This window comes from Capricornis sumatraensis, chromosome 4 (genome assembly GCF_032405125.1).
Source record: "Capricornis sumatraensis isolate serow.1 chromosome 4, serow.2, whole genome shotgun sequence".
Lineage (NCBI taxonomy): Eukaryota > Metazoa > Chordata > Mammalia > Artiodactyla > Bovidae > Capricornis > Capricornis sumatraensis.
In genome coordinates this window covers 70,764,900-70,833,465 of record NC_091072.1, presented here as the reverse complement: position 1 = coordinate 70,833,465, position 68,566 = coordinate 70,764,900, and the positions used below count along the sequence as shown (strand labels likewise).

At 52.0% G+C, this 68,566-nt stretch overlaps 5 protein-coding genes across 5 annotated transcripts; all 5 read left to right on the top strand.

The window, feature by feature from the left end:
* The first annotated feature begins 2,632 nt into the window (after nt 1-2,632).
* HOXC9 (homeobox C9) lies at nt 2,633-5,148 on the top strand. Its single transcript, XM_068972013.1, has 2 exons — nt 2,633-3,170; nt 4,904-5,148. The coding sequence occupies exons 1-2, from the start codon at nt 2,633-2,635 to the stop codon at nt 5,146-5,148; spliced, it is 783 nt and encodes a 260-aa protein (XP_068828114.1).
* Nucleotides 5,149-11,719: 6,571 nt separating this feature from the next.
* Nucleotides 11,720-13,825, top strand: HOXC8 (homeobox C8). The gene is made up of 2 exons (XM_068971966.1): nt 11,720-12,155; nt 13,533-13,825. Exons 1-2 carry the CDS (start codon nt 11,720-11,722, stop codon nt 13,823-13,825), a joined length of 729 nt encoding a protein of 242 aa, XP_068828067.1.
* Nucleotides 13,826-30,556: 16,731 nt separating this feature from the next.
* Nucleotides 30,557-31,988, top strand: HOXC6 (homeobox C6). Its single transcript, XM_068971906.1, has 2 exons — nt 30,557-30,956; nt 31,681-31,988. Exons 1-2 carry the CDS (start codon nt 30,557-30,559, stop codon nt 31,986-31,988), a joined length of 708 nt encoding a protein of 235 aa, XP_068828007.1.
* A 3,228-nt stretch (nt 31,989-35,216) lies between these two features.
* Nucleotides 35,217-36,583, top strand: HOXC5 (homeobox C5). The gene is made up of 2 exons (XM_068971972.1): nt 35,217-35,670; nt 36,369-36,583. Exons 1-2 carry the CDS (start codon nt 35,217-35,219, stop codon nt 36,581-36,583), a joined length of 669 nt encoding a protein of 222 aa, XP_068828073.1.
* Nucleotides 36,584-55,216: 18,633 nt separating this feature from the next.
* On the top strand, nt 55,217-56,494 carry HOXC4 (homeobox C4). Its single transcript, XM_068971811.1, has 2 exons — nt 55,217-55,655; nt 56,139-56,494. The coding sequence occupies exons 1-2, from the start codon at nt 55,217-55,219 to the stop codon at nt 56,492-56,494; spliced, it is 795 nt and encodes a 264-aa protein (XP_068827912.1).
* Nucleotides 56,495-68,566: the final 12,072 nt, after the last annotated feature.

Below are 68,566 nucleotides of genomic sequence, written 5' to 3'. Positions count from 1 at the left end.
CAGCCCGCGCCCTGCCCGGTCCTGCCTGCCTGTCGCCGCCCTTCCTCCGACTCTCTCTGCATGCCTTCCTTTCCCTGCTCTTCCCTCTCTTTTCATCCTGCCTCCCCTCTTTTCTGTCTTTCTTCCCTGTTTCTTTTATTCTAATCCGTTTTCTTCTTTCTTTCCCTCCTTCCTTCCTCCCTTCCTCTCTGGGGACCTGGCGCCGTGCTTCAGTCTTGCTGTCGCAGACTGTCTCGGGCTCAGTCTCTCTCAGGCTCTGTCCCCTGATGTCCTCTTGGTCACAGTCTGGCCCCGGGCCCTCTGAACGCTCCGCGGCTCTGCTCAGCATTGCCAGCAGCCACCCAAGAACCAGGCAGGGTCCCCGCCGCCAGGGCTGAGGGGGAGGTGCTGATGGCGCTGGGGATTTGGAGGAAGCCTAGGCAGGGGGACTGTAACCTGCAGTCTTTTCCTTGAACTAGTGAGGGAGAATTTTTGATTGACAGCTAACCCAGCTCCATCAAGGCCAAAGAGATATTCTGTTTCTTGCTGTAACTTGACTTTTCCAAAACCAGTCCAGTCGAGGGGGAGGAGAAGATAATCAGAGCTGAGGGTGAAGAGGCTGAGGGCCCCGGGTTGCCTCTCCCCAGCCAGGTACTTCTCACGTCCCCCCCCATGCGTCGAAATCCCAGCCCCGCTAGACCGAAAAGGAGAGAACCCGAGAAGGGGAGGAGCAGGGACTGGGGTGGGGGCCTGGCAGGCTGGGGTCAGTGCTGCGGGCTGCAGACAGACCCTTCCCCCTCAACTTTCCTCACCCCCCCCCTTCTCCCAAACACACACATTGCAGTCTCTGGAACACCTCTCTCTAGCCCCTCTCCTTAGAGGAGACAGGTTGACAGAGATGCAGGAAAAAAGCAGCCTCCGCCCCCTCCCACAACCCCTGGTGTTTGGTCCCCTCCTGAGGACAGGAATGGAAAAGAAGAGCAGACATCTCCAGTCTGAGAAACCTTGTCCTTCTCTGCTGCCTCAGAGCCTGTGTCTTAGCCTCAGCTCCTGCCTGTTTCCCTTGGCGCAAACTGGACTATTCCCTGCTGACCCTGAAATTGCACCCCTCTTTCAAATTCACTCTGCCCTGTGTCTCTGGGGATATCACCTGCTCTTCTCTCCCACCCCCACCAACTTCCTTGCCCCTCTCTTGCACCCACACTGAGAATTTCCTGCTTGCCTTTGCCCACTTTTGCTAAACCACCATGGGACAGTCTGATGGAAAGCAGAGGGCTGGGCAGTGAACCCCAAATTCAAGGAGGAGGGTAGCAACCAACTTACTGAGGGGGGAGGAATCCAAGTTGTGTCATCTTCCCTGCCATCACACTGCCCCCTCCAGAATTCCTGTGTCTGACTCCAAAGAAATTGCTTTCTCCCATTCCTTCATAGCTTTTTTTCGTTCCAAAAACAGCCTACAATTTTATTTAATGAAAGACACATTTATGAACAATCAAATGATCCTCATAAAAATTTTATTGAAGGACGTAAAAACAAGCTACTTGCCCAAGACCGAGGTCGCTCTCTTGCCTTGCCCGCTCTCACCCTGGCTCTCTGCAGACAGAGCCCCGGTAGTGACTTCTTTTTTTGGGGGGAGGGTAGGATGTCTCAGAGATGGAGTTGAGGGCAAAAGAGGGCGAACAGGAAGATGGGACGGGGACACCCCACTGAAGTTGTGTAGATCTCTCCTCCACTTCTTCAGGCTGGCAAAGAAAGATAAAGATACAGACAATAAATTTAAAATAAAGACGTTTGCATATCTGTGCCAAAGCAAAGAGAGGACTTCTGGTGACAGAGGTGTATAAGGTCCCGAGGTCCTACCCCTCCTACCCTTGGGCCACCTTCCCCAAGCTTCCCCTGCCCCAGATTTGGGGGGCTGAGTTGGCCAGTGGCAGAAGGACGCTCCCCCTTCCCTCCTTCCCTCCCTCCACCCCAGCTTCCCCAGTCCCCTCCCACTCTCCCTCCCTCGCTGCTGCTGCTCCAGAAAGAAATACATACATACACACTATTTAAAAACGCATTTTTAAAAGCCACGTTCCGAACTGACAATCGCTGATCTCGGCTCGCGCAGAGACTGCGGGAGCGTCGGGACCGACAGAGACGGATTACGTCAAGAAATAGTTCCTCCACCTACCTCGGCCGGCCTCTCCGCCCCTGCGGGGCTCCAGCGCCCAGCTCAGTCCCGAGGGTCCGAGAACCCTGGCTTCGGGGACTGGCACTGGCACCCCATTAAGAAATTCTCCCGGGGTGGGGGCGGAGGCCATCTGCTTATGGGTGGACACCGGCAGGGGCTTCTGTGCTGAGATGCGAGTTGTCCTGAGGGGGCGGCGGGTCCTTGGGTCCAGAGTTGCGGACCCCCAGGAAAACGCAGGTCGCGGGGATCAGCAGAGAGAAGGGGGTGGGAGAAGGGGAAAAAAAAAGCCAGGAAAAAAAGCCCCTGCGCATTGATCCGCGCCGTATTTTTGGGTAAATACGATCACGTGGGGGCCAGGGAACCAATGAGCTGCGGGGAAAAGGCTGGAAAAATAATTACCTGCCTTGATTGTTCTGTGAGCAGATAAAAAGTACATATACAGTTCATACAATAATCTTATGTATGTAAAACCCTGTTACGATGTCGGCGACGGGGCCCATCAGTAACTATTACGTGGACTCGCTCATCTCTCACGACAATGAAGACCTCCTAGCGTCCAGGTTTCCGGCCACAGGGGCTCACCCCGCCGCCGCCAGACCCAGCGGTTTGGTGCCGGACTGTAGCGATTTTCCGTCCTGTAGCTTCGCGCCCAAGCCGGCAGTGTTCAGCACGTCGTGGGCGCCCGTGCCCTCGCAGTCGTCCGTGGTCTACCACCCGTACGGCCCCCAGCCCCACCTCGGCGCCGACACGCGCTACATGCGGACTTGGCTCGAGCCGCTGTCCGGCGCCGTCTCCTTCCCCAGCTTCCCGGCCGGGGGCCGTCACTACGCCCTCAAGCCGGACGCCTACCCCGGGCGCCGCGCCGACTGCGGCCCGGGCGACGGCCGCAGCTACCCGGACTACATGTACGGCTCGCCCGGGGAGCTGCGCGACCGCGCCCCGCAGACCCTGCCCTCGCCCGAGGCGGACGCCCTCGCCGGCAGCAAGCACAAAGAGGAGAAGGCCGACCTGGACCCCAGTAAGTTGGGAGCAATTTTCCTTTACAACCCGCGCGGGAGGGGAGGGGAGGCCAGGCGGGGGGAGCGGATTACAGCCCCTTGGAGCGGTGCAGGGAGCGCGGGAGAGGGGTGAGGGCGAGGACTCAATAAAAGCGAATTACCTTGGGGAGCTTTCAGGGGCAGGAAGGTCTGAGAAGGGGGCCCAGGGAGCCAGGTTGGGAGAAGGCTGAGGGGGGCTCCTCTCCCAGGAGCTGGCTTTCCTGAGACCCACGCTCCCACACCCCCAGCCCAGGGTTTTTGGCTCAGTCACTACTTTCGGAGAAATGCGGGCAGGGCCAGGGGATAGGGTGGGGGCGAGGTTCATTTTATGGTTTGGGATGAGATGGGGGAGAGATGAGGAGGACACTGGGGATAGAGAGGAAATAACCCCAAGGAGAAAAGTCACCCCTACCTCCCAGGCAGTGTGGGGGTCCTCACCCCACTAGAGATTCATAAAACAGAAGGTCCATGGGCTTCTCCCCCAGGAACCCTGGATGAGAGGTCTGAGGGCTTTCTCAGCCTGGGAACTTGGAGGGATCAGGACTTCCAGAGTTGAGGGAGAGAAGAGGGGTCCCAGTCTCCTTAAACTTGAGAGCCCTCTTCTAAGGCTCTGCAGAAGACAGGGATGGGAATGGGGGTCAGGGAGAAGGAGTGGGGAGAAGCATCTCCCCAGATTAGAGAATTGCACACACACATACACACACACACACACACACACACACACACACACACACACTCCAATCAGGGAAAGGGGAGCCTTCTGAGTATTGCAGAGAAAGGCAAGGGTAGGTTTTTTTGGGGGGAGGGGGACAGGTGAGAGCTGCAGGGCCAGAAAGAAGATAGAAGGGGAAACAGCAGGAGGAGGGGGTGCAGCCCCTGGGTGTGAGGAAATGTCTGGGGGAGACCCAGGAGGGGGCTGCAGGAAAGGATTTCCTGCAGCCCCATCAGGGGCCAGGGCCTAATTATACCCCTCTGAAGGCTTCCCTCCTTGCCCTCAGCTACTCCCATAAACCTGAAATTGGAGGCTTGGCTCCTGCAGAGCCTGTCCTGGGGCTGGCAGGAGGAGGGGGCACTGGAAGCCAAAGAGGGAAGCTAAGATACAGGGGAGCCTGTCCCCAAGGCCAGCAGCTCCCTGGGGAGAGGAGAAAGGCTTTTCCCATCCCAGCATCACCCTGAGAATTCGCCTCAGCAGGGTTGAATTCCGAGAGCGGAGATGGGGCGCTGGAGAGGGTAGTGAGGGGCTTGGGGACTCTCAGGGTCAGGAAATAGAACTGCTGAAATTTCAGGACTTGGTCGTGGGCTGGGAGGATGGGAGGGGGCAGAGGAGGAGGGAAGTGGGGAGGAGAGAGACCTCGCTATAAAAATAAAAAACAAGAGAGAGAAGCGTTTATGGGCCTATGAAACGGTTGGGAATTTGGACTTTTTATGAGGATATTCTCGAATTACTACTCTTGAAGCTGAGGAGGACCAGACTGTAGAGGCTTTGATAGCTTCGATTTCCTATAGTTTTAGGTGCTGGAAACTGAGGAGGGGAAAGATAGGGAGGGGGGAGATTGCAAAAGCAGTAAGGGGGAGGAATTCCTAAAGCAAAATGTGTCCAAATTCAGGTTCAATTATTGGGTTTGGGGAGCCTGGCTGAGCCTGGGGATGGGGTGGCAGGGGTCCTGGGCTGGAAAGGGGCTCCACTGACCCCTGCCTGTGTTTGGCCCTCCAGGCAACCCCGTGGCCAACTGGATTCACGCCCGTTCCACGAGGAAGAAGCGCTGCCCGTACACCAAGTACCAGACGCTGGAACTGGAGAAGGAGTTTCTCTTCAATATGTATTTAACCAGGGACCGTCGGTACGAGGTGGCCCGGGTTCTCAACCTCACCGAGCGGCAGGTCAAAATCTGGTTTCAGAATCGGAGGATGAAGATGAAAAAGATGAATAAAGAGAAAACCGACAAGGAGCAATCCTAAACCCTGCCCCAGCCTGCTGCCTCGCACAGCCAAGGGAAAAACAAAACAAAACAAAAAACCCACAAAATACCCCAGCCCAGGCGGGAGACAGCACTGAAAGAAAAAAGGAAAGAGCAAGATAGAGAAAAGCCAATCGGTTTAAAAAGGAAAAAAAAAAAAAGGGAAGGGGAAAAGGAAAACTCTTGCTATTTGGGAGGGTTCAGTGTTGAGAAATTGGTGTTTTAGAGTTAGTTCTACCCAGCGAGGAGGAGGAGGAGGCGGGGAGAGAAACCGCGTTCTCTTCTCCCAGCGCAACTGAAATAAATGACACACACAAATGTGATTTTTTTTTTCTCCTTTCTTCAGAGAAGCCAGTACTTGAATCGCTATATTTCTATTTTTTTTCATGTATTGTATTTGGTCCGGGCCATCGTTCCCCAGGCCTGGGGTGCTCTGTGTGCAGATTTTGTACAAACACACACACGCACACACACACAACATACACAAGTATGCTTCCCAGCCCAGGAGCTAAAAGGCGAGGGCCGGGGACCATGCCGCAGGCTGGGTCCAGCGGCACAGGCCGGCGCCTCTGGAGTGTACATAGTAGTCTCCTCTCATCCTCAGAGTCGGTCCTGTAACGTGCTTCTGTTTGTTATGGTAGAACAGCTCTGTGTTAATATATCGAAGTCATTTAAAAAACCAGAAACCCAACTGCATCCAGTTCTCATTATTTCTCCTCCTTGTCGCTCCCAGGCTTCTGACGTGGAGGAGACAAGTGCTTAGATCCTTTAGGGGAGGTGGGAGCCAGGCAAGGGTCTCCCCCTGCTTCGGAAGGGCAAGTGCCCGCCACTCCTCCCCAGGCAGGGTGTGATGGGGCTAAGAGGCTCCAGGGGGGTGGTGGAGGCTGCTGAGGCCCGGGTGCCTGCCGCCTGTGCCTGCCTTGGCTGGCTGCCTGTGAGTCTCCTGGTAGCTCGATGGAGTCCCTGGGGGTGGGGGTACGGCATGAATGGTTTTCCTTGGCTGTAATTAATTGTAATAATTTATGAGTACATGAGATCGGAGGGAAGAGATAGGTAAAGATGAAGGTTGCGTGCTGGGTGCAGGCCGGGGCTGGATTCCTGCCTGGCTGCATCGGTGCTTTGAGGGGTGTCTTGGTGCGGGGGAGGCTGCTAAGCAGGGTGTGCGGTGAAGAGTGAAGCGGAAGGCCCTGCAGGCCTCAGGGAACTGGACAGGCACTGGACACTGAGAGTGAAGATGCAGAGAGAGAGCAGGGAGAGAGAATAGAGAGGGAAGAAAGAAAAGGGAGGACAGGAGGGAGAGAGAAGAAAGATGGCAACACCAATGCAATCAAGATTTGATTTCGTTTCTATTTCTCAGTGTATTCTCAGTTCCTCTCTCCATCTCCTAGTTCTCTCTTTTCTATTCAACCTCTCTATCTCTCTGGTGCCTGATTTGAATGTTGATCTGGGGGTGAAGTTTGAATGTTGATCTGGGGGTGACAGTGGTTATGCTGAGCAACCGCAGCATTTCTAGGAGATCCCGAGGCTAGGGCCAAAGGAAGCTGGTCAGGGATTAGCCAGAAGTGGGGTGTTCTCTGGTGGCTGTAGGACCTCAGGGGTGAAGATTTGGGGATATGTGTGTGTAACAACAGCCCAGTGGGGATGGTCGATTGCCTAGCACCCCGAGAGCCTTCCCCAGAACCAGCAGTTTTCATCTGTTAATCAGAAGCAGACTCAAGCTGCCGGGTATGCTTCAGCCCAGCGCCCCCTTTCTCGGAAATCCCCCAATCTGGAAACTATTAGACTCAGACTGCTTGAAATATAGCCCTTTAATATCTCAGGCTGCCCATTTTGGCAAGAGTGCAGGGTGTTGCTCTGAATACTTGGGGAATACCACAGTAAAGGAAAATAATTGGGGACCCCAATTCCTAAGCAGCTTCCCCCATGGCCATCACCTTCCAGGATTGGTGAGGCACTTGTAGGGACCAGCCCCTTCCCATCATTTGAATCTCCTACCCACTCCTCCTATTAAATAGCCCAGTTTCAGGGGCTGGAGGAAGGTGGGAAGAGGTGAACGTTTTGTTTTTGATAATATTTTGAGGGAGACAATCTAAAGTCGCGGTTTGGTTTTCCCAGTCGCTGAAGCACCCCTCCTCTTTCCCGCTTAAAAACAGACTTCCCAATTCCAGAAGCGATTGTTTTCTTGGTCCTTTGGAAAGGTGCTTTGCATGTAGTTTTCTGGCTACCTCGCTCCTCCTCTGGGACCCTAGCCTCAGTTGCGCCCGGCGCGGAGGACTAGGCACCCACCCATCTCCCTCGGTCCTGACCGCGGGGACTCAAGCTTCTCTCCCGGCCCGAGCTCGGCGGTGTTTCCGGGCCTCCACCCCGCCCCTGCTCCAAGGCCCTGTCGCCTCCCCTCGTCCGACCGTCAGCGCGGCCTGCTTCCTGAGGCCCGCCTGAGCCGGTCTGGCTCCGGGCAGGAAGGAGGGCCCTGACCAGAGCGTGGGATCCAGAGTAGGCCCACGCGGTCCAGCCCACGGTTCAGTACCAGCTCAACCTCCAGCCTGCAGGTCAGGATTGGATTCGATTTTTATTTATTGTCATTTGTGAACTCAAACCACAACACGACACACATCTAGGGAAAGAAACGAAAGCTAGGGACGAAAGAGGGGCTTGCAAACGCCCCCCTGCCCTAATCCTCCCCTCCCACCTCTCCTCTGCTCCTTTGTCAGAATCACAAAACCCTAAAGGTTGTTCCACTTGGGAAGGCAGAGGGTAGGTACATTTCCGAGGCCCCGAAATGCCACTTTTATGGCGCTGTTTGTCTCCCTGCGCTGGATTCTGAATGGGGCCGAACAAAACAGCAGCGCGGAGCTGGCTAGACGTCTGGGCTTAATTGTTTTATGGTTTAAATAAGGTGGACACTCTTTCCTTTGAAATCGGATTATAGGAATGTTTTGTCTATGGCCCACGGAGAACAGGACCTCACTGGATGGGAGGGAGAAGTGGAGAGAGAGCGCGCGTGAGAGAGGGCTGGGCCACAAACCAGGGGGCAAAGAGCCGGGAGAAGTCAGAGTCCCACCCCAAAGTCCTGCAGGCGGCGGCGGAATAGGCGGTACGGAGCAGGAGGCAGGGTAAGAGGAGCGAGGAGTTGAGGGTGCGCGCCACGGGCAGGCGGTCGCGGGAGCTTCGGTGCGTGTGTCTGCGTGCGCGGTGTTCCGAGGCCAGAAATGCGCCTGGTTGTGGGGATAATCGCGGCAGTTCCTTTTGCACAGTGTCTCAATGCGGGAAGGGAGGGTGACAAAAAGAGAAAATAGTATAAAACCTTGGACAAGGTTTAGTTCGACGATTTAGAAAACAAAAGAACAGCGCTCCTGGGGAGGGGGGAGTCCCTTCCGGGGACCCCTCTCTTGCTCATTCACTTGGAAACTCCTTCCTCCCATCCCCGACCTTTGGGTCAAGCCTGGGGACCTGCTTGCTCTTAGCTGCTGGCTTTTTCTCGGCCGAACTGCATTGGAGCAAGTGGACGCGAGGTGGCGCTGTTGCTCAATGTTAGAGGCGGCGGCGGTGCCCCCAGCCGGCCTGGCCGCACTGACATTTGAGGCCTGGCCCCGAGGAGCAGCGACTAAAAGGTTGGGTGCCCCGGCCCAGCCCGGCCCCTCTGGCTCTGAGCAAATCAATCCTCTCACCTGCGAGGTGTAAATAAATCGCGACTGGCGGCAGGAGATGGGTCCTCGCTCTCCCAGCAGACTCGGGAGGCTCAGAAGGGCGGGCGTTGAAAATAATCGCTTTGCGCAGGAGATAAGCACGAAGCAGGCAGCGCGTAATTAACACGAAAAGGCAGAATGACCCGGACAAACGAACATAAATCCACGATACCTAGGAGGGCGGTGCAGGCCTCGGGGCGAGGGACAGAGACGCCCCAGCAAGGATGGCTGCTTGCGGTTCCTTTATTTCCAGGCTCGAGGAGCAAAATCAACCAGAAACATGTAAAAAACAAACAATCAAATGAACTAAAGAGAGAAAAGGCGAGGGACCCTTGAAAGGGGAAATCAAGTCCAGTCGGGGCTTTGGGGACTGGTGGGCTCTCAAAGCAGGCGATGCATGAAGCACACTCTGGACAGTTGCATTCCAAGACACAAAGGCCGGGAAGGATAGCTCTGTGGCAGGATTTTCACTGGCCCATAAAATGTTGAGATATCCCCCCACCCCCTAAAAGATAAGGCGCAGGCCCCAGAGCGGATATGGCCTGCTCAGCCTCTGCTTTCCAGGAGGGAAAGGGAAAGTATTTATGACAGTCCCCAGTGACCTAGAAGCTGGGAGTCCAGAGTCTGTCAGTTTAGAACCTACAGAGCAGGCCCAGAGAAGGCAGAGGCTGAACCAAGGCTGCAGCGTGCTCTGGTAGTGGAGGAAATCTCTGTCATGTCCCCCACTGCCCTGGACCCTGCAGCCCTGGCATGGCCCTCTGACCTTCCCCTCCTGCGGCTCCACGGTCAGAGTTATGGGTGTGGTGTCACAGAGTTGGAGCAGTCTCCACCTCACTCAGATGGGGGTGGATTCCTCCAAATTCAGGGTATCCTGATCTCTTGCTGGGGCCCCAGTGGTTCTCCTTTGGGAATGTGGCTGAGAGTGACTATTTCCCCAGCAATTATTTAGATACAGAAGGGGGAGACTCATTCTCTCTGCATCGTCCTCCCCTGCGCTTTTATTTCTTCCTTCATCCCTAGAGCTGGGCTCCGGGTGGATAGCGAAGAAAAAGATCTGATTTTCTAACTGCCTCCTTCCTCATCCAACCCTGAAACTCCAAAATGTGGAAGGAAAATAGGTAGCATTTTTCTTTTTTATGATGCAAAGAGCGAAAGATGCATGTGTGTTTATCAGGTCTTATTTTCATATATGTCTGGGTGTGCACAAGTGTGCACAGCGTCTGTGAAGTGTCAGGGGTGCTTTCTGATAGTTGAGTGGGTGTGCATTTGATGTTGTTTGTGGTGGAAGAGAGCATATACAATATGTGTGGATCCTGAGTATGGCCCCGCATTGCCCTTACATACTGTGGAGGGGGAGGACCAGAAAAATCATTCTTCTTCTTCATTCACCTGCACAGAGCACACGTGTCCACAGCTCTCTTTCTCCCTTTTCTCTCTGTCTGTGTTCAGTCCATGTAACTGTACATGTTTATGGCCAGAGAAGGGTGCTGATGGGATAAGGGTCTTTTATCCATTAGCATTAACTTGAATTTACCCAGTCTTGGGGATGGGGGAAACCCCCCAGAGAAGAGTGGGTAAATATTTAAAGAGTGTCTGTTGACAGTTCCCATCCACATCCTGGCCTGGGCAGCCTGCCTGGGGGAGTTGGGGCGGGGGTGCGGATGCAGTGAAGCCAGGAGGCCCCTCCAGGCCAAACTGGCATTTCCTATGGGGTTAGGGTATGTGGGGACAAGTAAGAGGCCTGCTTTAGACTCCTCCAACCCAGATACAAGGGGTCTCCTAAGAAGCAACCTCCTGGATCAGCCCAGCCAGAAGCCAGAGAACCACAGCTGCCCTCTCCTTCTGTTCCCACCAGCGGCTTTGCTCTCAGAGCCTCCAGCAAGCTCGTGGCCATTGCCCGGGCTTCCTGCCTGAGGCATGAGCTGGTGTCTGAAGGGGCAGTGCAGCCCTGACTGGGTATGTGGAGTGTCCTTGCCTCTGGCCCTCTCTACTACCCACAGCCAGCTGACAAGGCATCTTAAGAATCTAGGGAGGACAGGGCAGCTGGATAGGGGCAAGAGGGTTCTGATGGCTGAAGTGTCTGGGGATAAGATGTGCTTTTCCTTCTAAAGTCCCCAGACTTAAGGACCCCCTGGGGAACCCACCTTTGGTTGTTAGGGGACCGCTCTCTCTAGTTGGCATTCAGCCCCCTCGGGGGTCTTATACCTGTTGAGGTAACCTGAGTTGACCTGCCGGCTCAGGTACCTCTCTCTCTGAGAGGAAGGAAAAGAGAAGGGAGGAGAGGCACCTTCAAATCTGAATGCGCACCTTGGAAAAGCTGGCCCCAGCCATTAGCTGGGGCGGGCTCACCACCACCCCCCACATACCACACCCCCATCCCTCCCCCTTCCTCCCCTCCCCTTCTTCCAGGTCCCCCCAGCCCTGAACCCCTCTATCCCCCGCCCGCCATCCCTCCCTTCCTTCTCTCTCTCTCTCTCTCTCCCTCTCTCTCCCTCTCTCTCTCTCCCTCTCGCCTGTCTTCATGTCGTGGATTGATGAACGCGAATCGCGTGTAAGCGCCGCCACCGCCGGGAGTCTGAGGAATTCGCCTGGGCTGTTAAAGGAAAGAGCTAAGTGCGAGAGCGCGAGCTCTACCTACCGACAGTGAAGAGAGCCGCCGCCGCCGCCGCCGCCCGCTTGCCCGCCGCCGCCCGCGCCCAGCCCGGGAGCTGCGCCGCCCCGCCGGCCGCCGGCACCCAGGCGCCCCCCACCTGCCCAGCCCGGCCCGCCGCCCCGGGGAGCCGGCCGGCCTGGGGATCGCTCCCGGGGGGAGGGCAGTTTCGGGGGTCCCGGGCGGGGGAGTCGGGAGCCAGAGGGGAGGGGGCGGCGGGTTTTCATGTGCCCAGCATGAGCTCCTACTTCGTCAACCCCCTGTTCTCCAAGTACAAAGGCGGCGAGTCCCTGGAGCCGGCCTATTACGACTGCCGCTTCCCGCAGAGCGTGGGCCGGAGCCATGCGCTGGTGTACGGGCCCGGCGGCTCGGCGCCCGGCTTCCAGCACGCCTCGCACCACGTCCAAGACTTCTTCCACCACGGCACCTCGGGCATCTCCAACTCGGGCTACCAGCAGAACCCGTGCTCGCTGAGCTGCCACGGAGACGCCTCCAAATTCTATGGCTACGAGGCGCTCCCCAGACAGTCCCTTTATGGGGCTCAGCAAGAGGCGAGCGTGGTGCAATATCCCGACTGTAAATCCTCCGCCAACACTAACAGTAGCGAAGGACAAGGCCACTTAAATCAAAACTCGTCTCCCAGCCTCATGTTTCCATGGATGAGACCCCACGGTGAGAAGCCTTTTCTCTTTCCCCCTTGGTCTCCCGCGCTCCGGGGTCTCCCCCCCCTCCCTCGCCTCCTTTTTGTCTGCCCTCGCTTTCCCTCCTGGCTTGGGGCTGTCTCGGGCCCCACCCCCGGGCCTGAGTGGGTTTCTGGAGGTTGGGAGGTTCAGCTGGGGGTGGGGCACCGGGTTTGTCTGGGAGATTTGGGGGGTTGGGGTAAAAGTGGGGGGAAAGGTGGTATCTGGGTGCAAAGGGTTAAAAAAACGGTTTCTCCACCTCTTGTCAGTCAGTCAGTCTCTCTCTTTCCTCTTTCTCTGTTTCTCTCACCGTCTCTAGTCAAAGTTGGGGAGGTGGCTGGGAAGGAGCGGGGGACCCTGAGGTTATCAGCCTTTGGAACAAGCCAGTTTCTCCATAAGGCAGAGAGCCCCAGTCCAGGACAGTGGGCAGGCTGTCTTGGGATGAAGACCCCTGCTTCCCTCCCCTGGCTGGGTCAGGGGGTGGCAGGACCCCAAGGACAGGTGATCTACTTCACTGGGGTACCCACCACCTCCTCTCAGAGAATTAGCCTTAGGGCCACTACCCCAACTTTGCTCTACTTCCCTCAGTTGGAGAGAAGAGAGGGAGTCAGAAAGGAAGGGGAAAAAAAAAAAAGAGTACTGAAAAGGAGGGAGGCCATGTAGGTTTGAGGGCTCTGAGGTCCAGAAGACCCTCGCCAAGCTGCCCCCATCAAAGGCTTGTGGGGTCTTCCTGAGACCCTCAGGGCAGCTCAGGTCATGAGCCCCTCCAAAGGTGGCCCCTCATCGCCCAATTTCGAAGTAAAAGGGGAAGCTAGAAAGCGACAAGTTCCAGCAAGGATGGCCCGTGATTTATTTGCTGATCTCCAGTTAGCAATCAGGCCAAGCAGTGATACATTCCAGGAGATCAATTATTTTTCCTTCTTGCAAGGCATAAGGCAGAGAGATCTGAAGAGGGGCAGTGAGCAGAGCCCCACTTCTTCACCCCCAGCCCTTTTGCCTTCTTTTTGGAAAAAGGCTCTGTCCCCAGCCCTGCTCACCCAATGGCCCTCTGCACTTGTAAACAAAGCTGCAAGGGCCAGTTTCCTGGAACTGCAGGCCTGGGGGCACTCTGCAGTGCTCCCTTGGCCTCTTCCAGCCCCCGCTTTCCAGACAGATCCTAGTCCCTGCCCCCACCCCTACCCTACCTCCCAAGGTGAAGCTAAACCAAAACAAACCCCCCAAACTTTCCTGCCCTTGCCTGCTCTGCCTTTTCTGCAGGAGGGAGGGGAACTGGGGAAACCAGAGGGGGGGACTTCAGGGGAGGAAGAGTGACAGGGGAAAGCCAAGCCCCTACCCAAACATAACCAGACTGGGCTTCTGTTCTGTCCAGCTCCGGGGCGGCGCAGCGGAAGGCAAACTTACAGCCGGTATCAGACCTTGGAACTAGAAAAGGAGTTTCTCTTTAATCCTTATTTGACACGAAAGCGTCGGATTGAAGTCTCTCATGCCCTGGGACTGACTGAGAGACAAGTGAAGATCTGGTTCCAGAACCGAAGGATGAAGTGGAAAAAGGAGAACAACAAGGATAAACTGCCCGGAGCCCGAGATGAGGAGAAGGTGGAGGAAGAAGGAAACGAGGAAGAGGAGAAAGAAGAGGAGGAAAAGGAAGAAAACAAGGACTGAGCAAAAAAGACATCCCCCCCTCCTTTAGCAACTCCCTTGAAGTTTCATTTTATGGTAGCAGATAAATTGAGAAGTTTACGACTGTCATTTGCTTTTATAGAGAATAGAATGACACTCACAACTCTAACTACCTGTCAGATACTTGCAGCTCTGGTTTTATTACCTTTGGACTTCCCCCCATCTTTATTTGTTTGGGGGCTGGAGGGGGGAGACTGAGACACAGCGAAAAGTTCCTAGTCTCTGTCTCAGTCATTGCCCCAACACACACACTTCTCCCTACCCCCACCCTTCTTAGTCTTGCCTGGATTTTAAGGTCTGAGACCTGGCCCCCTTTCCCCTTCTCCCGGCCCCTTCTTGCCACACTGCCACCTCCCTGCTTCTCTGGTATTTATTTTAGAGGGGAGCCCCCTCAAAATGCGGAAGAAGACTCGTGGCTTTGTTTTCATGCTAGGATTAGTGTCTTAGATTGACTTTTTTCCCCCAAAGAACAGAAAAAGTGAAGGAAGGAAGGAAAAGAAAGGGAAGATGTTCAAAGACATTTTTAAAATGATAGCAAGGAATATCCCCTCTCCCTCCCTGGGGGGTCCCCACTTAGACCCCCTTGACTTTCTCTACGAACCTGATGGAAACCTGAAGGAGACGAGGTCTCCCCCTCCCCCCTCCCTTTTCACGGGGTAGAAAGGCGCCTGCCTGCAGTTGCCGCTCAGATCCTACCTAGCCATCCCATGGTCACTCGGGCCCATGCCTTCCTCCCCTTCAGCTGTCTAATTCCTGTTGTTGGGCCCAGCTTCCTCTGAGCTGCACTGGTATAAGCGCTCAGAAATCGCCATAATCATGAAAATAATAATACTGATAATAATCATAGTAAATCTTTAACATACTACCTAAAGGGAACCTGCAATAATCTTGAAAAAATAAAAAAGAAATTAAAAAAAAATCCTAATACAGGAGAAAAAAAGAGAAAAAATTTAAAATAAAAAAAAAGAAAGAAACCTCCAACGTATTTTATCACTACCTATAGGAAGAAATCCTGCTTTGAGAGTATTTGTAATGCGGTTTTGTTGTCGTTTGTTGCTGCTTATTTCACTAAGAAAAACCCAACAACTGAGACTGCCTAGCCCGCCGGTCCTGTGCGCTTTTATTGTGCTTCTAACCCCAGTAGAGTAGAACTAAATTGCACTGAATGTATAGTTAACTGTCTTGAATTCTCTGTTTATGCAATGTGCTCGAAAGAAAAACAAGGTTAAAAATATATCTATAATAATAATTTTTGGTCATTCGTCTTTATGTCCAGCTATGAATGTAGATTTTGTGTCCCGGCAGCAGCTCTGTTTCTGGTCGAAGTACTTTGTATTGTATACGTGAGTCATAATAAAAAAATGGAGAAAAAATATTTGAAGCTGTAATGACTGGCTCGATTTTTCCCCATCGTACCCCCGTTTTCTACCCCTCCCCTCCTTACCCTTTTTCAATATTCTAGTAAAGGTTTCCTCCACTGATCTGACTTGGGGTTGGGGAGCACCCACATGGAGAGGAGTGGAGCAGCTGAGAGGGCTGGCTGGGCTGGGAGGGCAGGTGAAAGTGAACAGGAGGAGGAGAAGAGCAGAATGCCCTTGGGAGAACATTGGCTCCAAACAAAGTGGGTTGGTAGATGCCAGTGTCCCAGTAGGAAGAAAGCGTCTTCTCCACTCATCCATCTTCTTCCTCTTGGCTCTGGGCTGAGCCCAGATCAAAAATCTGCTCCCCCTCTCATGCCCCTCCAGCAACTAGGCCTTTTTCAACTAGGGGCTGGGGCTAAGGATGAGGCAGTGTGACTCCTTCTGATCTCTCATGGTCAACCCTTAGTACTCAGCACCCAGCACTAGAAAGCAAACAGGGTGGGAAGGATGTGAGGCTCAAGGCAGTCTGGAGGACTTGGTTTCAAGAAGCCTGAGAGTGGGGGGTAAGGGAGCTCAAGCCTAGGGGAGAGGAGAGAAGGGAAAGGTGGACTGGTAAGGCAAGCAGCCTGAGTCCACTGTCTGAAATTCAAATTCAGCCAGCACAGAGCCATCACTGTCACCCAGCCCGCTTGCACTTACTCCAGCCTCTGTTCTGGCTATTTCAAGCCCTCTCAGCTTCACCTTGGCAGTTGGGCAGCCTGCCCTGCCCTTATAATTCAGGTCATTGGCTCCGGTGGGGGTGGGCCCGTTGAGTGGACAGTCCCTTACTCCAGCCACAGCCGGGTAAGGACAGTCTTCACTGGACTCCCCATTCCCCAAAATAAAGGGTTGAACGCTGAGGGACTCAGGGGGCAAGAAGTCTCTCAGTCTTCCCTGGAGAGTCCTAGACAGAGAAATCTGTTTATGCCAGTAAGATTCTGGTCAAATAATACCAAATTCCACATATACAAGCCATCTGATTCAGTCAAGAGATGGGACGAGGGGAGGGGAAGGGATCTTCTGGTCTTAAAAACCCAGACCCCCAAAGACTGAAATATTTTTGAGGCCAGACCTCTCTCTCTCACTCCCTTCCCTCTCTGTTCTCCCGTTCAGTGATTTCCCCAGACTTACGCCTAGTAAGTCGAGGACTCTAGTTTTGTGTAATTTCACCCGCGTCTGAGTCCCTGGCTCCCACGCAAAGTGGTCTTGAATACAGGATTGGATCAGGCGTCGTTAATAGGGGACTCCTGCGGCCCGAGCCAGGCTACCGATTGGAAGCCCAGGCTGCGGGCAGGCAGTCGGGAACAGCTTTGAACAGCTCTGGGGGAAATCTTTCGGAACCTGGGGTCCCAGCTGCCAGCCACGGGGCCAGACAGGTACCCCGTTTGCTGCGGGGAAACACTGGCTGCCCGCCGGGGAGGCCCAAATAGAGAGAATTTTGCTCCGACCTCAGGCCTTCCCACAGGCATCCAGACTCCGAGGGCCGGCGAGGGTCGTTTCATTTTGAAATGTAGAATTATGCTTGCTATTAATAAAAAATCTTTGGCTCAGTAGCCATTGACCCTACACTAAATGCCTTCGAAGAACCTCACCGAATTTTCCCCACACCCAATGCCCCATTCAATCCCGGCCGTGCGCAGCAATGCCCGTGGCCCCAAGCCCGGCGTCGGAGGGCGGGGTGCGTCTGGCGCCCAGCATCGCTTGAGATGCAAGGCATCGGGTGGGCCAGACCCAGAGAGCTTCAGCCGCCCTCTCTTACAGCACCCGCTCCCCCCCAACCCGTGGTGCCCACCGCCTCTGTTTTCTCGTTTGGAGAGAAAAGGAAGCAAAACCCGTATTATGGGAGAACTTAATTGCGAGCGGGGATGCGCTCTCTTTAGAAACGCGTCCTCCCAAATACTCCCGCCGTCCCATTACCAGAATGGGGACCATTCGGCAGCAGCAGCTAGGACTTTCTCCCATTCTTTACTTTTTTATTAGCCAATCAAAGTGGCTTCCGAAAGCTATTTGTGATTTGTGAAAAATAGTGTCTTTCAAAATGCTGAGTTGAAGCATCTCGCTCATTTCGCCTTGAATTTATTATTCTAATCTCAACCGTAGAGACAGGATAATGCAGCTATTAAGTTGGGGGGCAAATTCGTTTCTCGGGATTAAAAAAAACCACACACACTCAGCATTGTCTCTCCCTCCCCACTTCGTTGTAGAGGCCAAGGGAATTGCGGGCCTGTAGGGGATCTGGGGGAGGAGGAGGAGGGAGGTAATAAGTGCCCTAAAAGGCTCCTTGGGGGACCCTAGGATGGGAGAGTGGATTGGCCTCCCCAGCCTCAGCTTCCCCAAATTAGATGCCCCAGCGGCTATGTGCTGGAGAAAGTCACCCCGTGCCAGTTAACTCGAACTCTAAGACAGGTTGTGCCACAGACTAGAAGTAAAATTTCCGCTGAACTGCTCGCGGAGCTGTCCCATTCTCCCCGAGGCCCATTGTGAAAAGCTGGGCCAGTGCTTCCTTGTCGTAATTTTTAACTACCTGTTATAAAATTTATGGGTGGGTTTGTAAAAGAAACAAGGTCCCTGCATCCGGCTAAGGCAACTGCTTCACTTACTGTGGAGGAAGTTTGGGGAGGGGATGAGGGGACCCCCTGTTGGTTGGGGTGGGGCACCCAGCCGTGGAAGTCCCCATGCCAACATGACTCAGGAACCAAGAGAAGAGCTTTGGGCCTTCAAATCTCCAGCTTGTTGGGGAAAGTGGCTGGGTGGTGACTGGTTGGCAAATAGTCTCTATGGGGGGATTTATTCTGGGCTTCCTCACATTGGATTCATTGCCAAAATCAGGGGTCTGGAGTCTCCCGTGCTCTGGTGTTTAGCATGGAAGGTACAATTCAAGGAAAGAATCGATACTTTTTTCTGGGCCTGCAAGGTGTGTCCTAGTTGCCCAGACACTGGAATTTTTCTGAAAAAGGCAGATGGGTTTGGGCCACCTGACCAGACAGAAAAAGGCTTCCTATGACCATGCACCCAAAGGAAAAAGAACTGGGAACTAAGATCGATCATAGACCTTAATTTTATATTTAATCCTAAAAAGATTAGGAGGAAGCTGCCATCTGAACCTAGGAACTGAGGAGACCTGCCGTCCTTAGGAGACCTAGGGATGGTCTTGCGGGGGTGGGAGTGGGGAGAAAACAATCTGAGGATGAGGGGTGCTTTGGGAGTTCTGCAGGCTGCTCCCAGATCTCGTCCGCCACCACCCCCCCCCCCTCCAAGCTGCCTCCGCAGGCCTAAACCCTCTCCGCTCTTCAGACCACGGCCAGGTCAGTCTTGGTTATGAGGCTTCCAGCGGCCTGCCCCTCCTGTTCCCATCTTGGGTAGAGTGGGGGGCTTCCCCTAAGCCCCAGTGGGAAGGATGTTGTTCTCTTCCTAGAAAAAAAATGACAGGAGTATGCTGAGCATCCCCTTCACGCGCCGGGCCTGCCGTCATTGCCCCAATGCCACAAATCTTTGCAAAGCTGTGGTTCCCCCAGAGCCAACCTTAATACCCCATTTATTAAGGAAAATATGTAAAATTCGGCATGGCAGAGGGAGGCAGCCGACTCAGCGCCAGAATCCTTCCTTGTCTCCTGTCAGGTCCCCCCTTCGCCCTTTCCGCGCTAGCCAGGAGCAACCCGGCCCGTGGGGAGTGGGCGGTGGGTGGGGGTAGGGTGGGGGTCGGGGGATGCTCCCTCTCCGAGAGAATTGGGTAAACATGGCGACCGCGGCGCCCATTTGCACACGCTACACAAATGCATCGCATTCCCGGTTGTTTGCAGAAAATTTACAGCTGAGTAATAAAAGTTTACGATCGACTCACAAGTTGGATTGGCCACAAGAAGTCATGTGGATTCCATCCATGAACGTGAACTTTTTATTGTGGTTTGTCCGTTCGGAGCGCTCCGCAGAACAGTCCTCCCTGTAAGAGCCTAACCATTGCCAGGGAAACCTGCGCTGGGCGCTCCCTTCATTACTAGTATTTTTTTTTTATTAATCTGATTAATAATTATTTTCTCCCCTCATTTAATTTTTTTCCTCCCAGCTGGAGTTGCCGGAAGCTGGGAGCACCTGGGGAGGGGGGCGGGGGGAAGAGGCTGGAGTAGAGGGCACCCTCTCTCCCTTCCCGTCCCTCTAGCCCCCCAAGGGGCAGGAGGAATGCGAGAGCAGGAGTTGAGATAGGGAGCTGCAGATGCTTCCGCCCCTCCCCTCTCCTAAGCTCTCCCTCCTGCCCCCTTCTTGCATCTCTCCTTAATTTTATTTGGCTTTTTTAATTATTGGGACTTCTTTTTTATTTTAAAATTTCTATAAAATATATATATATACATATATATGTATGTGGAGCTGAGACAGGCTCGGCAGCGGCACAGAATGAGCAAAGACGAGAAAGAGAGAGTGGGAGAGAGAGGCAGAGAGAGAGAGGGAGAGGGAGAGTGACAGCAGCGCCCGGTAAGTGTTTCCTTATTGGTTCAAATATGTAACTAATGGTCCGTAGCTGGGTGGCGGTTTCAAGATAAGGACAGCAGCGGCTTGTCTTGGTTAGAAAGGAGAGGGGGCGAGAGGGTGGGCGCGTAGCAATTATGGGGAGGAAAAGTGGGGGTGGGGGAGAAATTGGGTTAAACTGGAATATGGTAGTGGGGGACGTATGTTGTCCTTATGTCACTGTACGCTGAAGTTGGGGGTCGGGGGGCCAGAGGACTGCGTGGGGCTCAAGGCCGGGGTCTAGTGCGCGGACCTTGTCCTTACCTGTTAGATCTGCGGCCTCTTGCCTAACGGGACTGAGACAGAGGGGGCTCGGGAGCTCAAAATCCAGGGCAGAAGAAAGAACCTGTAAGCTGTAACCAATGCCCTCCGAGCAGAGTCAGCCCCCCAACCCCCAAACAAACTTTCCAGTGCCCCCTCCCTGCTCCGCAGCCCCCTCCCTCCCGAAGAGCGCGACCGCTAGAGCTCACACATGCGCAGTGCGGGCCCAGGGCCCGGCCGCGGAGCAGGAAGAGCGCAGCTAGGCGGGCGGCGGGGCCTGTTAATTGGCAATTAGGGAGGAGGCTGGTGGCTGGTGCGCGTCAGCTGAGGGGAGAGCGTCTGCCCACCCCCTGCTTCCACCCCCACTCGAGCGGATGGAAAGATGGGAGGTGCTCTGCACTGCGGGTGGATGGGTGGGGGTGGGGGACTTGGTACTCAAAAGCCATCTTGTGCTTGGAGAATGGGGGCCAATCTGCCTTCTCTCCCCGCGACCCCCGGCCCGGCGTTCTCCACCCCCACCGCGGCCACCCCACCCAGGATACCAACTGGACTGCTTCACCCGCGTCGCCTGGCTGCTCTGGGCTGTGATCTGCCCTGTCTGGGGCGGAGGTGGGAATTGAAGAGGCCCTAGAATGGGTGGGGACAGGGACCAGGCCTCGCCGGCAAGGCCTCCTGGATGAGCAGAGGTAGTGAGATCCCAAGGCACGGCTGGGGCACGGCTGGCTTATGGGGTCGGGACTCAGAATTGGGCGGCCCGGAGGGTCCTGGGCGCTGGGGATCTTCCTAATAATTGGTGCTAATGGCGTGTTGTATAGTCTTAACCCAATACATATGGTTTCATAACACAGTGGCTTAATTTCTTCCAAATGTACGTGGCCCTGAATGTGTTGCAGCTTGATATATGACCCCGCCCTGCTCCCTGGCCTGGGTCCGAGGCGGCCCCTATATGTGTGAGCTTCTGTTTATAAAGGGCAACGCACACACACTCGCTTACACACCCAAGGCAGACACACCCCAGAGCTGGGGGAGGGGAGAGTGCATACTTCTGGAGAGATCCGAGAGTCTGGGGGCCAGAGTCCCCTTCGGCCCGAGCCAAGAGCACTCCCCCCCCCCCCATCCTCTCCCAAACGCGCGACTGGGCTTCTGCGCCAAGCCCGAGTGGGGGAGGGGACCGCTCCTCGATTTCCTGTTTAAACCCGGACTAGTCGCCTGGGGGGTGGGGGGGGAGATAACCTGTTTTTATCAAATTTTTAAAAATTTAGTTCTACTGCATTCAAATCAAACCCCTTGGGCCCGAGTTGACGGTGAATCTTCCCTCCCCTCCCCCCACAATCCCCTTCCCTTCCTCTCTTGCCCCCCCAAAAATTCCCCTTTCGCAGCCGACATAAAGGCCTGGGAGGTATTCTCCCGGGGGAAGAAATGGCATTTTCTCTCCCCCTTCCCCTCACCCCCCGCAATAGGACTTGTGTGTGTCGGCAGAGGCGTCTGCCGAGGGGCTAATTTCGCGTTCCTTGTTTACGATCGAGAAAAGCGCTTGGCTCTCCCCAAATGGGCCCAGCCCGCCGCCCGCTCCGGCTGCCGCGCGCTCTCTCGCCGCCCCGGCGCGGCCCTGGGGCTGACGCCCCGGGGAGCCAGGCCGGGGCCGCTCAGACCCCGAGTCCGTGAGACCTGCAAAGGGCGAGGGGAGTACCGTGGGCCAGTGGAGGGGCCCCGGAGGCCTGAAAATGGGAGCTTTTCTCCTGGCGTATTCTGGGAACCGCCGATCGGTGAGGCCTCTATTTCTCTTTCGCTGTATTTTGTCTGCCCCCGCCCCAGCAGATGGCCGCACTGACTGGGGGAGGGGGACAAGTCTTTGTTCACCGCCCCCCCCACCCCAGGACAACAGTTTCCGGAGAAGGCCACTCGGGCCAGTGGGGATTCACCTGGAATACTAGAGGGGGCCACCTCCCTTTGGAGGGGTGGGCATGGGCTAGGCTGGGGTATCACCATCGGCCTACAGGGATCTAACCTAACGAAAGTGGTTGGTGAGATTTTAAAGTGGTAGGGTTGGTGGTTGTCGGGTTAGCAACACCATCCTGAAATGTCCTTATATATTATTTTTATACATTGATTTTCTGTCCATTCTTGGCCAGGGTCCTGCAGGCTCCCACTCATTTCACCCCTAGACTCTCCTCAGGACCCAGAGGGATGCAGAGACAGTCTACCAACAGTGACTGGCCCTAGTTTTCTATTTTCTAGTATGGCCAGGGGGAAAACCCAGCCCCAAACGCCAGCCCCTTCCTTCCCTCCTTACTTTCAATTTTCCTTCCTTTCTCTCTCTCGATGGCACTCAAACAGAAGCACAAAAGGGGCCACCCGTGGCAACGCTCAGCCTTCTTGCAGGCCAGATTCCCTGTGGACAAGGTCCTAAGAGCAGGAGGACACTGCTGTGATTATCTAATAATAGCCAGAGCAGCTGAGAATAGAATCGGGCTCAAGGACTCTGCACACCCAGAGCTAAGGCTGTGCAGAAGCCCTGAGTCCATGGGTCAGGGTCTGGTGACACTGCCTTGAGCCCAGGGCCCCCAGCAGTCTTCACTGAGTCCACTCTTTGGGTACCTTGGGCCTGTCCCTTACGGGGCTTTGTCAGTCCTGCCACGGGCTGTATTTCATGCGCCAGCTCCTAGCTAAGGAGAAATGGGCAGAGCAAACCCTTTCTCTCCCTGGTCTGACAGTTGTGATCCCCACGTAGAATGCGACCTTGTTTGGAGAAGGCGGCCTTGTTGGGTTGGCTGTTATGTTCCGAAACCAAGCTTGGTGGCTTTATACGTTTATTAGATTGAGGCTCAAATGTACGGGCGCAGACATCTGCACGAGTATATACAGACTCATGTTTCCTCAGTGGTTAATTGTGTATTACCATGCCTATATTCGCTCAAACACCATTTTATGTGCGTGCGAAATTTTGTTAGCCCTCACTAGATGGGCTTGGGCTTAAGGAGGCACTGGGTGCCCTCTGTGTGTGCTCTGCTGAAAATGTGTTCGTGCTGGAATCGGAGTATGCGGGTATCAGTAACTGAGAGATGCCACAAAGGTTTTCTCAGACCTTATTGCCTTCGCTGTCCAAGCAGCTGGGCTGGGGAAAGATTGACTCCCTTCTGCTTCCTCTCCACACCTCCCTGCAGACTTCCCCAACTCAGGATTGTTTGAGCAGGCGAGCCCAATTGTGCTGAAAGTGAGTTCGGTGGGAAACTTTGGTGGGTGAGGTATGCCTGTGAGCAGTTTTGAGCAGTCGCTGGGCCCTGGTGTTCGAAGCCTCACTGAGGCGGCAGAGAAGATTGGAGTGGTTAATAAGGTAGCCTCTGGGCAATGATCTGGGGCGGCTGTGAACGGACTAAGGTGCCTGGAGAGGCCGCTGGAGAAAGCCAGCCAGACAGATGGGGGTGCGGTGAATGCCTATCTCCCCACTCCTGCTCGCTCTGGCTGCTCACAGGGTCTCAGCTTTGCCTCTGTCATATGTGGAACGGACTAGGGGATCTCAAAGTTCCCCAAAACCTAGATCTGGTTACTGGTGGGACTTTATTTTAATCCTCTCTGCTACCTAAGCCGTAGAGATAGCTGAAGCTTGGTCTGACCGCCTGTGGGCCTAGAGCACTGAGTGTGAGCCGGGGCTGAGAATTAACCAGCCTTCTTTCTCCCTTCCAGGCCCAAGGAAAGACAGAGGCTGGGGTATAAATGTCTATTAAAACCCCCAGGAAAGAAAGTAAGGATGGGAGAGGAACTGGCGGGGGTTTAACTCCACTCCCTAGGTGATCAGGTTCCTCCCCAGAATGTCCTGTCCAGACTTGCCGCGGGTGCGAGGTGTGCAGCTCTTTCCCATCTTCTCTCGCACCAAGGGCAGCCTTGAGCTTTTAGGCCTTGGCGGCCCCGAGTGCCAGGGTGACATTACCCGCAAAGTGTGCCCCTCACCACGGCCCACGGCCTCTGCCATGGTGCTGCTGCCGCCCCTGTTTATTGTGTCTGTGAGTTGTTTACTTGTTTTGTCTGCTGCCACCCTGCGTCAGAAACCCGCCAAACAGCAAACTCACCCAGGAGAACAAAGTGCGGCGCTATCCTGAACTCCCTCCCCTTTCCGGCACCCTGCTCCCGCCATTCCCACCTCCCTCACTCTCCCTTTCCGAGGGGAGGAAGCAGAAATCGTCCTAAAATAGGGCAGCTGTTTATAGGGTTGGGGGAATTATGGGGATACCATAAACCTCCGGGTGTCCTGGTAGTGGAGAGACAGAGCAGCCCTCCCCTGGCCTCCAGCTTTTTTTCCTTTCCCCTGGCAACTGCTAAGGGGGCCACACTCCTTGAGAAAGCCGAATCCCCCTCACCCCACTCCTTTCTGCAGGAGTTTTCCCTGAGACACAGGTTGTTGGGTTTTAAATCAGGCTAATGTTGGCGGATTCATAAAGCTAGATAAAGCATGTCGCTCTCCTCATCACCCTCCCTTCTCCTCAGCCCCCCAAAATAGCAGTGAATTTAAGCAAATCCTACAAAATTAAATTGCCCCTTCACTAAAGATCCTATAAATCTCCAATCTCGCCAGGTGTAGAGTCGGAGAGGCCGCTGTTCGCCTCTAATTTTGCTCCTGGCTATCAAATCTGAAAGAGTATCATCGAAGTAAGTAATATTCTCTCCTTTCTGAAATTAATTCCCCCCCCATCTCTCTCCTTCTTTTTGCCAGCGCAGATTAAATGGTTCTTTCAGATCTACAAACAATAAAGAATCAAATTATTTATAGGGAAATGAGGACAGTGTTTCTTGTTGGCTTATTGTTCCAGAACATAATATTTTATTTTCAAGTGGGAAAACTTAGACCAGGGGAAGAAGAAGGAGACAGGTGGGGGGAGAGGATGTGAGGGGAGGCAAGGAACCCACACAGAAAACTCTTGCTGTATGTAGTAACTTTTATGACATTTACAGTTTCCTCATGACAACTCACTGTGACGTCATAAATGCTGCGTTCTTGTTCTTTAATTTTACAATTCTAAAAACTTCCAAAATGGATCCAAGCAGTACTCTGCATGGAGGGATATAAGAGAAGCCAGAAAATTGGGGATCCTTTGTTTTCACTCTGGAGGCCAAAAATATTCTGAGTGTTCTGGATTTTAATTTTCCCTCCTGGGCCAAGCAGGACTATTTGCTTTCCCTCCCTGAAATGTCACTCAGGGTCTGAATTCCCTCCCCATTCCCAATGGGGATGAGACACTGTGTCTGAAGGCTTTCTGTATGCCCCCTCCTCAGTTGATACTCAGCTGCTTGGGACAGAGGTGGGAGGCTTGGGGGCCAGGCCCCCAAAGCCAGAAATGATTTCTTCCAGAGGGGGCCCAAAGGGGCTCAGGGCTGAGTGTGATGGGACAGAGATGTTGAAGACCTACTGTACTTCTTAACCTTCCGCCAGAGAAGCCAAACAAATGCCAGTGTAGGAGTTTGTGTCTCCTAATGGTAGCAGCATTACGTGGAGTGGTGGTAAAGAAAGGTCAGGCAGAAATCTGGAAAGAGGGAGACGAGAAAATATGATGTGAGTTAGCTGAGCCCCTCCAGGTACCTTTCTTCTCTGTTTAATTGCAAATAAAGCAAAAGCAGCTTGAGCAGCTTCTCAACCTCTCAGCTCAAAAGCGCAGGCCTCTGAGGTGTTTGGGGCAGTTCTCAGGAGCTTGACATGCCCCATCTGGCCTTTTCTTCTGTCCCGCCTCCCTGCTGCCCCCCAACTCCACTCAGCTAGCCAGCCTGGGCCCTGTCCCCAGAATATCAGCACCCCCAAATGGGATCCACTTCTGGGCTGGGTGTGTCAAATTTCACTTTTCTCCAAGTGTCTCCATGCCTCAAGTTTGAAAGGAGAAAGAGCATTCTTTTTTGCAGTACAACGCATGTCTGGAGAGGTATGAGCTCAGACAGTTTCCCCACTGGATCTTTGAGAAGCTGGGGGCTCCTTGGGTCAGCTATGATGGGGTGTCCCCAAGCAGACCCAGTTCCCTGCGTTCAGGTTCTCTGACGGACTAGGAAATTCTCTTTGCAAGCCTTTTACTCTGCATTCTGTGGAGATCAAAGGATCTCTTAAACAAAACATTAGGCATTTGGAGTAGGATTTATTTTTTTAATTTTTAAATAAAAAAAAAATCCTATCATAAGCCAGTCGGGCCAACTGAGCAGTCACTCTAGAACAGCAAAGCCTTAACCAAACAGTGCTATTGTGAGGTGAGCTGAACAATTATTGAAACTCAGCTTTCTCTGCAAGGGGGATTTCAGCCCTCACCCAGTGGCACAAAAGGGGCCAGTGGGGCAACCGCTCCTCTCCCGCCCTGGAAGTCGAGGATCCAGGGGGTGGGCCGGGCAGCTGTAGAGGCTTCCAGGCAGCCAGGCACTCAGGCCGACTGCTGAGTCCTGCGGCTCCAGTGCCCGCGTCCCTGAGCAGCCTTCGGAGGCGCCGGGCTGCAGTTGGTGGCGCCGGCAGCCAGGAATGGAGTGTATATGTATCTGTGTGTGAGGCTGGGTGAGTCACAGACAGCGGCGCAGAGTTGGGGGATCTGGGGAGAGAGAGAAGACTGGCAGAACACAAACTAAGCAGGACCTCTGGAGAAGACTGGCCCCAAATAAAAATTCCAGATCTCATGCCTCTCACTTCACATATTCTTCCCCAAGAAATTAATATATTTCCCAGAGCAGAGTGGAAAGCAAAGGCAGGCAAGGTGAGGCCCACCCATGAACCCCTCCAGGGCCAGAGGCCAGTCCCAGCCACCCTCTCCCCAGTTCAGAGATACACAGGCCCCCAGCCCCCAGTCTGGAGCAGGATGAGGCTGGAATAGGAGCCTTAACACTTGCCCTGGGAAACCCTCCAGTGTCCAGCCTCCAATGCAACCCTTGGGGACTCCCGACCAATGCCTGCCCCCCATTTAGGCTCAGGGCGCCTACAATGAGTTCTCTCCTATAATTAGTGTTCATGAAAAGCATGTGTTTTGGTTGCTGGGACAGGGAGCGGCAACTTTCCCCCTTTATTCCTTTTCTGTATTTTTTGAATTCTGTTTTTGAATCCACTGATTCCAGCCCCCGAAAGCGAAAATCCGTTCTTGCCGCCAACCCCCCTCCCGATTCCAGAGGCTGAAGGGGCAGAGCAAGTCGGAGACCTACGGGCCTGATGAAGGGGTGTTCTCTGATTTCTCTAGGCTTGTTTTATAGAAACAAAGAACTAGTTCTCCCCCCTCCTTCCCAGGACTTGTGCATATTTACAAGAGCTCAACTGCAGTTTTAATAAAACATCTGTTCTTGCTTCTGCTGATGAGTTTCCATAATTGTTTTCAGACAAATTTAACAGGAAAATATAAATATATTTAGAAAAACCCAAGTCCCAGCTTTCTCCCCATAGATAGTCATTCTTTTGCCAAAAAAATAAAATTAACATGAAATGAGAAAAGGAAAATATAATCCAAGGGAGGGAAGATTCGGCTCATCTGACTTGCTCTCCCCCCTTGGAGCGAATCCTTCCAGCAAATTTCAGCTGCATAATTAAAGATCTAACTGAAGGAAGAAGGCTTCTTTCCTGAGGAATGAAAGGTGATGGGGGAAAAGTGTGTTAGAAACTAATTTTGCCCAAAGTCTTTAAGCAGTAGCAGAATTTATTTGTGTTTCTGCTTCCCCTTCTCCCCTCTTCCAGCATTTCTGCCTACCCGCTGCCCCCCCCCCCCAGCAGCTGGTTCCTGTTCATTATAAATTGGAGAGACCTTTCAGTCTCTGCCCTCTGTTTAGGGACGTAATAAAACACTTAACTTTCCGGGGCTGAGACTTACATTCTGCTCCTCAGGGCGCCCACCCCCGCGCCCACTGCCTTTAGGCCCCAAAGGGGACTCTCCCCAACTTAGGCACCCCTTTCCTCTCCACACTTGTTTTAGAAGGGGCTCAAGAAAACAAACCCAGGCATCCTTGCTGGGGAGCTGCAGCAGATGCTTCCCCAGAAGCCCCTTTCTCCCAAGGTCCTTCCTTCCCCCACCCACCTATAAAAGAGATTTTAAAATACATAGAAAATCAACAGTCATTGAAAGCGAAACCTCATTAAGACATCCTATCTTCCATCATTCAATTTGTTGTACATTGCAACAATTTAATATCTTGAAGGAAATATCACTGACATGATTTATCCCTCTAGCAATCTCTCTCTGAAGGGGGGGGGGCGGGGAGGGAATTTACTCTCTATTCCGGCCTGTTCTACGTGTAACACTGCTATCCTTAGGGCAAAATTGAGACTGGGAACTCGGAGAGCGGCTACTGGTGTCCAGAGGGGCACTGACTTGTTCCTTAGTTCAGCCCCCTCGGCCTTCCACCCCCTCCCCACTTCTCTTTCCCTCTCCCTCTTGCCCTCCAGGGGGCCTGGAGCCCCAGCCAGCTGTTGGAAACCCCTGCCCAGGCATGCCATGAATTCGAGGACAGCTGGATTCTAGAGCGAAAAGCAACTCATGCTGGTGTCTCTTGTGTACCTGCCATGACACCCCAAAATGAGACAACTCATCTCAAAATTTCTTTCTTAATTTAAGAATCCTCCTCTACACTTCACCTTCATTTCCTTGGGGAGAGGAAAGTATGGTCCAGGAGAGGGAGCCTTTATAATTATAGGGGCCTTCCCCCTGCCCTTCTAAACACCAACACATTTCTCTCCTCTCTGAAGGACTGGGGCTGTATTTTTAAAAGCCAACACATATTGTCTGCAGGAAGACTCTTCCATCCTGTTAAGAGGTTCATGTATTAACTAACATGTTGGCTCCATCAGCTCCTACATACTGTCTGCTTTTGGGTTCGAAACTTTATTTTTCCCCCCTAGCGACACTCCAGGGAAACCTTAACGTTACAGAAGATGAATAAACGAGTTTTTTTCCCAGTGTAGTCCCGTTTATGGCTTTATTGCTACCCATTGATTACTCCGCTTTGTTACACAGAAGGAAAAGATCATAAAATCCGGCGACATCCGGGTTCTTGTTATAGCCACTTCTCCCCCTCCCCAAAATGGTGAGGGGAAAATATGAGCTTCCACTGTTCCCTTTGCTTGCCCCACCACCCTCCTCTTTGTCAACTCAGAGCATTTTCGGCCTATGTTACAATATCAAAAGAAGTTTGGATTAATCAGGAGGAAAAAGCCCATCTGCACACCTTCCGCTGTTTCCGTTCACCCACTGCGGCTCCTCAGAAGCCTCGGACTCAGCTGCCTTTTCCTAACCTTCTCTTCCTTTTTCTCAGCCCCTAGGTGGGAAGAAAATGGGGGGGTAGGGAGCTGCTGAGAGGCCTGGCCCCACCAGGTGTGGCTGGCCCTTGGGAGAGAGCGCCCCAGGAAACCTTGGCTGGAATCTCCAAGCCCCAGAGCTCAGGTCCAGGGGAACTTCCCTTGGCAGGACAGCGTCCGAGGGGGGCAGGGGCTTCTGCCCTGGGCAGGGGCTTGAGGCTGCAAGACGCTCTGTGTCTCTGTGTCCATCAGAGCCCCACCAGCCTTCTCTCTTTGGCTGGATGCTATGTGAATTACCCCAACGGCCCTGGCTGGCTCCAAATCATAAATTCTCACCAACATAAACAGGAGTTGATGTGTCTAGAAAGACTCTCAGAGTTCTTTCTTCTTCCTTTCTTCCTTCCTTTTTCTCTCTCTCTCCCACCTTTTACTTCTTTCTCTTCCTTTCCTATTGTATTTTTAAATACAATTTCCCTTTTAGGCAAAAATGCTGCAAGAGTTTCCCCAAAAAGGGGTTCCTGAGCAGGAGGAGGGAGAGGAGGGCTAGGAGGGAGAGGAAGCAGATGCATGGATCCTTTGCACACCTCAGCTCTGCCACTGCACCCTGAAGACTCAGCATTCCCTCTTTAGACTTAGGAGTCTCCCACATGCCCCCCGCCACCCCCAACTCTCAGATACACTCTCCTTCCTCTAAGCACCATGTTTTATGCAATTTCTTTCCATTCTTGATTTAAAAAAAAAATTATTCGGGTAAAAATAGACTGGTTTAAAGATGGGAACTCACTTCTTGGAGTATCAAACTAGATTTCCTGTAAGATTGCTGGGGAATCCCCTGAGCTGGGAAGGAGTTCCTCCTATGGAGAAATCAAAGTGTAATTTTAGAAGAGGGCAGATATAAAAGATGAAATCAGATTGAAAAAACACAGATTTCTCCTGTGGCCACATTACAGCAAAGTTAGCTGGGGCTGAGAGATTTCCTGGGAGTGCAACTCTCCTTTTCTGGGCCTCAAGGCCCTGCTCTAGGACATTCACCCTTCCTTCACCTTCAAATCAGTTCCCTTACATATATATTTTTAAAAGAAATCCAAGTCTTACTTTCAAAGCACACACTTAGTCTCAACTAGGGAATCAACAGAAGCAGAAGCGATTTTTTTCCCCCTTCTTGACATCTGGCTTGCGATTGGCTAGGAGGGGGTCAGCTGACTTTGTCATTTTGTCTGTCCTGGATTGGAGCCGTCCCTATAACCATCTAGTTCCGAGTACAAACTGGAGACAGAAATAAATATTAAAGAAATCATAGCCCGACCAGGTAAAGGCAAAGGGATGAATTCCTACTTCACTAACCCTTCCTTATCCTGCCACCTCGCCGGGGGCCAGGACGTCCTCCCCAACGTCGCCCTCAATTCCACCGCCTATGATCCAGTGAGGCATTTCTCGACCTATGGAGCGGCCGTGGCTCAGAACCGGATCTACTCGACTCCCTTTTATTCGCCACAGGAGAATGTCGTGTTCAGTTCCAGCCGAGGGCCGTATGACTATGGATCTAATTCCTTTTACCAGGAGAAAGACATGCTCTCAAACTGCAGACAAAACACCTTAGGACATAACACACAGACCTCAATCGCTCAGGATTTTAGTTCTGAGCAGGGCAGGACTGCGCCCCAGGACCAGAAAGCCAGTATCCAGATTTACCCCTGGATGCAGCGAATGAATTCGCACAGTGGTGAGTTTTACAGCTCCGAGATATAAATTAAATAAACTGAACTGGCTTTATGACCGGCTTCCCTAGAAGAACGGGCGGAGAGAGTTTTTTATGGCCCCATAAAAACAATCACGCTCGTCTCCTCGCCGACGCCGAGACAGGGCCCCCTCTTCTGCCCCCTCTGCTCGCCTCCTGCTTGCTTGCAGGGGCCTGGCCCCCTCGGCCCCTGACGGATTGGAGGGCTCTAAGGCGAGTTGAGGGGGCAGGAACAGGGCAGGGGATGAGGGGAGGGGGTGGGGGAGCCCCCCAAAGTCGAGTCAGACTAGGAGAAGGGAGGGGGGGAGAATGGGACAGAGAAGTGGGGAGAAGTTTCCCAGGAGCTAGGGCGCTTGGGGAGATGGGGGAGTCCAGACCTTGAGAAATGGGGCCTCATCCCCAGTGTTTTGAGATTTTTCTGAAAAATCAGCTTTTAGTTTACAGCTTCCTGCTTGGTTCTGTCCCCCCACCCCCCACACACCTTTCTTTGGGACACACCTACCAACCCGGGGCGGGGGTTACTGAAAGAGGTTAGGATCCTGGCTGTACCCCCAGTGGGGGTGGGGACAGAGCAGAGGGGAGAAGGCTGGAGCCGGAGGGGCCCGTGAGTGCTGGCCAAGTTGGGAGGGTCAGGGCTGTGCTAGGCTAGATCATCTGCAGAGGATGCCTTGCTGATTGTTTGTAGTGTGTTTTGTGCCCGGATCTCTAGGGGTCGGCTATGGAGCGGACCGGAGGCGCGGTCGCCAAATCTACTCGAGGTACCAGACGCTGGAACTGGAGAAGGAATTTCACTTCAACCGCTACCTAACGCGGCGCCGGCGCATCGAGATCGCCAACGCGCTCTGCCTGACCGAGCGACAGATCAAGATCTGGTTCCAGAACCGCCGGATGAAGTGGAAAAAAGAGTCTAACCTCACGTCCACGCTCTCAGGGGGCGGCGGAGGGGCCGCGGCTGACAGCCTGGGCGGAAAAGAGGAAAAGCGGGAAGAGACAGAGGAGGAGAAGCAGAAAGAGTGACCAGGACTGTCCCTGCCACCCCTCTTTCTCCTGCTCCCTCGCTCCCCCCATACCCTCCTAATCACACACTCGATATTTATCACTGGCACAATTGATGTGTTTGGACTCCCTGAGACAAAACTAGGGAGTCAAATATGGACCTGAAGAGTCAACTCTGGACGCCCCCCTCCCTCACCGCACAAACTCTTTTCACCAGGCGCCTCCTCCTCCTCGCTCCCTCGCTAGCTCGTTCTCGGCTCGTCTGCAGGCCCCTTCCCCCGCCCAGGCCTTGGGGCTCGTCCCTGAACCTCGCTTTAGACTCCACAGATCTCCCTCCAAACGAGGACTTGGCCTCCCACCCCCTCGGCGCCCCCCATCTCCGCCCCCGCGCAGAGAGCCGGCTCCCGGGCCCCGGGGGCCTCTGCTCCCGGGCCTCGGGGCCCGGCCTCGCAGCCGGGGAGGGCGGGATGCCCGAGGAGGGCGCGTCGGGGCCCCACAGCAGCCCCCAGGGCCTCCCCGCAGCCCCCGCCTGGCCCCTCTGCCCCAGCAAATGCCCAGCCCAGGCGAATTGTATTTAAAGAATCCTGGGGGTCATTATGGCATATTACAAACTGTGACCGTTTCTGTGTGAATATTTTTAGCTGTATTTGTGGTCTCTGTATTTATATTTATGTTTAGCACCGTCCGTGTTCCAATCCCATCTTAAAAAGGAAAAAAAAAAAAGAGGGAAAATTACAAAAAGAAAAAAAGTGAGCGACGTTTGTTTAGCCAGTAGGAGAAAAAAAATAAATAAAAATTCCCTCGTGTTACCTTCCTGTATAAATCCGACCTCTGGATCCGTTCTCGAATATTTAATAAAACTGATATTATTTTTAAAAGTTTATATCAGGATTTCTGTTACTTCGCTCGCCCGCCGGCCTCAGGCTCAAAGTTGGAGCAGGCTCTGAGCGCTCCCGCGTCTGCCCGCCGCCTGCGAGCCCCCGGCCCCCTGCACGCGCCTGGCCAGGCCCGGCGCCGATCCCGGCCTTGTGGTTCTCCCCGGGGTCGCACTGGGGGCTGGGAGGCCTCTCCGGGCTCCCCACGCAGAGCAACGCATTCAAACCGCAAAAAAAAAAAAAAAAGGCCGCATAGGTTTGGTTGGGGGTAGAGTGGGACCCCGGGTTGGCCGCATTGGTCTCCGGCCCCACACAGGCCTTTCTTCCTGTCTTTGGTAGTTTGGGGTCCTCGGCTTCTGAACCCCGGACCCCCAAAGGCCAGAAAGGCCGCATCATCCAGGCCCCAGGTCGCCCCCGCCCACTCCCGGGAGTAGGGAGGGAGGCGCCGGAGCCAGCAGGGCAGCCCCCGGCCCGCGCCAGGATTCTTGCGAAACGTGGCGGAGGGCGGAGAGCCGAGGGGAAAAAGAAGACCGCCGGGATCTGAGCCCTTCTGCAGGGCCTGAACGATTCAAGGACATCTCGGAAAAGAAAGCCTGGAAACTGAGCTCTCGCCTGCTCTGGGACTCCTGACGTGGCCGGGACCAAATTCCTTCTTCCTTACTTCTCCAGCCCGTCTTTTCCTTACTGTTTCTTCTCCCCTCAAACTAGGCCAGCGAGGAGCGCAGCCAGACCCTAGCCCTTCCCCAGCTCAGGCCGTCTTTCCTAAACCCAGCCAGAGAAACCTGAGTGGGTGTAGGGGGTGAGGTATTGAGGGGGTCTCCCGGAGGGAAAAAAATCCGCCAGAGTTTTCCAGACCTTCCAGATCCCCGCCAGCGCCCCCTCCAGCGCCTCCACCAGCGGGGGGGCCGAAGGGGGGCTTCTCGTGGCAGGGGCGGAGATTTCCTGGGGAGAGACAGGCAGGAAAGAATAAGGCTTGGGGCTAGGGGAGGGGGTCGGAAAGGGGCCGAATGGCTGCGGAGGCCTTGGTCTCAGGCTGTGAATGTGGCCCAGGCGCCTGCCCTGCCCACCCCCACCCCCAGCCCCCTGCCCCCTGCCCCCAGCCAGGTCCTTTGGGAGACCTCCAGATAGCTCAGAAATTGCTCTCCCTTGGACCTTCTGAACCCAGGTCCCTGGAAAGCCTGGTTCAGAGGCCTTTTCCCCAAAGGGCACAAAACAGGCTTTTTCCTTTGCCCTGCTCATATAATATTTGTGGAAGCTTGAATTTTGCTTCTCCATGCCCTCAATGAACATACATATTTCCATCCAAAATACTTGGCATGGGTACCACACGAGGGTCATACACAGGGATGCAGAGCAGTCCTCCAGTTCATTATGTCTGATTCTTTACCTACGCAGCTAGCCACTCACCCACCCACCCACAAAACTGAAAATTGCCTTGATGTCACTCTGGAGTCCCTGGTGTGATGAGGAGGCCTACCTATCTTCCCCTGGCTCCTTACCTCCAGGCTCACCCCAAAGTCCCCAGCAATCTTAGTCCCAGGAGCCCTCTATCTAGCTCTGTCCACCCAGGACCACTCCTCATGGCATCCTGTCTACCTCTCCAGAGGCTGGGTTCACTTTCTCAGCCTGACAGGCACCTCTTCAGCAGTATCAGGGCTCCGGGGCCTCAAAGGAAAGGGACCTGGACCCTTGATTTAGAGAACCTGAGATAAGACTCCTCCAGTCTGGGTTGGGGCTCTCCTACCTCAATCCCCTTTCAGCCATTTTTGAACATTGAAACTCCCTGGGGTTGTGGAGGATGGGGCTATCCGTTATCAAAAAACGCTCTGCGCGTCCTGGTGAAGCCTTATCTCCCTTTAAAATTAAATACAATTTAAAAGGCCATTTCAGGAGTTTATTGCAGCAACACCCAGCTTCTCCTCTACAGAGTAGAAAATCCTGAGAGGCCTGAAGGCCAGCCAGCGAGCCAGGATGCAATTCCTCCAAGTAGGCACCAGGTGTCGCTGTGGGCTTGTTGTCCCGGCTACCCCCCAATTCCAAGAACCTTTTTTTTTTTTCTCCCCCTTCTCTCTTTTTCTCTCTCTCTCACTCCCTCTCCCCTTTGGTTGGGCTTTGCCAACATATCAAGATGCGTTTCGCCGGCTTCCATCACTAACCTCCCGGAGGTCATCAAGCCAAATTTATGAGTGGCCGCTCGAGTCACGTGACTCTATTTAAGGCTCCCTTATTTGGGAAGAGCGCATAGGATAAAGAAAGAGATATCTCCACCTATAAATTGTGCACTTTGGAGAACAAAAAACCCCTCAACTTCAAAGAGTCACAAATCACCCTTAATCAAAAAGGGTGCAGAAATTTTTTTTGGGCCCTCCCCGCCATGAGCTCCTACGTAGCCAATTCATTCTATAAGCAGAGCCCCAATATCCCTGCCTATAACATGCAAACTTGTGGGAACTATGGATCGGCCTCAGAGGTGCAGGCATCCAGGTACTGCTACGGCGGATTGGACTTAAGCATCACTTTCCCACCGCCTGCGCCTTCCAACTCTCTCCACGGGGTAGACATGGCTGCCAACCCCCGGGCTCACCCCGACCGCCCCGCCTGCAGCGCCGCAGCCGCTCCGGGACACGCTCTGGGCAGAGATGAAGCGGCTCCTCTGAACCCCGGGATGTACAGTCAGAAGGCGGCTCGCCCAGCGCTGGAGGAGCGAGCTAAGAGCAGTGGGGAGATCAAAGAGGAGCAGGCGCAGACAGGGCAGCCTGCCGGACTGAGCCAGCCACCGGCCGCGCCACAGATTTACCCGTGGATGACCAAACTGCACATGAGCCACGGTAAACTTTAGGACTTCATTTTGCGCGCTCGGGTCCGCCTGGGTTTTATAGGCCATGCGGGGCAAATAAAGAAAAAAAACCTGCGGCCATAAATTTTACGATCCAGGCATCAATGGCTCGTAAAACTGTCCACTAAAAGGCTTAGAGGCTGTGTGCGCCCAAATTTACGACGACATAATTGGATCATAGGAACAAAACGTGTATAAAAGGCAATATTCAATTTTTGGGGGAGAGGGAGGGAGTTAAAAAAATAGAGGGATCTGGAGGGTGAGGAGCGCGGGGCTCCAGAGCGGGGATCCCCCCGCGGTCCCTCCTCCCTCCCCTGCGGAGCCGGCTCGGCCGCCGCTTGCGGCTCCGGAGGATTCCAGAGACTCGGGAGGGGCGGGAGGGGGGTCCCCGGTGCTCGGATCTCGAGGGTGCTTATTGTTCGGTCCGAGCCTGGGTCTCCCTCTCCCCCCACCCCCAGCCCCTCCGGCTGCTGAGTGAAGGCTGCGGCGGAAAGTTTCCTGCCTGGGCGGAGGCTCCTCTCCCGGGGCCAGGCTGGGCTGGGCCGGGCCCGCCTGCGGCCCGCCGGGCCTGTCCGGCCCCGGTCGCGTCTTCTCCCTCTGGCCGCGGGTGGGGGCCTGGGGCTGGGATGGGGACGCTGGGGTGCTGCACGCTATTCACCCCTTCCTGGCTTGGGGGGGTTTATATTCCAGAGACGGACGGCAAGCGGTCCCGAACCAGTTACACGCGCTACCAGACTCTGGAACTAGAAAAAGAATTCCACTTTAACCGCTACCTCACTCGCCGCAGGCGCATAGAGATCGCCAACAACTTGTGTCTCAACGAGAGACAGATCAAGATCTGGTTCCAGAACCGCAGGATGAAGTGGAAGAAAGATTCCAAAATGAAAAGCAAAGAGGCTCTCTAGAGGCATCGGGGAGGCCCGCCGAGAGCACCCCGAGCCCGCTTCGGTCCCGCGCCTTTCCCTGTCGGTTTTTCCTCTCTAGATATCTTGGGGGCAAGAACGGGGGCTGGAGCGCCGGTTCCCCACCTCAGACAAAAGCTCTTTCCCTTGGCATTGCGCATCCCCACCGACCCCAGGTTCCCGCGGGGCTGCCCGCGCCGACCGGACTCCCCTCAGTTCTGCTCAGCACCGAGGTCCGGGGCAAGTTCCGCAGGGGACCCCCAGACGGCTGTGGCACAGGAGCTGGTGCTGAGCGAACCTGGCTTGGGCCGCCTCTCAGAATTCCTGCCCCAGCGTGGGCCGCCGGGGTTCAGGTGGGCCCTGCCGCCGCGGCAGGCCCCACGCCCGGACCTTGCGGCCTCGCCCTCTCCTTTGTTCCGGCTTAGGCGGGCCAGGCGGGCTGCCGGCTTGGTGAGAGCATGGTTGTGCTTGGCGAACCCCGGCACCATCTCGGGGTGCTTCTTTGTAGCCACTCAAGTGAATGCTCATTTTTTAAATGATCTGCATATGAAAGGGGGAGATGACTGTCTGCCTAGGGCCCCCTCGGTTGCCCTATGCTCTCTAAACCTGCGCCCCCCAACCCCAAAACCCAGAAACCTGTCCAGCCTGCGCTCTCTGCATGCTCTCTCAGGCCCCCAGCCTCAGACCGCTAGCTAGCTCAACTATTGGGGTTCCCTGCTACTAGACCCCACAAAGGTCCTAGAGGCTCTTGGCTGCCCAGTAGTCCTTGCCACGACTTTCGGTGTCCTGCCCATCGATATTGTCCAACTATTTATTAACTCCACATCTTTCCTGAAACTATATTTTGTCATATCAAAATAAAGACAAAGAAAGAACAGGACGAAAGATACAGTGGCTCCTCTCTGTTTGGGGGGCATGTATTGGGAAAAGTGTCTAAATGGGCTGTGGGGTGTTGGGGGAGGCCCACAGCCTTCAAGCGGCTCCTTCAAAAGAATTTTAGGAGAGTCTAGGAGCACTGAGTAGAGGCAGATGAAACTGAGCTCCTTTCCTAACCCTAGCTCCAAGAAGAGCCTCTTGGGGAAGGGGAGGGCACCCAGACCATCTCTACTGCCTTTTCCTGTGCTGTGTGTGGCTGTCCCAAGCATTCAGGCCTCTGTACCCACTCCCACCCTGACTGGGTGAATCTGAGGCCTCTAGACTGGCAGCTGCACGCATTGCATGCCAGAGCTAATCTGCAGGGACCAGGGATCCATGGCTCTGAGGTGCTCAGACCCAGGCCCTCCTGGGCCTTCGAAGAGCTCTCTCAAGGCTAGGTGGTCCCTGAGGGACCTCACTGGACATAGAGGAAGAGTTGAGCTCTCAGTCTAGGGGCCTATTTGGTCTCCCAAACGATGCTCAGAAACAGTTGGTACTGTTTGGTAGAGGGGCACTGCAGGAGGAAGTGTGTGAACTTTGGGTGAGGGTGGGGGAGCAGTGGGGCAACCTGCAGTTTGTACCTACCTGGCCGGAAATGTTCAGATTGTCTTCCCTACCTCCTAGAGCCTAGGGCTATGCAGACAATTAGCTGGGAAAAGAGCTGCGTAGACCAGTGCCTGAGTCGCGTCTGTTGGTCCGCCATCATTTATCTCAGTCTCAGAGATTTTGTGTGGAGGGGGAGGGGGAGCTAAAGAGAAGGGGGAAACGTGGAGAATTCAGGTGGTGCCTGAGGCTGGCCTAGGCCCAGAACTCCTCTGCCCTAGGCTCCTGGGTTGGGATGAAGGAAAGAAGTACTTTACGGGAGAAACAAATGTGGGAAGGGTCCATAAAACTTTACTGCATTTCCTCTCCTGCCTCCCACGACGGGGTAATTTCCTGGAGCCAAGCCTAGGCCCCCCGCACTGGGGGGCAGGGGCCAGTTCGGGAGCTGGGCTCAGCGGCTGTTCCAGCAGCCAAGAAGGAGAGGGAGCAGAGAGGATCTGGGGAGGGGGAAGGGGAATATTTATGATTATTAATGCTGATGCTACTTGGATTTATTATAAGGACGGACTCCTCTGCATCCTACTGCCTAAGCTGCCAGTCTGTCTTTTTTTTTGAAAGATCCAAGAGCCTTGCCTCACTCCATGCCTAACACACAGGAGGTCTTACACAAGTTTCTTGAACTGCACCCCTGGCTACACCCTTCGTCTTCTCAGAGCACTCACCAGGTTAGGGCACCCGTAATGTCTCTCTTCCATTAGCTCACAGCAGTCAACCCAGCCCAGCACTAACTCATCTCTCTTAAGCCCCCTTCCTCTCAAATAAAATGTGTGATTTTCTTCAGGGAGTTATTTTAATTTTTTCTCCATGCTGAGTAAAACTATTGGGAGAGCAGTGAAGCATGGAGAAGCACTGGCGTCTCCAGTGGGTAACAGTTAACTAAGAAAGAGGCCGTGGCACCCACCAGCACCCACCCCAGCCTCCCCGACTGCCAGGGGAGAGGCTCTGTGCTTCCTCCCCACTGGCGGCGGGGGGAGGGATGCACCACCCCAGGGGGGAAACCAGGGGTGGAGGCAGTGTGGCAGACCCGCTGAGCAGGGTGCACAGATGCCTTCTCCCCACAGGGTTTGGGCCTCTTTCCCTGGAGGAGCTGGAGGACTTGGGTAGACAGAGCCGTGCCAGCCCGTTTTCTACCCTCTGTCACAGTCTGCAGGCCTGCGCTCAGGCCCCAGCCTCTGCTTCAGCGGCATCAGCGACCATAACCTAGACAGAGGCCACAAGTCTACTCCCCTGCACTGGGAGTGCGTGCAGCCCAGACCCCTGCTTTCACCGTGAGCAGAGGCCTCTGCGTTGGAGTCTGGGGTGGTTCCCCTACCAGCCAGCCTCCTAGAACAATCTTCAAGTACCAGGGTTTGGCATTGCTCCTGGGAAGTTAATGGAGGGGCTTCTGGGTCTGGCCAGAGACCACGGAGCCTGCTTCTCCACTCTACCCTGGAACCCACCCCCTCTGGCAGTGAGAAATAAGGGGAAGAAACATGACTTACCTTCCCGGGGGAGTGGGAAGAGGGGTACACGGCCCACTCTGAACAATTAGAGGATAGAGGAGGAAAAAAAAAATAGGAAGAAAAATATCAACACGACCTTGAAGGCGACAGGTCCTTATGGAAATAAGTAAATAAATAAGGATCCACTCCTCCCCCCTCCCCACCCTGCAAGGGGGGTGTGGGGGTGGGGCAAAGGAGCAGCAAAAGGGCTTTTTAGTGTAACTGAGCATTAGAGAAATACGCATGGCTTCTATGTGAATTTAGGAGTTTGAAACTTTTGGAGGTTATTTATGTGAATGGCCTGAAGGCAAGCCCGTGAGTGGCTCTTGGGGGACCACGTGATGTCATTAAACCAAGTTTTATGGTGTAGGGAGAGCTGACAAACCCACAATATATTTACATCATATATAATCTTAACTGTCCAGCCACGCAGCTGCTGGTGAGGTTTAATGCTAGGACAGAGGGCCTGGCAGTTAGAGGGGATTACGGCGCTGGGGATGATGGTGAGAGAGGTTACATCTTCGCAAATGAATCCCAGGCAAACGCTGTAAGTTAATTTTCTCTCTCTCTGACCCTTTCTCCCATTTACTTAATGCCCCCCACCCCACCCCGCTCCAGCTAGGAGGCAGTTCCCACTCATTAAGGGAAGGGGAAGAAGGCCTCCCCAGGCCATGGTGGGAGAGAAAGAGAAGAAGCCGCTGGGAGGTAGAAGGATGGGGGAGTTTGTCTCCCCAGACCAGCCCTCCCCACTCCCAGCCCCTTAGTTCCTCCAAATGCAAGTTAACTGGGGTAGAGAGAGACTTGGATTCTTTAGAGCTTCACTAGGTCTCCCTGACCCCCTTTCCCTTCTCAATTGGGAAGAAAGACAGCGGCAGACACAGGGATGTTTAGTGTTTGTAGGACTGTGTAAACTCTAGGCGCAAGCGCAAAGGGCCTCGGGGGGGCCTTTGTCCTGGGGAGGGGCCAGTTCAGCCTTGGCCAGTGGCCCAGAGTCCAGGCAGGGCCGGCAGCTGGGGAGGGGGGCAGGGAAGGAGAGTGTGAGACCACTGAGCCTGCGACCTGAAACGGCAGAAGCATTTTAAAGGTAGAGGATGGAGCCCAGGGGGTCCCCAAACATTCTTTCTTTCTTCACCACCAGGCCTAAATGGGCAGCTGTCCCAGTCTCCACAGTCTGGGGGTCTTAGCCAGTCTGGGGCCAGTATGGTTTCATGCCTCTCTCTCCCTCTAGCTGTTGAGATCTTTTCTGGTGTTCCCAGCACTGGCCTGAGGTAAAACTAGGCCTGGGAGGCCAGGAGGCTCCTGCTCTGAGTGGAGTATAAATGGGTGTGGGAGTGGAGGCAACATCTTTATTAAGCCTGGCCAGGGAAGTCCCTCAGCTCTGAGGAGAGAGTGGTCTCTTGGGGATGGAGCCTTCAGGACCCAATATGGGTTTGCGCCCTGGGGCCAGTCTCAGGCTTGGGCTCCCTTCAAATTTCTAGGAATGTTCCTTCCTAGAGGTGTCGTCAGGCATGGAGGCACGTGTCCTCCACACCTTCGAGTGTGTACCCTACCTGACAACCTAGGAACTCAGGTTCTCTGAAGGGGCCAGGGATTCGGAAGCAGGGCCAAAAGGCGGCCCTTCGAGGGTGTAGAGTCTAAGTCTTGGGAAAGGGAAGGGGAGCGGATGGGGAGAGGGAGTGAGCCTCCTGGAGGGACTGACTGCCTTGGGGGCTAGCAACTCTGGGTGCCTGCGATGTGGAGAGGTGCGGTTGGGTGACTGGAAGAGGACACTGTTACTGAGCCCCTGCCGCCCAAGAGACTGAGGCAGAAGCAGGCAATCAAGCAGAGGCAGGGAGCCCAGGCAGACTCTGGAAGGGTGAAAGGGGACAGAGACCCAAAGACACTGGGCACTGGGCGTCAGAGCTGGAGCCGCATCCCTCAGGGGACTGTCGCCTGTGTGAGGAGCACAGGCAACCTGGTGGAGAAGTCCAGAAGCCTCCCCTCTGGGTTTTCAGTCCCTCACAACCCACCTGCCCCACCAGCCTCCCACACCTTTATGTTCCGGGAAAGTGGTAGGATCCCAACGGACCCTTTCCAGTGGCCCAGTGGAGAACTGACTTTCCTGTTCTTTATGTTCTTCCTCCCTTCTCCTCCTCCCCACTAGTCCAATTTGGAGAGTTTCTGGAAACTTTCCATTCAAGCAGCAGGGAGATGGGAGTCTCCCTTGGTCTATAACTTGACTCTTCCCCTCCCTCTGGCCTCCCTAGTACCTCAGGGAGCAAATCTAATGGTCTTCAATAAAGAATTTAAGCAGGGCCAAAGTTCCACACCCAGGCAAGACTCCCCACCTTCCTCACTCCTGGCGAGATCTCAGGCCTAGTTCTGTCAGCTCTGTGTAGCGGGGTGAGCGTGTTTCTGTTTTATAGACTTACATAGCATCTCTTGGAGGGTTTCTATAGCTTCCTCGTCCTCTTTTCCTGTTTCTTAGGCTCAAAAGTTCCATGTAATTATCACCCCTTAATAGATCCTCCTTCCTCTCAAATAATTTGCCAGAGGGTTTTTTTTTTTTTCCTTTTTCTTCTTTTGTTTTGTAGGACTAATAGAAACGGAAGTAGTAGTACAACAGGTCTTGAAATTTTTGGTTCTCCAACCCCTCCCCCACACTGGAATTTGAGGTTTCTCTAGAGTAGGGGGATGGGCAGTCCATCAGGTGCCCCAACTAACCTGGAAAGCTTTTAATATTGTTTCTAGGTCTTTAACCCTAGAAGAGGTCAAGCAACCAATCAGAAATGTGCTAAGCAGGGTCACATGGCCTCCACTAACCAATCAGCCAAAAAGGGTCTCACCCTTCCCTGCTCTCTTCTTCCTCCTCCCTCCCCACACCCTCTTTAGTTTCTGGGTCCTCCCTCTCTATGGTGTGAAGGGAATAAATGATGCTGAGAATATTCTAGCCCCTTCCCTCTGTCCCTTACCCAGCTCTCAGGAGTCCTCGGCTTTTGTCCTCTAGTTCTAACAAAGTTGTATTTCGAGGTCAATCTTAATTGTACTGGGACTGGAAGTTGTGTGGGCATCCTCTGCATTACTCCCATGTTCTCCTGTGTGATCCTACCCAACTCCCTGCACTTTATAGATATGCCCTTTCGATTAGGCTGTACAGTGGGTGTGGATGCAAACTCCAGCCCTGAATTCAAATTCTGTGATTATTCCCTAGACACCTTGCACACCTTTTCGTTTTTTTTTCCCTCTTCCGATCGTTTTGAGCACAGGTGGAGTGATTAGAAGCGATCTCTTTCAATTTTCTTCCTGGAAATGCTCCAGAAGTCACTAGCTTTATCAAAGTGCCTCTGGCATGGTTGGGGAAGGCAGCAAAAGTGGAGACTTTTTGAAAGTTGTGTTTGGTACCTTTAGTTTGTTGAGTAACTTCAAGTCTGGAAAAGGGAATCAGCACAGAAAACCAGGACCCTTGCCTCACTGCTCTCATATGAAACAGTTGATGGATTTAAGTCCCCTTCCTTTCCATTCTTTTTACAAGATACGCCGCTGCTGCTGCTGCTTTGTCCTGGCCAATGGCTATCAAAGGACACAGCCACTGAAGATGTAGGTTTTAGTGTTTATATTTACATGGGTCAGGTCAGAATAAGCAATGGATGATAAACTATTTCTAAGCAAAACATCTGATGGTGCAGACAGTGTGCGTGTATGGTAGGAGTGCTTGTGTCTCCTGAACACTTGGACTGGGCCCTGAGCCAACTGACTTGCTTTTCAGGTCCAGACCCAGGCATTTCACCCCCCCCATCCCTCAGTCTCCAGGGCTTTGTTGCAGGGTTAGTTTTCTGATTGAGTTCCAGCACCATCCCGGGCACCCCCCCGCCCCCCGCCCCCAACCACACCAGCAACCTCCTCTTCTCCCTGCTGATCTCCTGCCCTCTTTGAGCTGACCGAGCAGCAGTTCTGATGGGTGGTGCCCCCAGACCTCCAAGACCTCCTCTGGGGATGTCAAGGGATAGCCCAGTTTGAGCTGGGCTCTGTCAGCATCCCTGTGGTAGTTTGCTTTCTAGGTGGGGCTGATTTGGGGACAATGCCACAGGCCAGGTGGGAAGGATTAGAATGAAAAGCCAGAGGGAGGGCAGCTCTTCTCAGAAACCACTGGGCCCTCACTTCCCAAGTTACTTTCAATCCTACCATTCTATTGACTTCTTTCATGAACTAGAATTAGGGCACACAAACTTATTTTTCCCTGGTAGATGGTGTAATCTTGTCTAAGACCAATCCTCACCTCTAGTGTGGATATCTCATGCTGGAGTTTCCAGATTCCATGAAAGTAAGGCAAGAAGGGGGAAGGGCGTGGCTGGCTCCTTCTAAGCAGGCACTGGGAAGAGAGCTTTTATTGCCTCAGCCCCTCCTAATATCCAGGTCAACTTTATCTGTCTCTTTGCCTCTCCCTCTCTTTGTGTAATTACTTTGGGTTGAGTTTCTCAGCGGAAACATCATTGTCCAGGCCTTGAGTTCTGTGCTTTCTTTTCCTGAAGAGACAAGCGCTATTCTGAGCCTCCTCCTCAATGGGATTTTAGACCCTGGAGCCCTTAGCTGTGGAGAAGGTGGAGAATCTGGATTCAGGACCCCAAGCTAAGGGCTCCTTGGCTTTCTGAGATTCAATTTAAAGAAGAGGCTAGCTGTTAGAGGCCAGGAATATCTCATCCTTTTTACTAGGTATTTGTAAACCTGAATGGTGTACCTTTTCTGATACCTCCCTTCACTCCTTTGATAGGGCCCCAGGAGCCCAAGGAGTCTGGACTGAGGAGCTGAAGTAATAGAGATCTCTTTGTCCTTGGGTCCTATAGAACTCTGGGGTCCATTTTCTTCTTCCACTGCTAGGAAGATCCACTGTGTGGGGATGGGAGTGAGAAGGAGATGAAATTTAGGACTTGGGGAAGTTGGGCTGTCTAGGACCTTGTTCGGCTTCTGATGACCAGGCCTTAGAAGCTACAATGAAAGGTTGACCAGAAGGCTCTGGGTGTGCTGGGGAGCAAGTACAGGAAGGAGGCCACTTCTCTACAGCTGACTCAAACACAGAGAAAGCTCTGCCATGATGTGCAGCCCCATATTGGGGGGTGGGATGGTGGAATGTGTGGGCTTAATTCCCTGGAATCTCTTTAGTTCTGCATGTGCCACAGCTCTGACAGAGCTAGAGGAGGCTAGGTTCTGCCCTTGAAAGATTCCCATTTCTCCCAGCCCCCGGCCCAGAACATCACACCTGAACACACAAAAGTATATGTATGTGGCCACGTATGGAATTAAAGAGGTCAGAAGCCCAGGCGGGACACAGTAAACCAGCCTTAAACTAACTTCCCTGTCCTGCCCCATTATTCCCATCAGCCCAGCCTGAAGACCATTTGTCCTCCCCCTCCACACTCATGCCCTCAAGACCCAAGCAACTGTTGAGTTTCTTCCTTTCTGCTTCCCTGGAAAACCAAACCCTGGAGCAGCCTCCACAGAGGGTGGCAGCCAGGCTCCCGGTGATCTTTAGTGTCCTGTTGGCCTGTTGAGTTGTAGGGGGGTTGGAAGGCAGTGTGGGACCATGAGGCCAGATCCTTATCTGATCAAATCCACTCTTCAGCCTCAAACTCCAAATATCTCAGGGCTGCTTCTTTGCTCATATAGTGGAGAAAATTCTTGTCTAGAAAATGCTTCTTTAAAAAGTTAATTTTCTGGCTGGAAAACCCAGTGTGTGTGTGTGTGTGTGTGTGTGTGTGAATGAAGAGAGTAAGGGTCAGGTCCCTCATTTTGGATTGTGTCTCTCCCCCTCCTCTGGGTGGAGGATGGGGGCGTGGGCTGAGGCTTTATTGAGGGTGCTTTTCCTGTTGGGAGTAGCGGTGGGTCATAAAACCTGGAGGAGGTTGTTTTGATCTGGTGACTTCTCAGGAAGTAGCATTTGAGCTTTTGCTTTGTAAATCACTCTCCCCCAAACTGGCCAACTAGATTGGATTGCACTTCCCCAAGCCCACCTGGGGCCCTTCTTACTTCCCTTTCCCCAGTAAACCAAAGCAGAAAAACAAAGGAAGTCCAGGGTCCCCCAAATCCTCTGCCTCCAATAAGAAAAGGGCTCATTGGTGATTTGACCCCTCTAAATTCAGCATGTTCTGGGTGGTATGGCCATAGTTCTCCTTAAAATTCCAGATTTAAAAATCATACCATCTTTCATTTTCTTTTGCCCATGCAGATTTTGGTTCCCCCAACCCCTCAGTTAAAAAAGAAGTAACATGGAAGGTAATCAGCTTCTGAGCCTGGTGGTAGATACCATGACTCTTGGGGCCACTACTCTCTTGTGGGGCTGCCGTCTCCCTGTGATGCATTTCCTGAGCCCCAAACCCTTCTTGACAAGGTGGGACTTCGGGTGTGTAAGAGAGAGCTCATGAAGAGAGGGGATGGGACTGAGGCATCGTCTAGCATTATATGAATGGAGGAAACTCTCTGCAGTCAGTGACTGGGTTTTATGTAATTAAGATGCATGCTGGGGTGTGAGTGAAAGCCCACAGCCTCCCTACTAACTGAACTGTAGCAAAAAAAAAAAAAAAAGGCATTTTATCTAAATGGCTCCATTTTGTAATGTTAATGACCCTTTCCTCCTAAAGACACCCCTGCTTCTCAAGGGTCCCTCTGCCAGCTTTGGGCTAGGGAGCTAAAGGGAAAAGAAGTAAAGAGGCTTCTACCTCTGTCTCAGTTCAGGCTACAAGTTAGGATGCTTTCAGGCCCAGACATAAGGGCTCCTATCCATAGCCAGAGAAATGCCCCATATGCTGGAAATGAGTCCATAGATTATATGAATTTCTGGGCCCTCTTAGCACTTACTTGCACAGGCTCCAGTTTACGCTCTTTCATTTCCCAGAGAAGTCTGGGTTGGGGCGTCCCAAACCCACAAGCATCAGAGAATCTCCCTCATTCCTAAGGCTCGATGCAAATACACTGCCTTTAAAGAGAGCTGAGCACTTCCATAGCTGTATACGGGAAAATATATTTATAGATCGCTCCGTGTATAATAGGATGTATGTTTTCCATCTCTCTCTACTCCACATTTAAATGCAGATTTATAGATCTTTAGATTTATAGATCCACAGTGAACATAGCAGTCCTCTGTCAGATTTCTGTGTGCACATTACCAGTCTCTCTACAGTGCTGGATGTATAGGCTGGGATGTATTGGTACAGCACTCCCTAAATATCTGGATGAATATTTGGTGAGCTTTTTCTTTCCCCTTGGTTAGAAAAAAAACTCTGAGTGTGTTGCTCAATCTCTATTTTGAAAAATTTATCTAGATTTATGCAAAAGCCCCAACTCATAAGATAGCTACATATTGAAGCTACATATTTGGAGATCTTTATAGTCTTTGCAGTTTTGCTGCAAACTTAAATATTTGAAAGTATATTTAGAGATGGTTCCATAATACATGTATCTATATGTAGGGGCATAGATCTCCCTCCAGAAGGATATAAACTTAATTCATCTCTCTATCTGTCAATAAAGACATCAGGTGAGTGTCTTTATTGGGGATAGGGAACAAATATCTTTCTGGCTGTTTTGCTTATTAAAGAGAGTGATTCTGTTGCTGTCTTCAAGGTTCCCACCAAATAGAGTCCAAAGGAGTTAGCTGCCTCCTGAAAACCTACTCCAGGGACCACAGCTCTCTCCAGGCTTTCCCTGTGACTTGAAATCCCAGCCCAGTCTCCCCAACCTGCAGGACCTCCCAGAACAGCAGCTAAGAAGGGAGAGAAAAGGGAAGAGTCCTAGGACTATGCTCCTCTTGGGTCCCAGGGTGGAGAGGTTGAGGGAGGGAAGCATGAGTCTCCCCAACACAACTGGGCCTTTGAAATTTGGGGAAAGATGTTTAAGTCTCCCATTTTTGGAGGGTGCCCAAATGGTGCCAGGGTCTCTGCCCTACCCATAAATGCCTCCTCGCCAATTGTTCTTGGTGCCCAGGGCCCAATTAAGCGGCTGCCGCACTCCCGGCAGCCGAGCTCTTATCGGCCAGGGATTGATGCCTCCGCGGCTCCTGTATATCATTTCCAAGATTTTTTCTGTCCAACTCCTCGGCTCCTTCGGCTTCCGCGGCTTTGACTAATGATTGCTACAGATGCCAACGTCTCCAGAATCCTAATAGCCAGGCAGGCGGACTCTTATTTACCCGGCAACATTGCTGCGGGGGAAGGGGGGCTGGGGGAGCAAGGATTGGGGTGTTGCAGGTTGTGGGGGACAGGGGAGAAGGTTGTGATCAATTCAAGTTTCCCTGAACTTCTTCCCCAGTGAGAAAGACATTCCCAACTCCCTCCTCTCCCTGAGGGAAAAATAGAATCATAAAATAGGGCTAATAGTAACTCATAGTTTGCCTCGTTGGAAAAGATCAAAGAATGAACAGGACATGGGAGAATAATCAGAGAAGTGTTTATTACTTGTAAAGATGAGAGATTAAGCAGGAGAGCAGCAGTTTAGGGAGGAAAAAGGAGGGTTTCTTTTCTTTTTTTGTCCGGAGGAGAGACAGGGAAAGTCAGCCACGGTGGGAGAAGGGGCTCCTTTTTAAATTTTCGCGTCTTCCCCGTCCTCTCCCCACCCCAAATCTGGTCTTCCCGTCCATGAAAATGCCTCCCCTTTTCCCCTTTCTTCGCCTCACCTTCGGTCCCTCCGGTGTAGGGATGACCCGCGTGTTGCCGACCCGGGTGCCTCCTCCCAGAGGCCGCTCGAGTGCCCGCTGGGGCTGCCGGAGTGCTGGGGCCTCTGCCTGGGGGTGGGGAGAAAATCAGACCCAACAGCCCACTGCGGGCTGGGGTCGCCGGCCCTGCGGTTCCACGCGGGCCGAGTGGCGGAAAGTTGCAGCCGAATCCGCTTCTCCGGCGCCTCTGGGCCGCCAGCCGGGCCAGGTCTTTGGGGGTAGCGGCTGGAGTTCCCCGCCGAGCCTGCAGCCTGGGCATCGCGCTTCCTCGGGTCTCCATCCTGACCTTCTCAGACATACACACTTCATGCCGGTGAAGAGACAACACAAAAAAGCCGAGCAGCCCGGCTCCAAGCCTAGGCGTGGAGTGCTCACTCCAACCCGGAATATTTCTCTATCAGAGAATAATGGAGCACAAAATAATTCAGCAGAGCGGATGGGCAGGAGCGCAGTGTGGGAGCCCCGCGCGGTGGGCCGGCTGCAGAGCGGGCCGCGCCGCCCAGCCCCGGAGGACCATTTCGTTGGAGTGTAGAGCGAGGCCGCAGCCCAGCCCCGACCCAGCCGCCCGAGGGCCAGTCTCTAAATGACGGCCCTTCAAGAGGACTCGGAAATGCAAAAAGGGAGCCGAAAAACTTAAACAGTCTGAAGGTAGAGGCGTCCCGGCGTGGCCAAAGCGAAAATCAATCACGTAATTAAAACGGGGAGAGGGCGAGGCCCGAGGTTGGGGGTCCCGGGTTCCGAGGAGGCGGCCAAGGTATGGGCCGAGGCGGGTGAGTGGCCCGGGGATGGGGCTCGCCCGCCACGGCCCGGAGCGCGAGGGGCTGCGGGGAGGTTTATCACAGATCGCTATTGATTCCCGCTCGTCTGGGGAGAGCAGGCTGTGTGTCCTCCAGGCCGGATCCTGAAACCGACCGATGGGCCTTTCCTGGGCTCCCTCATTTTTTATGGGGTTGCCGGCACGCAGTGAAAAACGGCTCCCCAGATCCCAGGAGTGCCCGGATCTGTCCAGGCAAGTTTGTCTGAGAGTGCAGGTGGCACCAAGACATTGCCTCCGGGTTTAAGGGGATAGAGGAAGGTGGTACCCTAGTTTCAGGCACTTACATGTTCCCCTCTTCTGGATTCCCCCAACCTGGGAATCCAGGCTTGCCTTTGGAATGACTCTTATCTAAGGAGGGAGGCTTGGAAGGGATGTGGGTAGGCTTATCAAGGGGAAACTTGGGCCTGAGCTAACTGGATCCCTTAGGGGTCCCCGGGACCCCAGAGAAGGAAAGGGAACAGTTTCTGGAGGAAGGAAAGAAGGCACACAGGGAGCTCTGTTTGTGAAGGAATGATGTTCTTGTTATTATTGAGGTTAATGATGGTAATGATTGGGTATGGCTGGGTCAGCCTCAAAGAAGAGCTCTCCACAGCCCTTTCTCACAGAGGCTTCTCTGGAGAAGTCACTAGCTCTCCAACCTAGCTGTAATTGGGGAGAATAAAATGAAGACCTTTCCTCCCTTTCCCTGCCCTTTCCTCCCCCACTCCTTAAGAACTCTAGGAAAAAAGGGGACACTTTATAAAATCTTCATCACCCACCCCATTCATTTCCCCTTTGCTCTGTCCAGGAAAACGCATCATTTGGGGGGCACTGGGCTTTTGCCAGGCACCCTTATGAAGTTCAGCAAGCAGTTACCGGGCCAAGTCCCCATTAATGAATTCTGTTTCTGACTCTGGAGGAGACCCAGGATTCTCTTGCCTGCTCCATGGAATTCTCCCTCTATTCTTGTCTCTGCCTTCCTTAGTCCAGGGTTCCTCAACGCATGAATCCCTGGAAGCTCAGAGGCCAAGAACAGATTAGAGTATCTTGAGATGCCCTCATCAACCCCAAAAGGAATCCCACCTTCCTATCGGCTTCTTAATTCTGGGAGCACCAGGTCAGCTCTCTGGAAGCTACCTTAAGCCAGCCTAATTCCTAAATCTTTCAAAACCACATTTAGAGTGCTTTAAAAGTAAAAGTCCTTTCACCCCCCTCTAACAGGAAAGTTCAAGTTAGAAATACTCAGCAGCGCAAGCTTCCTGCAGCACTGTCAGAATTTTTCAATAACAACAAAAATAAGAAAGCTTTCATCAAGGAGAGAAAGGGACACCCCCACCCCAGTTTTAAAGAAGATATAATCCTGCAGCCTTGGATGAGAGTAGGGAGCAGGGGTCAGTGAGGCCAGGATGAGCAAAGAAGAGGATGGGGAACCCAACCTCTAACTAACAATTTCTCCAGCATAAAAATGAAACATCAAATTCGTTAGCCCAGGGCCTTCATTTTTCCCCTTCCACATTATAACTAGTTATTGAACTCACTGGAAGATCTAAAGGCCATTTGCGAAGAGACAAATTTCAATGGAGTTTCCCCATCAATAACCCCATGGCAGTGACCTATTGGAACAAGTCAAACACCCGAGGTGAAATGCAGGTCACTCTGTCTAACCAATATTAAAATGCGGCCACTTTTTAAAAAGCCACTTTAAATGAGATTTGAGGAAAATTGAATTCCAAGGAAGGCAAAGCAAGGAGGGGGAAATTCAAGAGAGGACCCTGCCTATGGTCTCCGAACAAACAGGAGAAATTCATCTTTAATATTTTAAAGGGGGCAAATTAACATTCCATGATTGCTTTTTTTTTTTTTTTTGAGACTATAAGCGATTCCAGGAGAAAAAAAAGGTTGAGTATTTTCTGGTGACACGTCTGGGTTATTAAAATCATTTTAGACCAATTCATTACTTTTACTGACAAGAGATTTAAGAAAAAATCAATTAAGCATTTGCATATTCTTTTGCATACATTAGCCCTGCCTGCTGGCATTAGAAGGGGACAAAACACATACATATATACATATATACACACAGCGGGGAAAATGGGAGCCTTGCTTTATTTTGGGGTTTGCAAGTTGCTTGGAGAAAAAAAAATGGAATGAATTACTTGATGGTATACCATCTAAAAGTCAAATTTATTTGAGGAAGAGGAAAGAGACGTGTTGCAATGTTTAATCTCTAAAACAACAACAAAAACCATATACGCGCGCGCACAGTCACATCCTGTCCTTCTGAGAGTGGGGAAGGGAATGACACCTCATTTTCCCTCTCTTTGCCCGCCAAATCCTGAGTTGGCTCTCACTATTTTTCTCCCTAGGAAAATCCAGGGAGTCTGAGAGGTGAGATTTTAATGCAGCAGAGAATCAGTGGAGTCGCTGAGGTCTCTCAGCCGGCAGCTTGTTACTGGGGAGGGGAGGAATATGGGTTATCCAACGGTCAGTATGGTAATGCGGGCACAATAAGGCCTCGCACACAATGGACACATATTTTTCTTCAGTGGTGTCAGAAGGGAAGCGCTTTGTACTAAAACACGTTTCCGAAAGAGAAACCAGATCGAGATTTAGAAAGAATATGGGGGGGGGGGCGGTGCGGGTAGCATTCGGAAAGTGATTGTTTGGAGGCTGGCAAAAGGTGATCAGAAAAAATAAAAAAAAATTAAAATAGGGCTGAGAGAGGTAGAGGGCAGAGCAGGGGTTGGAGATCCCTGGGCTGAGGAGCCAGGAGGGCGAAACACAAAAGGAGATACAAGGATTCATCATGGACAAGAGCTGCTTTAGTGCCCCCCCAACCCATTAAGCTAATGCTAAGTACAGGAGCCCTCAGAAGAGATCTTATTTCTATGCTCGCAGTAATATCCAGGTGAAAATGTTTGTATGTGTGTATCTGTGTAGTGGACTCTGGCTTGCTGTTTTCTTCATGTGATAGGCGACTTTCTTGCTACTGAGATATAGGAGCCCAAAGAGAGTTTTTTTGGTAAATGATGTAGATGCATGTGGACAAATTTGGGGAAATCTCCCAGATTTCACTTTCTGGACCTGAATGTCAAATTAGCTGTGCAAACCTGGAAAGAAAACTCCGTGTATTTATGACTGCATAAGGAGGCACTTAATACATCAATAAATATAAATAGTATGAATGCACATGGACCTGACATTCAGTTGAAGGCATCTGAACTCTTGGATCTACCTATACGCACTGGCCCAAAGTGGGTTTCGTGCTCCCCTTCCCTCGACCCACCTGCAGGAGCTCAGAATCCTGGGGAGTGGGGGTGTAAGATGGGCCATGCCTTGGAAAAGACTTCCTAGCAAGCCCAAGAGGGTGAATAAAAGGAAGAAAAGCAAGTTGAGGCGGGGGCAGGGCTGGTAGAAGGTGACGGTGAGGGCTGGGAGGAGGGGAGCCAGGTGGAGGTGAGACTATTCCTGGCCAGCATAGGGTGGGGCAGCCTGATCCAGGTGCAGGCCTAGAAGGGAGGATGGGGGTGGGGCTGGAAGGCTTTCTCCTTCAGCAACCTTTCCCCCACCCTACCTGAGCTCTTGGAGCTCTGCCTCTCCCCAGGTTGGGGACTGGGACTGGGTTCAGAATTTTTATGTAGGACAGCAGTCAGCATTGGTTTCCCTTAGGCACTTCTAACAACTTGTAATTAACCCACCCCCCAGCACCAGTAATAAACCCCGAATCACTACCAACTAAGCAGCAGCCTTCACCTTCTCACAGTCTCAAGCTCCTCTTCCAACCAAACCAGCCAATCTTCACACGCAGAGGGTCCCGGATAAGAGTGGGCAGTTCTTTCTCAACCAACTTTGGAAATTTGAGAATCGCCTCTAAGAGGTGGTCAGCCTCCAGGGAATTCCGGTTCTCTCACCCATCTAGTGGCAGCGAGTGGGCACTGACCTCTGGGCAAGAGGTTTCCAGGGGTTCCCGAGCACTGGCTCTTGGTGAGCCTAGGGTGAGGGTGGGGGGCTTGAACACGGCAGGAAGAAAGGTGGCCACCGGCCCAGGCAGGGGGAATCAGTCCTTTGGGGCATCTGCTGTGGCCCAGCTCTCCAGCCTCAGGGTGAGCCCTAATTTGGAAGGGAGAACCCTCTCTGGCATCCCAAAGGTGGTGAGAGACAGGTTGGGAATCTTCTGCCTTCAGCCTCCCTCTCACAACGGTTTTATTTTTTTCCCTTTCCCCTCCTCATTCCCTTAATTGCAGATGTTCTAATTAAACCCTCAAATAGTTGTTATGCCGTTTTAAAAGGTACTTATTCAAGTGTCAACCAGGCTGGGCTGGGAGGAGGCAGCGTAGGGCGGCGAATTAAAGGTAGATTGACTAATCACAGCGGCGATCATAATAATAAAATCAGAGGGGAAAAAAATCACATTACGACTTTTCGTGGAAAGGAGGGAGCAGGCAGCCAGCGGCCGCCAGCCCTGCGCCGCCGCCGACACAAAGAGTGCGGGCGATTCCGCGAGACTGATTTATGACGTTTTACAGCCCTATAAAAGCTGTAGCGACGAGGCAAGCGCTCCTACCACCGCTGGCAGATTTAGTCTAATAAATAAAACATAAACAGTTAACTTTATGTGTCACTTTTATTGTTATCAAGTAAAATATAGCCGAGCCCCGGCAAGCTATGATTTTAAACTATAATTGTTATCAAGTGCAACAAGGGGACCCAGCTCCCTCCCTGGGCTCTCCCTTCTGCCACCCCCACCAGCTGAGTTATGGGATCAGTTAATTAGAATTGGTGGCATGACGTGGCCACCCCTAGCTGGGGGGGTGGGGAGTGTCAGAAAGCAGTTCTTCTTGCCCCCTCCCTCCTCCATGGCCCTGCCACCCCACCATCAAGGCTATTCCTGTGGGTGGGTGGCAAGAGAGAGGGGAGGGCGCAGGAATGGACTGGAGACCCCGAAGGCCTGACCAGCCTCCCTGGCTTCGTGAGCTTACCCCTCAGCTTTTGGAAGGCAGCCTGGAGCTGACCCTTGGGGATTCGTGTTTACATGTAAACACATGTGTTACATGGATACAATCCCTGGCTGGAAGCAGGCTCTACTCACGCAGGCCTTCCTCCTAGCTAGGTCTGCCCTCTGTGGGGATGGAGAAGGAAGAGCTCCCAGGGCCTTGGCTGGGCACCATCCCAGGGGACTGGCCCCTGGCAGAGTGCTCTCCTCCTTGCCCCAAGTCCTTGGGAACCGGCCTTGGAGGTAGTTGTCAGAAAGCGGCGGGCCAGGCAGAAAGGAGAGCAGAGACAACTGCCAGCGGAAGAGATCCTCTGCTCTGGGCTGGGCAGGGAGGGTCAGTGGGCACTTGGGGAGGGCAAGGCTTCTGAACTATGCTTTTGCCAACCACTTCCTGTCTCTCTTCAGCGGGGGCTGAACCCCCAGACCTCCAGAAATGACGTCAGAATCATTTGCATCCCGCTCCCTCTACCTGCCTGGTCCAGCTGGGACCCTGCCTCGCCGGCCCCCTGGCCAGAGGGTTGGGTGAGTGTGTATGGAGAAGAGGGCTGGACTCTGGTCTCCTTGGATGGGGGGGGGTACCACAGGCCCACCAGCTTCCTGGGCTCAGCCTGGGCCCCTCCCCATCCAACCTCCACTCCAGTCCTCATTCAACTTCCTCTTCCTGCGAAAGAGGGGCGCTGCCCCGTGACCTACACAGACTGAGGCAGAATCGCCATGAATGAGGACCTCTGGAAAAGCTCAGGAACCGAGGCCCGAGGGGTACACCGGAGGTTCAAAGGGAGACTCTGGGAGGGGGCTGAATCACAGCCTCCCAACAGCCTCCCAATGCCCAGGCTTTGGAAAGGAGCTGGGGGCTTCCCCATCTCCTTTTGCAGGGGAGCGTTGTCAGTCGGAGGGGTGTGTACTGGGGGCACCCCAGCCCCTGCCAGCTAACCCCACATCACCACCACCCCCCCCCAGCACCACCACCACCACCACACACAAAAAAAATTGGATACATTTTGAATAAAGCGATTCGGTTCCTTATCCGGGGACTGGGTTGCTCCGTGTGATTGGCCGGCGGAGTCACATGGTGAAAGTAACTTTACAGGGTCGCTAGCTAGTAGGAGGGCTTTATGGAGCAGAAAAACGACAAAGCGAGAAAAATTATTTTCCACTCCAGAAATTAATGATCATGAGCTCGTATTTGATGGACTCTAACTACATCGATCCGAAATTTCCTCCATGCGAAGAATATTCGCAAAATAGCTACATCCCTGAACACAGTCCGGAATATTACGGCCGGACCAGGGAATCGGGATTCCAGCATCACCACCAGGAGCTGTACCCACCACCGCCTCCGCGCCCTAGCTACCCTGAGCGCCAGTATAGCTGCACCAGTCTCCAGGGGCCGGGCAATTCGCGAGGCCACGGGCCGGCCCAGGCGGGCCACCACCACCCCGAGAAATCACAGCCGCTCTGCGAGCCGGCGCCTCTCTCAGGCGCCTCCGCCTCCCCGTCCCCAGCCCCGCCAGCCTGCAGCCAGCCAGCCCCTGACCATCCCTCCAGCGCCGCCAGCAAGCAACCCATAGTCTACCCATGGATGAAAAAAATCCACGTTAGCACGGGTAGGCAACTTTGCTTTTTGCTCTCCCCCTCCCCTCTTCCCCAGCGCTCCCCACCCTCCTCGGCCCCCGCCGGCCCCGTCCTCCTTTCTCTCCTTCCCCCTCTCTCTCCAGGAGCGACTCTGGGTTAGCACAATTGAACTGGATTTACGAGCGAGAATGGGTAATTACATCCCCCATAAATTTTATGGCTTAGCTACTCTGGGCAGTCCGAGCCATGTGCTACGATCTGTTATGTATGTGTGAAAACTATGCTCGCTTTCTAAGGGCGCATAAATAATTCAGTGTCGTTACAATGAGGATTCCCCTCTTATTACACTACAAAGTCTCCAGCTCCCTTCAACTTCTTTATAACCCATTTAGCTTGATGACTTTATTTCCATCGCCCCCTCCTCCTGTTCCAACAGAGCTGAGGATGGGGTGAGGGTGGGGGGCGGGGAGCCTGCTGCCTTTGAACCCCACTATTTGCTTCCCCCCTCCCCTCAGTGAACCCCAATTATAACGGAGGGGAACCCAAGCGCTCGAGGACAGCCTACACCCGGCAGCAAGTCCTGGAATTAGAGAAAGAGTTTCATTACAATCGCTACCTGACCCGAAGAAGAAGGATCGAGATCGCCCACTCGCTGTGCCTCTCTGAGAGGCAGATCAAAATCTGGTTCCAAAACCGTCGCATGAAATGGAAGAAGGACCACCGACTCCCCAACACCAAAGTCAGGTCAGCGCCCCCGGCCGGCGCTGCGCCCAGCACCCTCTCCGCAGCCACCCCGGGCACTTCTGAAGACCACTCCCAGAGCGCCACGCCGCCGGAGCAGCAACGGGCAGAGGACATTACCAGGTTATAAAACATAACTCACAGCCTGCCCCTATCCCAGGCCCCCCATCCTCCCCTCACACACAAATTGACTCTTATTTATAGAATTTAATATATATATATATTTTGGTTCTTTTCTCTCTTCCTCCCACCTTCCCCCTTGTCAATTCCAAACAGACAAAACAGATAAACAAGCCCCCTGCCCTTCTCTCCTTTCCACTGTTAAGGACCCTTTTAAGCATGTGATGTTGTCTTAGCATGGTACCTGCTGGTTTTTTGTTGTGTTTTTTTTTTTAAGGCCATTTGGGGGGTTATTTATTTTTTAAGGGAAAAAAACTGCAAAAATTATATATTGCAAGGTGTGATGGTCTGGTTTGGGTGCATTTCAGGGGAAATGAGGAAAAGAAAAAAGGAAAGAGATTTTTAAGCCAGTACTCCTCCTCCTCCTTCCCCCCTCTTTCCTTAGGCCTTTTGCATTGAAAATGCACCAGGGGAGGTTAGTGAGGGGGAAGTCATTTTAAGGAGAACAAAGCTATGAAGTTCTTTTGTATTATTGTTGGGGGGAGCTGGGAGGATAAGGGGGAAGACAGCAGACAAAGCTAAATGCATCTGGAGAGCCTCTCAGAGCTGTTCAGTTTGAGGAGCCAAAAGAAAATAAAAATGAACTTTCAGTTCAGAGAGGCAGTCTATAGGTAGAACACCCCACCCCACCCCCCATCGTGGTTATTGTGTTTTTGGACTGAATTTACTTGATTATTGTAAAACTTGCAATAAAGAATTTTAGTGTCGATGTGAAATGCCCCGTGATCAATAATAAACCAGTGGATGTGAATTAGTTTTACGTCAGTGTCTGATGGTTTCTTTTTCTCCCCCTCCTCCTTCTGGCCTGGTAACATCCCACCTTCTCTCTAGAGTTGCTGAAGTTTACTCTAAGCAAATACACAAATCTTAACTCTCAACTCCAGTTTCCCAAGGTCCTTAGAAGATCCAGCAAAAGGTTTGGGGCAGAACATGTCAGAAGAGGGGATGTGGAAGAGTAGGGCACTCGCTCCCTGAGTCTGTAGGGGCCAGACTCTCCTGGGGGTCTCACTTTTCTAGAGTTAAGCACGGTGCCTCCTTTGTCTCTTCCTGACTCCCCTCTTCTCCCTTCCCTGTGGTGAGTAGGCCTGCCTAATTTGCAGATTAGAAGGCAAGTTTAGGGAGTGGGGACGAAGAAGAGTTTTCATCTTTGGGGAGTTCTTTGGGGATGAGGGATTAGGAAGATGCCTCTCAACATGCCTGTTCTCATAAAAGAAGAAACAGTTTGAGCTGGTGATTCTAAAGCAGCAAAGTGACCTGTCAGGATGGCTTTTCTGTTTGTTTAGACTTGGAAAGAAGGGTGAAGTGGAGGCCAGAGGCCTGGGAGGCCCTCTTGCATGGGTAGGCCTCAAAGCCTGATGCCTGGAGATAATGAAGCACTCTTATTCCCCGCTCCCCCCAACTTTTATCATGGACCTGCTAGATGTTGAGAAAAGACACACGGAGAGGCAGGGGGATCACCTTTCTTCCTACAACCTCCCAGGTCTCCATAGGGCTTGGAGATTGGAGGAACAAGTCTTCCTGCTTGTAAAAAAAATTTTTTTAATTGCTTCCTTGGGGGCTAAAACAAAAAAAAACTGATTTGGATTGCCTGAATGATTACTTTCAGTCAAGTCTCCAAAGAATTCTAGTCCTGGAGACCAGGCTCTGAGCAAGGCCTGTTCGAATTTTTGCTTGTTTGTTGGGAGAAGGTGAAGAGGTAGTTGGTGAGCTTCTCCGACAGTTTATCCATATATCAGGATGGAGGGCTGTCAGCAGTAGAAGAGAGGGAGAAGAGATCTGGGATAAGTAGGGAAGCCATGGGTACTGCTCTCCTCTCTCCTCAAATTCTGGAGTGAAAGGCAACAGAGGAACCAAGTTATGAATATCTGTTTGATACGCTTTGGATTTATTTCCTCTTGAACCACTTGCTGGATGTGTGTGTGTGTGTGTGTGTGTGTGTGTGTGCTGGGGTCCTGTAGGTCTATTTTCCCCTCCCTCAATGGTGCCCTGGGGACAGCAAAACATGCTGCCTACAGTGTGAGGAAGCAGGGCCAACAATTATCTGGAGTGATTTTATGTAATCAAGTGAATTAGGGGCCAAATCTGACTGTAGCTCCCATCATCTTGATGCAATTGGCTTTGGGGCAGGAAAAGGGGGTCTAGCTGCTCTTAGGAAAAGGGAAGGTGTGAGAGGGGGAACTGGAAGTCTTTCCAATCCCTTAAGGAAGTTAAGATGGAAATAGGGGGCAAGGGAAATTAAGATTCATAATCTTTTCCTAACTTTGCTCACTTGGTTTCAGGGGAATGTATTCTTTCTCCTCCCTGAAGTGAAAGGGATGAACACAGGGGAGGGAAATTAAGATGAACTTGCTAAAGGTACACACTCTTGTTCAAGAAAAGCAGTATAAAAGGATTGGGACAGTTCTTTTATTTTTCCTTCTTTAGGAGCTTCCGTTTTAAATTCCTCTTCCTTTTAAATTTCTCTTCTCACACATCCACATGTAGTCACTCTTTGTGTATCTCTCTCTGTCCTTCTCGATCTGAAAAGCAGAAACATCAGACATCCATAGTTTGACAAATAAAACTAAACCCTCTTGTATTTGAGTTTTGGAAAAATTTGGCTTCTGGCCTTCCCTCCAGGGGGTTCCATTCTTCGCTCTTTCCCCAAAACTTTCCTTTGCCTTGGACCTGACCACCTGGAATGAGATCAGGCTCTCGGAGATGAGCGGGATGTCCAGTGTAGGGGGCCAACCTGAGCCCCTAGCTCTAGCTGCCTTGACCCACTGGATGCTGCTACAGCCTCACTGGGAAGCTGAGGGTCGGGGCTTTTATTGAAGTTGGATTGAACAGTGGGGGAAAGCCTGGGGGAGGGTGGGGAAGACGCAGCCCAGGTTCACGGGGAGGACACAGCATTTTCTCTCCCATCGCCTTTATATTCGGCAGCGCCTCTGACCTCTCCCCCACCCCCAGCTCCGACCCTCCCAAGCCAGCCCTAGCTCAGCCCCCTGTCTCCAGACAGGATGCCACAGCTTCTGTGGGGCTGGGGATTTCTTGCCCCGAGTAATGGGAGAGGCAAGGCGCATGAATGCCTGCTAGCTTATTGTGTGTGTCTCTCCAATGGCTAAGTAAAAAGAAGATGGGGTGAAACCGGCAACACCAATCTTCCAAGGTCCTTCTCTCCAAGCACCAGGAGATCCCCACAGGTCAAAAATCCCCTTGACATGTAAGTAGTTAGCACTCATATGCTTTGGGGCCGAGGAGCACAGCAGTTTCAACTCTGTCTCTGTTTGCCATTCAATTTTTATTTCAACTCTGCGTCTTGGGGAGGGAAGGTGGGAAATCCAATCAGGAGCGGTGAACTTCTGCTTGGGGAAAAAATGGAGTATCTGAGCCAAGGAGTGTACCTGGGGAACGAAGAAACTTGTCTCCCAAAGGAGAGAAAGAGTGGAGAAAGTGAGCCTGGGGGTGGGGGCGGGGGTGGGGGAAGGACTGAGGAACTTTGCTTGTCTGAGGGCCTCTCACTGCCGCTTGTGTGAAGTTTCCTACAAAGTTTTCTCTGCAATCTATGCATTAGCTTTTTTTGAGCATAGACTTGGCCGATTGCAATCCAGGGACGCCTTCCCGCTGTTGGATGTATGTATCTGTGTGTATTTGGGGGACCGCTAAGGAAGACAACAGTTAAGGGTTTCTCCGGAGCTTGGGGCCAGGGTAGCCTCTGCTAGGCACGGTTTGTCTGCTTTTCTAAGATTGGAGACACTGACTCTGAAGGGGGTGCTATGGTGGGGAGGAGAAGCCTGCTGGGGCAATTTTACCATCTTTTTCTCAGCTTTCTGCCCAGTCCTGGGGAAGTGTGGTTCACAAAGCCACTTCTCATGGTTTTCCACAGCTTCTATCTGCACCCCAACTTTGGAGAGCTAATTTTTATGAAAATGTTCCCCTTTCAAGAAATTCTTCTTAGGCTTGGAAAAAGAGATGGAGGAACCCCCAACTTCAGCGGCCATCAGCGCAGCGGGAATATTTATTACCTCTCTGGATATCATTACCTAAGAATACAATTTTATGAACTTCCTAATCTGTTAGCTTGATTTATCTGGGTGGGTAGTGGCCCAAAATAAACATTTAGGGGATTTAGTAGGGAAAAAAAAAGTCTTTGCCTGTGACCAGTCTTTCTGATGGAACTGACCACCCCCCTTGGCCTGCTTTTTCTGCATCCCATCTCACTAGCCCCAATTTAATTTTTCTCCTGCAGCATGTGGCAGCTTTGAGTATCCAAGTTTTCGTTGCTTCTTGAGAATTAAAAAGGGTAATGTGCACTGTTTGAACCGGACACCTGGAGGGTTCTCTCAGCTGCCTTAAAATCTGTACGGTTCCCCGGAACTCGGATCCCCTTTGGACTTGGGGAGCAGAGAGAAACCGAGGTCTGCTCACTGCCTCCCAAGTCCAGGAGCCTCTTCTCTGGCTTGGCTCTCCTCTATGCCTCAGGATTTTCCTGCTCTTCTCTCTGGTGTCAGCTCTGTAGTTTCTTTGAACAACAGGGTCCTTCCAGAAGCCAAGCCCACAACCACAACCATGCCTGCAGGCCCAGCTAACTGATGAATTAAGAGGCAGGGGAGACAAGGATGGGTAGGAAGAGTCTCAGAGGATGTTTGAGAAAGAGTAAGGGCTACATAGTCTAATAAACCTAAAGGGACTGTTTTAACTTCCCAGTCCCCATCAGCAATTGCCAGATTCCCTGAGATGTAGGGTCTTGTAGGATCCACTCTGCAACCGTGATGGGAATGAGTCCAGTCCAAAGAAGTGCTCCTCTACTCACTCCTTTCTGACCCTGTCTTTGCAGTGTGAGAGTTTGGGAGAGGGAAGTATATTTGAACTTGGGGCGGAGAAACCCTAAATCACAGCATGTGGAAGGCTCTGCCAAACAGCTCAATCCTAGGTTCCTGCTTCCAGAGGTGCCTCTGGCTTCCCAGGAAGCCGGGCCTAAGAGAACAGGGCACAAAGCAGCTGCCTGCATTCAGGGGTCCTGGCTCCCCTCCTGGCAGCGGCCAGGGTCTGGAGGAAGCCGAAATGGGATCAGCCCGACAAAGACCGCGAGAGGCCGACAGGCGGCCCGGCTTCTGCTCGGGGTTCCACGCCGCGTCCGCTGCGGGCGCGGTGTCGCCTTCAGCTGGGTCACGACCCCCAGCTCTCACGGAGGACAATAGGGCGCGGGGCGGGGGCCGGGGGCTGCGTGGCCCGCCGAGCGGGTTCACTGAGCGGTGAACTCCGCTCCACCTCCCGGGACTCACCCTTCAGAGCCCAAGCTCCCTTTGCTTCCCCCATTCCACCTTCCGTTTTTTCGTGGAAAATGGAGCGGGCTTCTGGGTTGCTCTTTGACCGACCAACTCCCCACCACCAAATAAGGAGACTTTATTTCCTTTGGAAAGGAAAGGATAGTTTTCTCTGACTTAGAAAAGCAGGAAATGAGACCCTCTCACAAGATTTTTGTGGGGACCGATGGAGACGAGAGATCTTAGTCAGTAGAAGAAACATTTCCAAACCCCGAAGAATCCCAGGTCATCAAACCAACAGTCTCTCCTGTGTCAGAGGAATTCCAGGCCTAGAGTGGGTCCACCCCGCACCTCAGCCCCAAATCCTGTGAAGAATTGCCTCCCTCCTCCCCTGGCCTTTGTCTCTGAATGCCAGGTTAGGATTAGGGCTCTTACAAAACAGGAGGCACCTTCTCCAATCCCATGGACAGGGGACAGGGCTGGGTTATCCATGGGGGTGTGGGAATGAGTCACTTGGGAGATGGCCCCCAACCAGTTTGTTCTTGTTCTGAGGTGTCACCCCACTCCCAGGACTGCCTGCCTCTGTTTTGACTCTGTCCCTTTGGGCAGGAACACAGTGTTTGTAACTTTCTACATGTGGAGTTTTTCCACTCAGCTGGAACAGACCTTGGTAATTAAGGTTACAGAACAGGGGTTGAGTTCCAGCAAGAGGAGAGAAGAGCTGGGGAGAGGAGAAAACGGAGGAGGTATGGAATATTCCCCATGGGCACTTGCTCCTGCTTTTACCGGCCCTTCTCCACACCTCACCTCATCCCTCTGCTGCCTGACCCCGCTCACAGGGGAAACGGGGAGATTTGAGCTTCCCAGCTGGAAACCTCTCTTCTTGGACTTGGTCTCTGATGATTTTGAACCATTTTGGGATGTGACTGCCTCAAGTTCTATCCGGGTCTGTCTGTCTCTGCTCAGCATTTTCAAGGAAGCCTAGTGTTCCTGCTGCTTTCTATATTCCGTATTTCCTCCAGTTGGTTCTTGCTCCTCTGCCCTCTCATCCCCCAGTAATCCTCTGGGACAGCCCCCAGCTCCAGTGCTCCTCCTGGAACTCCCCTCCACTGAGAATGCAGAAAAGGAACCAAAAGGTAGGGGGCGGCAATCTGGGAGGGACATTTGAGGTTCAAAGGTTCCTGGCTGAGCTTCCAGTCCAGGTCACCTCTGGGACCGATCTGACTGCTCCAGAGTGGCCCCTGGGCCAGCAGCAAATAGAACAAGCGTTTATAGCCCCAGGGCAGATGTTGGCTTAGCCGTCTCACCCGAATTCCACCAAAGAGGCTCCAATCCCCACCACACCTTTGTTCTCTTTCCTTTTTCCCCTCCTCCCCCTCCTCTTCCTCCGTTTGATCCTGCCTTCCCCCCTCAAATTATTCCTTTAGATCTGGAAGCATCTGTTCCTGCCTGCCCCTCCCCCTCCCCTCATTCCCTCCTTCTCCCTCCCTCCCTCTCTAGCAAAGAAGCCCCCAAATGGAGGGCCTCTGGCCTCTAGCCTGTTCTGCTACTTCAGAGCCCAGAGACCTTTGAGGCCAAACCTTGAGACCCCTCCAACCCCCGGTCCCTTTCATTTCATTCTCTCAGCTGGAGAGGGTCCTGGAATTGCATAGTTTGAGTCTTGGCCCCCCCAGGGACCAGTCTCTTCTCTTACTGGGTCAGTTATCCATTAAATTCAGGCAGAAGCACTGTAGTCGAAGGGTTTGGTGCTGAATTATTTAGACTATTGCCCCAATTCTCTGCTGGGCTTTTTTTGGACTCTGGATTTTGAACATATCTTCATATTCTGACCATAGAGGGGAGATGGCCTTTTCTAACCTCTCTATCTGGTCATTCTTTATTACCTTCCCCTGCCTCTTCCCTTGATTGCAAACTCATTTTCTGAGCAATTAGCATTTCCCTCAATACCTCCCAGAATTCTGTAATCTAATGGAGGAGGCCAAGGCATTGTCCATACTATACACACGGAAGGGTCTCTTTTCTCTGTCTTCCAAAAAATAAAAAAGAAGCCAAGAAATGACTGCCTCACATCCTCCTTGCCTCCACTCATATCCAGGAATATGTGGTCTTCAAAGCTTGATGGAGTGGGTGGTAAACTTAATCAAGGTGAACAATAGCTTGTCTTATCCTCTTAGTCAATCCAGTTGGATTTTAGTCTGGGTAATGCCAGCCCAAGACTCTTGAACTCTGTCTGCTAGACCTGTCTGTAGCAAGAACCCACCTTATATCCCAGAGCACCAGACTGGAATAATCCCAAGGTCCTTGCCCTAGTACCCACAGTTGAAAACCAGTAGAAACGATTAAATCCTTCTCCGTCCCTTCCTTCTAGCTCTGTCTTGAGATTCAGCCCTGCTTGGGATTCTGCCCCTCTTCTCTCTTTGTAGATCGGTGGTTGGCCCAAAGCCCCAGATTCATGCTCCCGTTGCTCTGCCACTCGGTTACCATGACAATAAGAGGCAACTGAACTCCCCACCCACTCCAGGTGGTTGGATAGACCCAGACCAGCCAGGATGGTCTCTGGGGGAACCTGATCTAAGAAAGACACTGGAGATGAAAGCCTGTATTTTGTTACAGCATCTTTGCTAATTAGTCAGGATGGAAGGGGGAAAACTGGGGAGAGAGTCTCTGTACTCTATAATTTCATACAGTTCTTTCTCTCTGCATATGTGTTTTCCTAGAGGTACACCGTCAAAACAAGCATGAGGCATGGACCTCAACACATTCATTTCTTCTGTTTATAAATGCATGGGAGGTGATTTTCCTGAAGGTCTGCATGTGTGTATGTGTGCGTGTGTGCGGAGAGGCTCTGAGTGATAGAGAAGAATAACATCCCAAGTATAGCACCTATGAAGTAGGCTTTTTGACCTATCACTGATGTTACTGGTGACAGAGGTTTTTGCTGTCCTCTCTTCCTCATACACTGCTTTAAAAGGCCTGCCCCTTCGGCTGAAGGCCATGTGGCCTGAGGACACACTCTTGATCCTACAACTTGGCTCCAGAGGCCTGGGGTGGTTATATAAGAGGAAGGCAGGAGTCAGAGATATCTGGAAGATCAGATTCCTCACTTAATGCTCTCACTTACATGTCAAAGTTAAATCAAAACCACAAACATTTATCTAACCCTTCAATCTACACTATTCTGCTTATAGGCAGGGCCTGGGAAACCACCACCACCACCTCAGTAGCAGCAGCAACTGCACAGTAACTGTCTCCTAGGGTTCTTAATTGCCTTGGGATTAAGTGGATAAACGTACAAAAAGCACTTAGATGAGTTCTCGGCATATAGTAAGGTTTCAGTAAGTGCTAGCTGTTATTATTATTAATAATAATAGGCATTTTCTTAAGTGCTTACTATGTACCAGGTGCTGTGTTTAATTTATTTCATTTGAATCTTATAATAACACTGCAAGGAAGTTGTGTCCCTATTTTACACAAGTGGAAGCTGAGTGAGGCCCAAGAGGCTAATGATATGCCCCATTGGCAGAACCAGGACTCCAATCAGACTTGCCTGACCCCAGAGTGGGCACTGTGAACCATTTCTCTGCTCTTGATGAACTTGGACACTGCTTTAGGCTGAGACTGAGTTTGGCAGGGAGCACTGATGAGGACGTGGGTACAGTAGCAGCCTGAGGGTGAGCAGAACCTAACCTGGGCTTTGCTACTTGCCTTGGTCTTGGCTTCGGTTCTTGACCCCAGCAGCAACAGGCTCTGACGGTTGTTCACAAACTTTTTGGTCTTAGAACCCTTTTATACTCTTAAATATTACTAGAATCTCCAAGAGCTCTTTTTATATGGGTCATACCTATCAATATTTACCTTACTAGAAACGAAAACCAGAACTTAAAAAAAAGTCTTTTAAAACAATGATAATCTGTCACATGTTGTTATAACTTTTAACAAAATTTTAATTGGATGTCATAAGTTTTTTTGAAAAAAAATTTTAAAAAACAATTTAGTGAGAAGAATATCATTGTTTTACATTGAAGTATATCTTTTAAATGTCTAGCTTAATAGAAAGTGATTGGATCCTCATATCTGTTTCTCCTTTCAAGTTGTTGTGATACAATGTCTGTTTGAAGTATATGAAGTACATAGCCTCATGTAGATATATATTGGAAAAGAAAAGAGTTCACAGAACTCTTAAAAGGATATCCAGGACCCCCAGGGATCCTTGGGCCACACTTGAAGAACCAGAACTCACTCCATAATAACTATATTGAACATCTTTTTTGCTGTTGATTGTTGCTTCTAACTCCAAGACTCATCGTCATTTCACTAGTGTTCGGGCTGTATTCGAATTGAGTTATCTTAGGCAATTACTCATTTTTTCTATCCCATATTTTTAAATTAGATAGATAAATAGATTGCCATGCATGCAAACAAATATTTATATGTTATACATGTTATTGGTGGGTATTCATTATTTTATTGTGAATATGTAGAGTAAAATATAGATTTATAGAAAAAAATAGTTTTTATGTTTAGCATAGTTTGACCTGGGCAACTTAGCTATTCCTATCAATCTTGTTTTTCCAAGGGGGAAACTGAGCCAAAGAGGGGTGATGTGACTTGCTGAAGATGACATGCTCAGGATGTGGTGGACAGGAGATCAGAACTCCTGTCCTCTGACTCCAGCACCTGTGCTCACTGTGCAGGAATCCTCCCTCTGAAGACATGGCTGTATAACACGTGCATGAAGGTAGCTGGGTGCCATACACTGTTTATGAAAGTATATGTGATGGTTTTAGTTATCTGAACATATTTATGCATGAAAGGGAAAAAAATCTTGTATCCCTGTGTGTGAAGTTGCAATTTTATTGAGAGGCACAAGGCACCAGCTTGCCAATGGTTTTCCTTCCTTACAAAACTCACTGTGTGTCTGTGGTCTTGGGCTTGATCTCATTTTAGGGACACTTACTCCTTTCAAATCCTCTGTTGGTACATTCTCACAAAGGGTATGCAGATAGCCTAGTTCTTCATATGAGCACACAGAACAGGCACACCTGGAGGTAACAATCTGATCCCCTTTCTTTTTTTTTACCATAGACATCATGCACAACCTCCTGTATTTTCAAAATAAGTGATCTACAAGTGTATAACCAAGAGACGCGTAGCTGTATGAATGGAGGTGTGTATGTGTCTCTGCAGATGCAAATGTGGAACCCTTGGGTGTCCATATACTTGTCTAGGTAAGCACCATGCAAATGTATGAGCAACTGGAGCCTCAGTAATGTCATTAATCTGATAGGGATTTATTCACAAATTCTATGTTTTATGACTGCATGAGGTTCATGTTTATGCACAGTCCAATGAGAAGAACCCTAGGTGGGGAGCAGGCTGTTGGAATTCTAGTCAGGGCTTTCTGCTCCCAGTTGCCTTAGACAAATCACTTACCTGGTGAGGGCCCTCCACCTCCTCATCCACATAATGGGGGGAATAATGAGAGTTTCAGCTACATCTCCAGATGGAGAGTGCAGTGGGGAAAAAATAGGAGATGTCTGTGAGAATGTGATTCTTTCATACTATGGAAAAATCAAAACAAAATCAAGAGAGAATAATATAATCAAACATTCACATGCCCATCACCCCACTTTAACAGGGATCAACCCATGATTAATCTGATTTCACCTAGTTTGAGCTCAACACATACTCATACACTTTTAAGCAAACCCCAGACATCACATTGTTTCTTATGTAAACAATTCAATAAATATCTCTAAAAGGTAAAATCATTTTTAACAACCTAACTACAGTATGATTATCATACTGACCTGAAAAATGTCAGCAAATTTTTTTCGCTTTTAAAGTGTGAGAAAGGTCTAAAAAATGTAGAGCAGCTGCCTTCCCTATGCCTCATGCTCAGGGTTGATTAATGTTAATAAGGGAAAATGAGGAAAATGGAAAGGAAAGGATGAAGTTTCCTTTTTTATTTCTCTCTTAAAATCCCAGTTCACCTCCAGAAACTCCCCTCTACTCATTAGGGCCATTAAAAATGGACTGAGAGGGGACTGTGGAGGTCTGGATTGCTAGAAGCAGCCAGAAGGGGCCCTTGGAAGACTCTGCAGACTTCATCTTGGAAGAAAATAGTTGTTGAGCCAGAGGGAGTCTGAGCAGAAGGCCTGCCCAACCATTTCCAGCATCAGATTTCACCTTTGGCTTGCCAGGCATTTGAGAGATGTCTGAAGTCTCACTGGAGTTACTGATCTCTAAAGACATGCAGATACATGTAATAGCATCGTTATACAGAAACCCAAAAGGAGATATGCACAGAGGCACAGGCAAATCCACCCGCTCATACACAGATCGTGTACAAACACATGCAAGCATTCAGAGACAGATGCAAATGTACAAGTAGATGTACACCCAGGTGTGTGGGAAAACACAGAGACACAGCCCAAACATTCAGACATATGTGAGTATGCAGGGATACAGAAACATGCAAGTCATGGAAAAAAATATACAAAAAGCCAAATACAAAAGCCCAGAGACATGCAAATGCATTTTGGGCCATTTTTACACATGAGCAGTTAACGTGGCCAAGCCCCATTCTAGCTGGCTCCTTCCCTCTCAGCCTATAAATTTATCAAATATTGGCCAAAGCTACACTCTGAGTCACATTCATGCAAATGTGCACCTAACAGAAACTCTCCCAAGGGCTTCCCATTGCTCCTGCTAGGACAAGTTTTCTATCTCTCAATCCTCTCTCTCCCAGAAAGACAAAGGCTAAAGGTAGTATG

Coding starts and splice junctions, on each gene's coding strand:
- HOXC4 (XM_068971811.1), top strand. CDS start 55,217: ATGATCATGAGCTCGTATTTGATGGACTCTAACTACATCGATCCGAAA. Junction 55,656..56,138: donor AAAAATCCACGTTAGCACGG/GTAGGCAACTTT, acceptor CCCTCCCCTCAG/TGAACCCCAATTATAACGGA.
- HOXC8 (XM_068971966.1), top strand. CDS start 11,720: ATGAGCTCCTACTTCGTCAACCCCCTGTTCTCCAAGTACAAAGGCGGC. Junction 12,156..13,532: donor TCCATGGATGAGACCCCACG/GTGAGAAGCCTT, acceptor TGTTCTGTCCAG/CTCCGGGGCGGCGCAGCGGA.
- HOXC9 (XM_068972013.1), top strand. CDS start 2,633: ATGTCGGCGACGGGGCCCATCAGTAACTATTACGTGGACTCGCTCATC. Junction 3,171..4,903: donor GAAGGCCGACCTGGACCCCA/GTAAGTTGGGAG, acceptor TTGGCCCTCCAG/GCAACCCCGTGGCCAACTGG.
- HOXC6 (XM_068971906.1), top strand. CDS start 30,557: ATGAATTCCTACTTCACTAACCCTTCCTTATCCTGCCACCTCGCCGGG. Junction 30,957..31,680: donor GCGAATGAATTCGCACAGTG/GTGAGTTTTACA, acceptor CCGGATCTCTAG/GGGTCGGCTATGGAGCGGAC.
- HOXC5 (XM_068971972.1), top strand. CDS start 35,217: ATGAGCTCCTACGTAGCCAATTCATTCTATAAGCAGAGCCCCAATATC. Junction 35,671..36,368: donor CAAACTGCACATGAGCCACG/GTAAACTTTAGG, acceptor TTTATATTCCAG/AGACGGACGGCAAGCGGTCC.